Source organism: Lacerta agilis, chromosome 5, assembly GCF_009819535.1.
Source record: "Lacerta agilis isolate rLacAgi1 chromosome 5, rLacAgi1.pri, whole genome shotgun sequence".
NCBI lineage: Eukaryota > Metazoa > Chordata > Lepidosauria > Squamata > Lacertidae > Lacerta > Lacerta agilis.
Window position 1 is genome coordinate 74313889 of NC_046316.1, and position 72089 is coordinate 74385977.

Genomic DNA, 72089 nt, shown 5'->3' on the forward strand with positions numbered 1-72089 from the left:
ATGTGCATTTTTGTCAACGTTCTTGGGTGGGAGAACTGCATTGCAAAATTCAAATTAGTGTGAATTTTGTAGGATGGCTGTGTTTCAGTGCTCATTTTGTTCTGAAAAGTGCAAATCTGATAGATTTGGCTTTAAATGCATACTGAATATAATTTCTCCCCATCGCCAATCATCACTACTGAATTCCATGGTTTATGTGCTATGTTTGTCCTCAGTCTTCCAACATTCAGCATCACTGGATTTAGAACCCTAGAGGAGCTTATTCTGAATCATTTTATTATAATAAAAAAGTTTTGAAGTAAGTGATTAAAAATTCTGGTCGGAAGCAGCTCTTCAAGCAGATCCTGTATATTTCCAAAGGTAGGTAGCTCATTACTGAAAACCAAAACAAATGCAATAAAGTATTGTTAGAAAAAAACATTATCTCCTCCCTTCCCTGGTAGCCCATTAGAGCTGCTTTAAAAGCTTTGACTACAATTCTGCACACAATTAGGCTGCTTAAATCCTGCTAAAATGATATGCAGGATTGTGACCCTTGCAGCATTATAACTTGATTTCTATCTTAAATGTGCTGATGTTTTCCATGGCCACACCAATATCCTTAACTCTGATTTCATGTCCAAGCAAAAAAAGAGAACAGAATGTATTGACTCAGAAAACCCAAATTATTCAGGTCTGAAGTAAACTGTTTATTTTAGTTGCTGGCACCGCTTTCTTCTCTTTTTCTGTATGCTTTGTTTAACATTTGTATCTCCTCTTGATAACCTTCTTTCTCCATGTGTTGCTTTTTACTATTCTGCCTGTGTGCTTCCACAGTGTCGGGGATCGATATGTTAATATCGTTGTTGGGATTGTTTGATGGTATGAAGAGCGAATAGGAAGCCGTTTCCCCTAAATCGCACGAGACAAATCTGTTCTCTTTCCGAGAATAGCGCAAGGATGGAGACCGGACTTGGGTTGATGACTGGCTGATGTTGCTGATGATTGACACTGTGTCCATAGCCTCTTCGTTGTCACAAATTTCAAGCACTTCTAAATGGATCTTGACGCTTGTATCAGCAAATGTGGTTGGAGAATCCTCAGGGTTTGGCTCATGACCCACACTCTTGGAGCGATACACTTCAATTTTCTTTGATGTGGGAGTTATTTTCTGTCCCTCCGTGCTTACCTCATATGTAGATAAAGAGAGGGTTTTTCCTGTAGGCGCATGGAGAGATACGGTTCCTTGAAATGCGCACAAAGGAATTGCTAAGGAGCCACCTGAACGCTGGAAAGAAACAAAATTGTTAATATTCCTTAATGTCGCTTCCACAAGTCAACAAGCCATTGTTAACAAACTAATTGTGCCTCACTTATTATTTTCATTGCTGAAAACACAGCAAACCAATTATCCCTCGCTTATTTGCATTGCTGAAAATGCACTCTTCGCTTTCTTAAATGCCATGAATTTAATCAACAGTATGAAAACATGTCCCCTTTCTTAAATTTCATGGTTCTTTTTTGAGTTATAATACTACAATGCAAGTTCTACAAAAATGGTCTGTGATGTATTTAATAGGTATGTGCATAGGTTTAAACTTCCATTCTGTCACTGATTTGCTCTGTGCTCCCTCCTCTACAACCTATAGCTCATGTTCTGAATCACTCTATAAAATGATGTTCCGTGTTCCCCTTTCACTATAATGGGGAATCTTAAAGCTGCTATAACGTTTTTGCCTTTTGGTCGAAGTGGGTGAAATTTCCAGGAGAGTGCCTTTAGAATGGATTAAGCCTGCCAAATTGTATACAGATAGGTCCATGAGCTTTTTGGGGGGGGAGTAAAAGGGATTCACTTTCCTCCATGATCCCAAAGGAGGGCAAGTGGAGTGTATTCTGACGTCTACATTTTTTAAACTTCACAGTTTCACACTGGCTTTTCCAGTACTTGCTTATTTCCTCTGACAGCCTCAAGCTATATGTCCTATCTAGAATGCTACCTGTAGAATTCTAAATAGTTCTGGGTTGGTTGGTTTTCTTAAATTAAAGCAGAGCCATGTAGGAATTGGGGTTGGGTTTTTTTTAAGTCTTTAAATTGAGCATTTAACTTTTTAAAAAATAATCTGCTACTGTGGCTTAAAATAAATACAGAGTTCTTAAGTGCTGTGCTGGAAACATTTTGGACACCCTGCTTGTTTCAAATCACAGACCTGGAGAAAAATATATAGTGGAGCAATGAGCTATAAGACATAGAAAAGAAAAGGAAGTCCTAATCCAACTTTGATTGGTATTAATATCTCTCTTTGACTTGGGAGGGGGGAAGACCCTTAAATCAACAGATTTGCTGCATTATTTGGCTGAAGCCCCTAATATTTAACTCTTCTACAATTGCCTTAATCCGTTCCTCATAAAACTGCCCTCCCTCCTATGTGACCTTCCATCTTCATAACATCCCAACCCCAGAAAGTGCAAACCATGTAAGATGCAATTAACAAAATTAGTAAAGAAATGAAAGAGAGCGGAGTACAAGAGAAATAGTGAATGGCAGTTAATAAAACCAAATTAAATCAAGTAAGCATATTAAACATGAAAAGACTACCTAAATAGACAGACTTTGAAAGCATCCTTGGTTGCTATGGATGACTCAAAGAGGTGGGCTACTTACGCAGTGAATGTCGGCTGTGGTTGTGAGAATGACATCTGTATTTTGGGTGGGGCAGTACTCTGGGAATGGGGGAATTGTGCGAAGAGCCTGTTTGCATGCTATTGGTCCCTTGGCCTATAATTCAAGCTTGATATCTCCTCCTCTAGTTCCTTGCAAGTATTTATGGCGGGGCAGCCAGAGGCAGAACCTCTGCAACACCCATAGTTCAGTGCTAAATGAAGGGTGTGCCAGAAGACTTAGGACAGCCTTTGGACAACCTAACACTGACGTTGCTGGGTAAGAAACCCAATTGAGGTTCTGATGATTTCCTTGCTCCTGCAAAGAAGCCAAGTGGAATGCAATTTGCTGCTTCTGATGAACAGCGTTGAATGATAATAATTTTCAGTTGTATTCTGTTCTGAAATACAATCAATTATATTGTACTTCGATTGTATATTTCTCTTTTCATATGTATTGATGTTCTTCATGGCTCTGGGGTCCTTTGGACCAAAGAGCAGTACATATATAAATAAACCACACCATATTACATCATGCCTCAGGCTACCGGAGCCAGAATCTCAGTTGTGGTTCAACAGGGCCACATTAGTTGCTATTCGTGTTACAAAACTGGGAAGTAACCAAAATTCCATCAGTAAATAATTGGACTCTCGATATGCTGACTTTGGCGGCATATGAAAAAAATATTTGATTACACGGACTTACAAAAAGAGGCCAATTCACAGCAGTGTGACAAGAATTTCACATTCTACTGAGGTGGATGTGAAAATGAAGGTACTTTTTCTTAAGGCGTATTGCAGGAACCTATACACGAAGCATCAACATTAAAACAATGTGAAATGACAGAACATATGGTTCTTCTTAATGCAGGGATGGTGGACTTTCTAAGCTGGGCTTTCTCGCATTGCATTCTGGGAAACCTGGCAGTCACATGTCAGTGATGGGCACTGGTGAGGGCTGTTGGCGTGAGGAGAGGAACAGTGGTCTTGGGAGTGACAAGAAACAGAGAGAAATGCCCAAGGGTCCACATTTGGCTCCCAGGCCTGAGATTCCTTATTCCTGTCTGAATAGATTCTTCAGCAGGAAAATGAACGTCAAGGACATTCCCTAATATACCTTTATCACGCTAGCCCATATCCCGAGACTGGGCCCTGCTCCCTGCCCCCACTTTCAGTAAGCGTGGGAAAGCTTGGGAAATGGATTTCTGTAAAGGTCAGGAAAGGGTGTCTCATTTCACAATGGAGATTGTCAAGCCAGGCGGTGGAGGAGTTTCAAAATTTACTCAAAAATCTGTATGAGACTCGTGTACACTGCAATGCTCTAGGCAGCTGCCTAGTGTTACCTAGTGGCTGCTTTGTGCAGCTGTCAGAGCTCTGGCTGTAAACATCTGGGGGATGCTTTGCGCTCAAGGCTCAGACTGCATTAATGTGCACAGCCTGAAGTTTCAGTCTGAAATCCACTTAGTACATCTGAAGCACCCAGAAAACTGAGATGAATGAAGGCTGATTGTTCTAACACAGATCAAGTCCAAAAAGTGATTATAGTTAGAGGCGTGTCTAATTAAATTTCTGGAAGACAGGACTGTATCTTACAGGCCATGCAAGAATTCTTGGTATTGTTCCAGGAGAATGAATTTTTGCTTAAAAGAACAGGAACCTGTAATCACTATGGATCCGTTTTTTCTCTTGCACATTTTAAAAAGTAATAGATGCAGGATATCTTTGAAAGTAAGTACTGCCTCATCTCTTTCCATTGCTTTGTTTGCCTCTTCCTCCCCTCTTTCCATGGTTTCCCAAAATGTAAAATTTAATCAGAAAGCCAGGGGTAGGCAACATGGTGCCTTCCAGATGTTATTACAGAAACACAGAATTCCAACCCCCTGCAATGCAGGAATCTCAACTAAAGCATCCATGAGAGATGACCATCCAACCTAAGAACCTAAAGTAAAACTTAGGTCTTCAAAGGTATACAGTTTCTTTAGAACATAATTTTTACACCACATTTGCATTGATTTTAGCTCAAGGTAGTATGAGACCAACTTGATGATGACCACTAACTTAGATGGCGTTCAAAGATGATTTGTTTGTGAGGATGAGGCTACTAGCCATAATGGCTCTTCTCTGCTTCCACAATGAGAGGCACTAATGTTTCTGAAACTACAGGAGTGGAGAGTGCTCTTGTTCTCAGTTCTTGCATGCAGGCTGCCCACAGGCATCTGGTTGGCTACTGTGAGAACATGCTACTGGTTTAGATGATCCAGCAAGTTTCTTCTTTCTTCTTATGCTGTACTGATTTTTGGATCTTTCATGTAGCCTAGCCTAATTTGGTGATAAACTGCAGCTCAGAACTTGAGCACATCTGCAGCACAAGACCCCATGTTCAATCCCAGGCATCTCCAGATAAGACTGGAAGAGATCCCTGTCTGAAACCTGGGAGAGCCACTGCCAGTCAGTTTAGACAGTGCTGAGCTATACAATCATAGAATTGTAGAGTTGGAAGGGGCCTTGAGAATCACCTATTCCAACCCGCTACAACGCAAGAATCAAAGCTATGTGGTCCAATGACAGGACTTGGTAGAAGGCAGCTTCCTAGGTTCCAAATTTCATAATTCAGCACTTTTTCTAGATTCATGACTTTGAATTAGGGCCACTTAGCTGATCACCACAGGATTTCCTTGCATTCTGGCCTTTAAACTGACCATTAACTTGGTTGCCTTTAGCTGGGAAAGTCATGTGAAAATGATGTTCCAGTGAATCTACTGGTGACTCTTGATTTTGGCTTGAGGCTGAGTAGACACGGAATCCAACCTTCCCCTGCATAGACCTTGTGTCCAAAACCCCTTGCTTTTCACTGAGTAGACCTGATGCCCCCAAATCATTATGGCTTTTCCATGAGTAGACCAGGCACCCAAATATCCCTGCTCTCTGAAAATCCCTGCGCCCTTGTAGCCTGGATTGTGTTGATTCAAGTACTGGACTTTGCCTCAAGGGCTGATCCCTGACCTCATCAGCTTTGTAAATGAGTGTAGCGAGGATTTATGTTAGTGGAACAGGATTTATGTCGGGGGAAGCAGAACTGAGCTATCTGCAGCGCGATTGGTCAGTTATTTAAGTATTTTTATTTACTTAATTGATTTAGGGGGGCAGCTGCCCACCCCACCCCACCCCTGCCCCTTGGCTACATTCATGTACTGGAATGTTTTATTTAATTCCAGCTGTATTGATTCTGAAATGTTTAATTACAAAAAAGGGGTTCCTGTTTCTAAATCACTCCTTTTAGTGAATATTAAGTGAGCACTGAGCCAAAGGTTGCCATGAACTAAGTAACTGATATGCCTCATTTCTACCCTCCCAGCGCTTTCTTCTCCTTTCCATACCCAGCTTTCAAGCAGCTGCTTTCTGTACCTAGACAGATGCCTGATTTTTCTAGTGGGAGGAGCCAATAGCATCTCTGCCAAGAGAGTCACTGCCTGTAGGACTGATGCAGACAAGGTGGTAGGGTGGAAACTTACATTAATAACCGCCACTTAATGAACACAGAATCATAGAATTGTAGGCCTAGAAGCGACCCCAAGGGTCCTCTGCTCTAACCGCTATGGCCTTGTTCCTTGAGGCAAAGGCTTACGCAGGAGGAAAGGCATACAGGCAGGTGTAAAAAGTACAACATGCTCAATATGGTGGATGATTTTGAAGGATTTTAGTTCTCGCTGGATAGAGCTTCCTTGCCTTTTCTCTTTTTCAGAATTTGATATTGATGTGAAGGATAGCTTGCTTCTCAACAGAATGCTTTTATGGAACCGACTCTGGCTAGGTTTCCCCAGCCTCTTGGGACAACTGAGAATCTCCACACACTGCTTTAGGAAGCTTTGCCGTATTTTCTCTCGGCTTGCCATCTCTTCTTCTGGCTGCTGCGAGTGACTTATTTCAAGAGGCTCTGTTACGCACATCAAACTCATTTAGGTATACAACAAATTGAAGGAAACGAGATCGACTGTGCGTTCTGCCTCCTTAGATGAGCTTAGGTTGAGACAAATAAGCCACAGTGCAGCTTACCAGATTGCCGGCAAAGACGTCAGAAAATGGCACACTCTCAGTTGATGTATAGACCTGGAGACTGAAGCCACTTGCTCCTCACACTGTATTGGTGTGCTATATTCATTTGCTCAGGCATAGCAACATTTGCTGCAAATATTCTTCCAGTGTGAAGATTGCCTTCTATAATAGGTTCCTACATTTCCTGGGAGGATTGGGAACTGCTGTGCCTTTAAGAACTGCACTGAAAGGAAAATTCCACCAGGCACAGCTTTTCTCTCCTATAATAAACTTTATCTGTCTGCCCTAAAGCTGCCTACATTTAGTTTCCTGAAATTCTTAGAGGTTCGTCTTCCAGGATCATTTTCAATACACTTTTAAAGGGGGACATATTGAACTCTCCACTATGAGAAGCATTTTGAAGGGTGACGTAGCACACCAAAAACAGGATAGGGATTCTGTAAACAAACTATCCATTTCCATAGCCAAAAAAACCCATGCAAAGGTCAGAGAACGTAAATTTAGCTTTTATGACTTGTCTTGGAATGTTTCTGGTTTTCCTTTTAATGTGAATTTGCTTCCAGATGTAAATGTGGACATTGTTCTGCCCTATCACTGGTTTCCATACAATCTGGGGTGGCCTCTTGTATTCCTGTTCCTCCAGAAGGAGATCCAAATTTATTATAGGCTTTTTAGAAAAGACAGCAATTATGCTCTGCATGCGTCTGTGTGTATGTGCTGGCGCTTTTTAGAGATTTGGAATACTATTTATTGCAAAGGAGGAGAGGAAACAGGAAGCATTTTGCATGCATTCTAAAAATAATGTTGTAGCTTACATTCCTTTGAAATTATTTGGAGGACAAACTCAATGCAGTTTATAACTGGTTTTGTCTTCCTGTTTTCCTTGTGGAAATAGGCTTGTTAGATTTTCAATAAACTCATTGTTAATAATCCATAAACATCTCTTCTATACATCCACAACCCCTCAGTTCCACCCAAATTGATATCTTGTTATCTACTTTTAGTTACTTCTCCTACTCTGCATACTCATATCTCAGTAGTCCTAGTCACATGATATAGCCACATTTAGTGCATGAATGGTCCTGTCTCACATCCCACATATTCAGTCTAAGCTCTGGACAGAACCTGTATGAGTACAACTGCATAGACAATCAAGGATCCTCAAGATATTTCTCAAGAGCCACTGCTTTCAAGACAGGGCCACAAAACGTCAAAGGAATCACCTGGGATATATCCTGAGTGAGATAAGAATGTTTGTAAACCTTGAAGGGTTTCACTTCTGAAATTCCATGGGCTCTCTCCAACAAAGTTATACTCAGAGTAGACCTACTGAAATGTATGTACCTAAATTAGCCATGTCCATGCATTTCACTGGATCTACTTTGAATCTGAAGTGGTTGGATACAGCCCCATGTTCTCAATACTTGTGCAGAAACAACAATAACCTCTGGTGCCTACTGCTATCACAGCAGCAGCAGCAGCAGCAGCAGCAGCCTCCTATTGTTGCATACCCCTCCCTCCAGCAGCCATTTCAATTCACATGATTCTGTGTTTCAGACAAGAACAGGTATTCTAGCCACAAAAACTGCTCTGGTAGGCAAATAACGTCCTCTTAAGCCATGGCACATGTGAAAGTTACAGTTATCAGGTGAGGAGGATAGCACACCAATCTGCTATAGAATACCTGAGATGAAAACCAAGAGACTCAACATGCCACGACACATTAGTAAAGACATCAGGAGAACTCCACAAGTTGCATTGTTTTGCAATAAGATTTGGAATAGATGACCACTGTAAGCTTATGACTGCATGAAAACTTGACCTGATAAGAACATAAGAAGAGCCTAAGGGCCCATCTAGCATCCTTTTCTCACAGTGGCCAACCAGGTGCCTATGGAAAGTCAGCAGGCTGAACCTGAGAGTGACATCACTCTATCTACCTGGTATTCCCAGCAACCAGCATTCAGAAGTATATTGAGTGGCAGTAGAGATAGAACGTAGCCATTGTGGCTGGTAGTCATTGATAGTCCAATATCTTCCATTAATTTGTCTAACCCTCTTTTAAAACCATCCAATATGGTGGCCATGAAAACATCATGTGGAAGTGAGTTCCATAGTTCAACTATTATATGGACATGAGAAACCTTTCCTATTTGCTCAGGCTCTTTTAAAATGTATGTATTTTATCCTGTTCTTAGTTTGCTGGCTGTTTATTTTGCCTTGTTATATTTTGTTGTGTTTCTTTGTTTGTTCTGAGAGTTGTACACTGCCCTGGGATCTTTAGTTGAAGGTGGGTTCAGAGATATTCTAAACAGAAATTAGAAAAATTGATGAGTACAGTTTTATGGCTCAGTTTAATCTTTGGGCTGAATGCATTCACATAGATATATTTTTAATTAAAATGGAATTTTGTCCTTGAAAATGTTGAGAGTATAACTTGTGTATCCCCCCCCCCCACAGTTCATGCAAAGTATTTATTTCAAACCTCGAAATACTGAACTCAACTGATTGAGGGCCAATTCACTTAATCTGTTATGTTGACCTTCGAAACATCAACGCCTACCCATGCTGTGCTTTCTGAATTAATGGAGGATTATCTTGACTGTCTGAAACTCATATTGCTTCCCTGTCATTGTTTTCCAGCATTATTCTACTTTTCCAGCTTTTGCTTTTAGAATCCTTCTGTATTCCTACTGAGAACAAGGTCAGACAACAGGCCGTAACATTCATCTCTCAACATCATGTGAAATAAGCAATTTAAGTGGTGACAACGATAAGTGTTTTGTTATGAATTGCACCGCAAAGGGAAATTTATAATGGGTGCTACAAAACTGCCTTGCTTAGACTCCAATTTGTCATAGAAAATGGAGAGCAGGAATTACAGATTTTCTGTAATTGGCTTAGACGTCAACCATTTGCATGAAAACTCAGCAGTCAGTCTCTTGAGTTCAGTTGGGTTTGCTCCCAAGTAAGTATGTATAGCAGTGGTTTCCAACCAGTGTGCCGTGGTACCCTGGGGTGCCTTGCATGATGGTCAGGGTTCCGTGGGCAACACTGGCCTCTGTCCCTCTTTCCTTCACTCCCTCTTCAGATGTCCCTCTTTGGGGCGGGGCAGCTCAGAGACCAGGGGTGGCAGCAGCAGCAGCTGCACGGAGGACTCCCAACGGGAGGGAAGTGGGAGAGGAGAGGAGACTGAGGGAACCCTCCACAAGGGAGAGTGTTCGAAAAAGAGTGAGAGGCTGCCAGCTCTGCAGGCAAGAGGTGACATAACTGGGTTCCTGAGCCCCACAGGGATGGCGCAGAAAGAATGCAGTTGGTCAAGGGAGCCATGGACTCAAAAAGTTCCAAAACTTCTCATGTATAGGATTGCTTTAGGGAAGGAAGTGGTCTATGGCTACAGTCCTATATACTCTTACCTAGGAGTTAGTTCCATGGAACTCAGTAGGATTTATTTATGAGAAGACATGTGTAGAATTTCATTGTAGTAGTGAGCATAGCAGGGGACTGGTTGTTCTTGATTAAAATAGAATGAAATATATGGCCTGCAGTCAATTTTCCCCCCAACCCTCAGGGTCCCCTTCCACCCATCAGCATAGCTATCAACCTTTCCTTTTTTGCGGGAAATTCCCCTATCAGTACTATACTATAGACCAGGCATGTCCAACAGGTAGATCGTGATCTACCGGTAGATCACTGGACGTCTGTGGTAGATCACCGGTAGATCAGTGGCTCCTCCCAAAGAAGCTAAAAAACTTTGGCTCCCCTAAAAAGTAGCTCAACATCTTTGCCCCGCACCCCTAAAATGACCTGAACCACCAAAACAAGGCTTTCCTTCCTAAAAAAAAGCTCAATGTTGCTTTCCTCCTCCCTAAAGAAGCTCAACAACTTTTACGTGAACCCCTAAAAAACAGGGCTTTCCTTCCTAAATAAAAGCTCAACAGCTTTGACCTGAACCCCCCAAAAGTGGGTAGATCACTGCCAATTTTTAACTCTGTGAGTAGATCGCAGTCTCTTGGAAGTTGGCCACCCCTGCTATAGACTGTAGTACTGATAGGGTAATTTCCCGCAAAAAAGGGGAAGGCTGACAGCTATGCCCATCAGCCATTCAGTGAGAGAGAAAGGGGTTTTAGTATCATGGAAAGCATGCAATGGCAGCTATGTCCTCTGCAAAAATGAATAAATAAATTTTTTAAAAAAATAATAAGCAATGTGGAAAAATGTCTCAGCAGAGAAGTAGATATGTGTTTCTTGAAAAAATTCAAAAAGTGTCCATACATTTTGCTTGCAGTTCAGTTGTACAGTGGTACCTTGGGTTACAAACACCTCAGGTTACAAACACTTCGGGTTACAGATTCCACTAACCCGGAAGTAGTACCTCGGGTTAAGAACTTTGCCCCAAGATGAGAACAGAAATCGTGCGACGGCAGTGGGAGGCCCCATTAGCTAAAGTGGTGCCTCAGGTTAAGAACGGTTTCAGGTTAAGAACGGACCTCCGGAACTAATTAAGTTCGTAACCAGAGGTACCACTGTACATGCTTCTGGGATTACTGAGGGTTTGAGCAGTCAGAAAAGATAAAGGTGTTGAAGAGCTTTTAAAAAACTGAGTTTATAAATAATAATAAACAATATACAGTATAGAGAAAATTGAAGACAAGGATATAGCTTTAGCTTGTACACACACAACTTTGAATGGCTCACTAAATCACTTATAGCCTTTTTGTTTGCTCCTAAGAACATACCCGGGTGCCAGAATGAACACATGTTTGCCTACAATTGACAGAGGAAACTCAGAGAAAAACTAGCGAGGAGTATGTGCTGATCTATGCCTGCTCCAATTGATTTAATGAAAATCGAAGCTGGAGAAGAAAATCAGAGTTACTGTGTGTGTGTGTGATTGTGTGTCAGTTTGTCACTGAAGCTCATTACAGGATTGTGACCCCCAAACAACTTTCTACTGGTATAATGTGGCCCTCAGTCTGAAAAAGGTTCTTTGCCTCTGCTTCAAATATTTAAGGTATGTTCTTGTGTAACTTTGATCACACAGAGGCCTAAGCAAGATTAGAGCCATGGTCCTTCAAGGCCAGATACCACAATCAGTAGATCAGCCTTGGAGGTCTAATATCACTCATCTCTCTTAGTTAGTTACATGCTGCCTCTAGATCCCAATGGGATCTCACTGCCTGAGTCGCCTCAGGCTGCCTCATGGTAAGGCCAGGCCTGGCTTCACCTGCCTTTCAATTCCTGCATCATCACCCTTTGTACACTCTTCTCCATAATGTTGATCTGACTCCCCAAACAAATCCATTTCAGTAGCCACAAACAGCCTTGATATGAAAACAGCTAAACCCACTGGGACCAGACTTTGACTCCTTAGAGACACTCCTGTCATAAACATCCTGTGAATATAGGGTACAATTGGATAGGTGCTTTCTGTTTCCGGATGACTGCCTGACTCAACAATGGATATAGCTAAAAATCTCACACAGCCCCTTGAGGACGCTTTGGATAAATGAGGCTATATTTATGTTTTGAGTGCAGCTTGAGAATGGTCCAACGGCTTCTGATGCAATGCCATGGCTGAAGCTAAACTGCTGTAGTCAGTGCCTGGGTGACAGAACTTTTTGGGATCCTATGTGCACTCTGTCAGGGCTCTCTTTTTTGTACTCCACAAAAGCTTATGCCATTATACAGTCTTTACTGTATACAGTCTATACATTATATAGTCTTTAGGATACCAGAAGATTATTATTTTTTGTGCTACCTAATTTCATGAGTTCCTTTTTGGTGAAGGGGGGAATTTTTTAAGAACTGCACCGGGTCCCCCAATCTCCTTGCCCCTCTGTGTTAGAAGAACAGAGTGCTTGCAGCAGATAAGGAACTCGTTTCAAACAATGGTTCCTTCATATATGCTTGTATCTTCGCCTTGCAAAAGCTCTTCCTCTCCCCACCGCGAGCTGTGTTTGCAGCCTGGAGAAGATTCTCTCTCCCTTTTCACCTCGCTCAGATGTCTGGATTTTCATTTCAGAAAAATCAGTTCAGTGATTTACATGTGCTTGCAGTGATGCACCCCCTCAAGGCTTGCTCTCTGTTTTCTTTTGCATTCCAATAAGTGTCTGTCTGTGTGTGTTTTGCAGAAGTGGAACTAATCACTGATTCTCACCGTGAAGTCATTAAGGCTTTGAAAGCTGAGATGGGAGGTCTCATTAATTTTCCAGGATTCAACACCGGATAGCTCTATGTCATTGTAAGAGAACATCCTGGAGTGAAAAGGAATTCCAAGTCTGTAGTTTTGTTGCTGGAATTTGGGCAGCTCACGTAACATGCCCGTGATGCTGTTTATTAAAAGATTTTCATTTCAGTAACCCACTTGGCACAGATACCATTTGGCACAGAGATATCGCACAGCATTTGTCTTGTTTGGGTGCTGCTGTTGATCAGAAGACTACAAGGAAACAACATACAAGATGTGTGCTTATTGAGGGGGTTTGCAAAGATCCGATGCTCATGCTCAGAAACAACTAAGTATCTTCTTATTTTTTTGAGTCTTCTTTACTCTCCAGGCTAGTCTAGAGATTAGAATAATCGGACAACCTAGCTTCACATCACATGTATAGACAATATTCATCCAAGTGTTAGAAGATAATTAAGAAATTATCTTAAGGGCAAAGGAAGCCACCTTCTATTGAAAAAGACTAATGGTCCATCTAGCTCAGTATCTACAGAAGCATAGAATTGTATGGTTGGAAGGGATCCTTGAGGATAAAGCCGCTGCAAAGCAGGAATCACAACTAGATCATATATGACTGATGGCCACCCAACCTCTGCTTAGAAACATCCAAGGAAGGAGAGTCCACCACCTCTCATGGGAGTCTTTTCCACTGTCAGAAAGCTCTTCCTGGTGTTTAGAGAATCTTCTTTCTGGATAAGGCCTTTCCTTTTCCAGAATGTATGTGAACTATCAGTCTATACAGTAACGTGTCTGAAATTAGAACCCTGACACTAGTGATTCTTCTGGACCTCTCAGCAGCTTTACATTCTGTCGACACTGTTGATATTCTGGAGCACTTCACCAGAATGGCCTGGGGGGCGCTACATTTAAGCATATCTAGTTGTTCTGGGGATGCAGGTGGCACTGTGGGTTAGACCACAGAGCCTAGGGCTTGCCGATCAGACGGCCGGTGGTTCGAATCCCCGCGACGGGGTGAGCTCCCATTGCTCGGCCCCTGCTCCTGCCCACCTAGCAGTTCGAAAGCACATCAAAGTGCAAGTAGATAAATAGGTACTGCTCCAGTGGGAAGGCAAACAGCGTTTCTGTGTGCTGCTCTGGTTCACCGGAAGCGGCTTGGTCATGCTGGCCACATGATCCGGAAGCTGTATGCCGGCTCCCTTAGCCAGTAAAGCGAGATGCGAGACACACTCAGTACACTTTGACCATAAAACTAAGAAACGATAGCTGATGAAGAATAATAATAATAATATAATAATATTTATTATTTGTACCCCGCCCATCTGGCTGGATTTCCCCAGCCACTCTGGGCGGCTTCCAACAGAAATCAAATACAGAAATATCAAACATTAAAAACTTCCCTAAAAAGGGCTGCCTTCAGGTTTTTTCTGAATGTCAGGTAGTTGTTTATTTCCCTGACCTGTGATGGGAGGGCGTTCCACAGGGCGGGCGCCACTACCGAGAAGGCCCTCTGCCACTACCGAGAAGGCCCTCTGAAACAGGGCCTTGTCCTGGAGTTAACAATCGTTGTAACTGGAATTTGTTTTATACTTTCAACAACAAAAATAGAGAAAACCATTGTTTATTGCCGGCCTGAGTCCTTGCAACCTTTCTACTTTACTTCCTGTATTCTCGAAGTAAAGCGAGATGAGTATCGCAACCCCAGAGTCGTCCGCAACTGGACCTAATGGTCAGGGCTCCCTTTACCTTTACCTTTAGTTGTTCTGGAAGGCTGCCCCACCCCAGTGTCCTACAAGGTCCCACAATGATCCATCTTGTCTCCCAGCTGGGCTGCTACTCAATTTTTAAAAACATGTTTTTGTGTTGTAATGCTACTTCTCAATTGAGTTCTTCCATGAAAACTTATTGATTTATATGTTTAACAAGTCATTTTTAATCATCTGTGCTTGGTTTTCTTGGGATCCCATTGGGATAGAAATGGCAGATTATTAAATTCTATAATTTACAATGGCCTGTGGTTACAAGCAATAAATATTTGTTGGGGGGAATTAAGCCCTCTAATACCAACAGATAAATTACATTTAGAAATGATCTGAAACACACTTTGTTTGCTTTTCCTTACAGATTAAACTGTGAGTACAATGTGATAGGACTGTGAAGTTTCAAAAGTATATGCATTTACCTATAAGTAAGTCCCACTGAAGTTAGTGGAGCTTACTTCTGAGTAGAAATATATAGGATTGTGCTGAGCCATTTTAATAACAAACTAGTTACAATGCAAGTAGAGATGGAAATTATTAAACCATGAGCATGTTTTTTGCTCTTTTATTCATGTGCGACAACCGGAGTTGTGCTGAAATCTCTCCTCCAGTTTCTTGAAAGTTTGCTTCCTCTGAGAATTGAGGATTCTATTTTTCATCTGCAGGGAACTTTAGAATTTCTGGCGGAGTGGGGTTTTGAACTTGCCTCATCTTGGCAAGGTTGTGAAAGGGAAAGTGTGTTTCTTTTCATTAAACATTTCTCCAGTGCTCTGAAGTAATGCTTCCTGACTGGAAAAAAGTCCTATGGGAGGAATTGGCTCGTGACAGCTTCTCCTGGGCTTTGTCTGAAGTGTGGGCACTAGGAAAGTTTGCAAAGTGTAGATCCCTGGAGATACGAGGTTGCACTCACATTCTTCCAAAATCTACTCCAGAGAATCAGGATAAGTATGTGCCTTGAATGCTTTTGTGTATGTACTTCCTTGCCCTTTAGGGGGTGGAAACATTACTCTTGCTGGACTGTGAGAGTTAAAAGAGAACCTTAGGGTTGCCCCCAATCCAGTGCCAGCACAGACCCATTGGAAATAATGGACACAGCTAACCTAGGTCCATTCATTGCAGTGAGTCTGCTCTGAGTAGAACTAGCATTGGCTAAAACCCATAGTGCTGGAGTTATCTAAGAATGCCCACCATCACCAGTGTCAAAGCAATTATTCTTCAACATCAACTTCGTTGGACTGGTCATGTTGTTTGGCTGCCTGATTATCATCTTCCAAAGCAACTACTCTATTCTGAACTTAAAAATGGAAAGCGTAATGCCAGTGGTCAACAAAAGAACTTTAAAGTCTCTCTCAAGGCAAATCTTAAAAAATGCAGTATAAACACCGACAACTGGGAACCAATGGCCTGTGAGCGCTCCAATTGGAGAACAAAGGTGTCATGGGCTTTGAAGATGCCTGAACTCAGGATGAAAGGGAGAAATGTCCTAAGAGGAAGGCACATTTGGCAAACCCTCACCATGATCAACTCCCACCTGGAAACCCATGTCCCCACTGTGGAAGGACGTGTGCATCCAGAATTGGCCTCCACAGTCCCTTACTAACCCACTGTTAAAACCACGTTTATGGAAGACAATCTTACTTGGCTACGAGTGATCGCCAAAGAAGAACAACCCATAGTGCTGGAGTTATCTAAGAATGCCCCCCATCAGCACTGCACAGCCAGCAGGTGGGAGAGCCACAAAACAGGTGGCTGCCGTCTATCCCCAGCTCTGTGTTTCTGCTGTACCACATTTGGAGCCATTGGACTATCATGCTGGCATGAAAACACAGCCTTCACTCTTAATTGACATCTCACCGGTCGGAACTCTATTTCTAGGTAGAGGGAACAGGGATAGCTGCTGGGCCAACACAGGCAGAAGTAGCCTGACAACAGCAACATTGATGGGAAAACCATTTAAAAAAGTATTTGTGTTTGTGTATGGCAAGGTACAGTTACTATTTCCAGGCATAGGGAGGATTTAGGCTATTTGTGAGTCAGTGGCTGTTTCTGTTGTCTGTTTCCAGTAAAATGATCAGGGTCGAGCATTTTGAAACACTGCCCCTGTCCTTGATTTGTGCATGGGAAAGGTGTTATTAACTTAGCTGTGGAGAACAGAGAAGGATGGGTGGGGGCAAAATCAAGGTGTCATGGGCAAGGGGGGGGATATGGGATTTGGAAATCATGCCTAGTATGGGGAAAGGTGGCTCAAAACAGTTATTGGCTACACTGATCTCCCCCCACCCACTAGCCACTGGATCTGATAGTGCTGCTTTTAAACACCAGATCAGTTTGCAATAAGATCTTGTTCATCTACAATTTGATGATGGATGAGGAAGTTGACTTGCCATGTATGTTTGAGACCTGGGTAGAAATACTCTCTCCTAGCTGTACCCACTTGAGCACTCGGATCAGCACCAGAGTAGACTCACTGGCTATGAATGGAATTTGCTGCAGTCTATGGAACTTCAGTTACTCTCCGGACCACCTGTCTGAGTGAGTAAAAATGTGGAGTGTTTGTATATTGTGTGTTGGGACAGATTTGGAATTCTGCTGGTGTAGAAGATCCACTGTCCAGCGGCTCCTCTACTTGAGCTGACAGAGAGTTGGCATGAGAGTTGGTGTTGAGGACCCCCCAGGATGCTGATTCTCTGGGATGTCTGTGCTGAGGATCTGGGCCAGCTCAGGACTTTGTGACTGTCCTGACAAACATGGGGCTGTCCCAACAAGGCTGTCCCAACAACACACACTGGATTTGGGTTTCTCTCCTAGGCAGGAAGAAGGTGATCTGAAGGCAGAATATGTTACAAGTATTCTCTTGTCGTGGTTAGAATGCTGTTGAGATTGAGACTTACACCAGCCTTTTCCCTTTGCAAGGCCTGTTAAAATGGACTGCCCCCCCCCAGCCCCCTATGGATGCTGATGGATTTTAGAAGATGATTTTATCACTCATATGACTGGTGCTCCTGCTGAAGCCCTGTTTGATTTGAGGAATGCATATGTGGCCTGGACAGCTGACAAAATTGCCCCCAAGCATCTTGTCCCAATTTGGAGAGCCCCAGGGGCCCCATGATACACTCTAGAACTCAAAAGTGACATTTTCATTTGTCATCATTTCATTTCTGCATTGTAAAAAAAAAAGCTGAGCCAACTTTATAAGGAGATACTTATCAGAACAGTGTCAAAACCAATTCTTTGCATAAAGAGAGCTAGTGCAGCATAGTGGTTGGAGGCAATATTCTTCTGAATGCCAGCTGCTGGAAAGTGTGGGTTAAAAAAAATGTGGGAGGCGATGCTGGAGTAGGGAGAGCTACTTGGATTGATTGAGTCCATAACAATTTATAAATCTGGCTGGTTTGAACAGTCCTGTTACCAAGTGAGGCTATAGTGCAACATTTTGTTGCTAGTCCTGCTTATGGAGATACAAATACTGACCTACCTTACAGGCTCATTGTAAGGATAACAACGATACCAAGTCATGTCTGAGGCACTTTGAAGGCTTAGCCAAGTGTTATTATGAAATCAGTCCAAGGCTCTCTTTCACATGCAGACTGAAAAAGGAACCCTCCTTTGGACACAGCAGTGCATTCTCAATTTCTGCGCTGCATTGAAAATAACTATTTAAAACCACCCCTAATATGTGCTATAAATGCATTCTAGCATTTAGAAGCAGAGCAGCATTTGTGCATGTCACTGAAGAACGAGTCTTTGCTTCGCTCCATATCACTAACAAGCGTTTGCTCAAAAGTTGAAAACAGAAAGCTCTTAGGAACTGGCAGTAAGGAAAACATCATATTATTTGGAATTTACTGCAGTAATAAAATGGTGATTAATAATACTGAAGTACTTGGTTCATCCGTATTGCCATAGCCCTAGGGTACAGCAGTCAGTTCTGCTTTTGGCACTTGCAACCCCCCCCCCCCCGTCTCCCCAGTTTGTTCGAAAGATCAAATGTCATACTTGTGGCAGGCAGCCTGGCAACTACTACTGGATGCAGGAAGCAAATGGACCTTGTGAATAGAAGCCCTGAACTTTAGAACTTGCCGAGCATGAGGGCATGACAACAGGGCTCTGGGAGACGGTTTGCAAAATGTCAAGTTGTTCATGCCAACGGAATAGGGAGGGTTGGTAAGCAGGCAGAGAAAAACTTTGTCTAGGAAAGGATAACCCTCACTTCTAGGGTAGAAGAGGCTAGCCACACACACCAGGTTGTGTTGTTGTTGTTGTTTATTGCATTTATTTACCACCTTTTCTTCCAAGAAGCTCAAGGTATGGCATACATGGTCCCCCCCCAATTTAATCCCCACAATGACCCTGTGAGGTAGGTTAGGCTGAGAGGAAGTAAGTGGCCCAAGGTCACCCAGTGAGCTTCATGGGCAAGTGGGGATTTGAGCCCTGGGCTCTCAAGTCCTTGTCCAATTTCCTAACCACTACACTTGCTCTCAGACCTATTTTGGCACCAACTGGTTGTGGAAGCCAAGGTGAGGAGGAGGAGGAGGAGGAGGAGGAGGAGGAGGAGAAGAAGAAGAAGAAGAAGAAGAAGAAGAAGAAGAAGAAGAAGAAGAAGAAGAAGAAGAAGAAGATGATGATGATATTTATACCCTGCCTTTTGGGCAGCTCCCAACAGAATATTAAAAACATGATAAAACATCAAGCATTAAAAACTTCTCTAAACAGGGTTGCCTTCAGATGTCTTCTAAAGAGCAGATAGTTGTTTATTTCCTTGACATCTGATGGGAGGGTGTTCCACAGGGTGGGCACCACTGCCGAGAAGGCCCTCTGCCTGGTTCCCTGTAACCTCACTTCTCGCAGTGAGGGAACTGCCAGAAGGCCCTCGGAGCTGGACCTCGGTGTCTGGACTAGATGATAGGGGTAGAGACGTTCCTTCAGGTATACTGGGCTGAGGCCATTGGGCATTCTTGCTGTTGTTAATTTATATCCCTCCCTTCTTCCCAATGAAACAATAAACACATCATTGAAACTATTCTAATACAGTTGCAGAATGGGAAAGATCTCAAGTTAAAAGGCTTGTTGTTGCAAAGCATCTGGTGAATCCTATTGATATATTCACACAGGGGTATTAAACCCCAAACACCACAACCTGCCATCTAGTTTTGACGTCACACATTGGGCATAAAGATCTAAGAACCCCGCCAGAGCAGGCCAAAAGCCCAGCTCATCCAGCAGCCTTTTCTCACAATGGCCAACCAGATGTCCAAGTGAAGCCTGCAAGCGTCACCCAAGAACATCAGCAATCTTCCCACTGATGTGTCCCAGTCATTTGTTCATATGAAGCTGTCATAGGCCATATTCGCCCCATACATTTAAAGCACTATGGTGCCACTTTAAACAGTCAGGGCTTCCCCCAAAGAATTCCGGGAGCTGTAGTTCCCTAAGGGTGCTGAGAGTCATCAGGAGGCACCATTCCCCTCAAATAAGTAGTTCTGATCTCAATTTCCTAGAGGAATTGTGAGGGGAATGGGGGTCTGTGAGGGGAATTGGGGTACCAAGGTCCAAGGTACCTTAAGAATTGCTGAAACCTTTACATCCCAGTTTAATCACTGATGTAATCTGCAGGAGCATTGTTCTTTGTCCCCTGAGTTGATGAGGCTCACCTGACAACAAGAAAAAACCAAGCCTCTAAGGTCATCAGCCCAGCCCAGAGATTCAGCAGGTACCTTTTCTTTCAACCTTTAAATGCCTGCTGAAAAAATTATACGCTGCCAGGCTCATTCAGGCAATTAAATAAAACATTTTCTCCATCATAGTTAGTTGATGGTCTTTGATTTTAAAGGCGTGTGTGTTTTAATTCCATGCATGTATTTCTGTAAACCACCTTGACATTTTGTTATGCTATTGTAGTATATGAATATTTTGATAAACAAACCAAAAGAAAATAACAAATTGACCTGAAGATAATTGTGGTGAGGAGAGGTGAGTGTGGCTCAATTTCTCAGTACCAGGAATTCATGAGAATACATATGGAGAGGCTCAAAAAAAGCTAAGATGAATAGACATGAGATGAAGCCCTCACTTTGAATATCTGCCCTGGCTTGCCCTTTCATAGCTCGAAACACCATTTCTAAGGAGGATAGATGTGCAGCAAACACCATTTCTAAGGAGGATAGATGTGCAGGGGCAGCAAGCACAGCAAGTATTGGGCTTTCTTTGCAAAGATCGGTGTTGGGTCCAATATGTATTCCCAGAATGTGCTTTGGTCTTTAGGTCTAAATAATTAATTTTTAGTTACCAGAGTATCCATGAATACAAGTGCATTGCAGATAATATTTCTGTCCAGGGTGCTGAACTCCAGTTTCACAGGTGAAACCAGTACTTTCTTTTCAGGGGGTACTCAAGATTGCGCACCTCGTTTTTGTTTGTTAAAAAGTGTGGCACTTACTGTAACAACTTCATGGTGAGTACCAGCACCTATTCTTCCAGGGGAAAAAACACTGGTGAAAACCATTTTTAAAACTTAACACTACTTCTTTCAATATTTAACCACCTTAAATAGCAACGATCTTGCATAATCTGGTTGGTATATGAATGTCCTTCCTTGCTTCCATGCCTGCTTTGAATAAATGAAAGCTGAATGGGTTCTTCACAGACAAAGACACCTTTCTCACTTACTGTTAAAACTGCATAGAAGCTACTTTTCTGTGAGAGAGTGGTGGTGAATGAGCAGGGAGGGCAACCCGGAGGCTTTTTCGCAGCAGGAATGATGACATCATCCACCAGAATTTCAGGGCAATTGACAGATTCTCTTTGGTCTGACAAGTGAATGAGGTGATAATGAGACTTTCAAGTTTGTTTGTGACAGGTTAGCATATCAGAAGTCAGACGAAGCAGAGTCTGGATATTCCTTTCCTTTGATGGAGTTCCTAATTCATCCTAGCTCTTGGATCCACACTTCTTTGTGAAATTGTCTGTATTTCTAATTGCAAGCTACATGCCGTGTTGCAGCTCCATGTGGTTTATAAGCTGAACCAATGAACTCGGAACAAAGCCCCACTGAGCACAATGCAGTTTCTAATAAATTGGGTATGTGCGGGTGTCTAATAGTGGAGGAACCCAGATGACTGCTATGGGGGCTGTAATGATGAGCTCCTGCACTTACCACTACACCCTGATCATGAGGAAATATGATTGTTTCAATTAGAAGATGAGAAAGAGAGATGGTGGTTTGTAGCAATCAGGCACTGAAATTGGTGAACAGTAAATAACGGTTGCCATATGTCCAGGAAAACCTGGACATGTCCTCTTTTTGGAAGCCAACATGCCCATCCGGTTTTGTTGTTGTTTTCCATGGGGGGAGTGGGTATGTGCATGCTTGGGAGGACACTGTGGCCTGGAAGCAGAAGGACTGCAGTGGAGTGATCAGGTAGGAGCTGGGGTCCCGCCTCTGCTCGGGCTGGCAGCAATTTGGGCTGGGCGGCTCAGGCTCAGGTGTGGGCGGTTTGGATGTGGGCTGCTCTGCACGCCATGGCCACTGCCAGTCTGAGCCAGGGAAAGAGGAGCACCACAGTGGCCCCACGTGCCCATGGCCACATGCTTCTTTCCCCAGGACGGGCTGTCCTCTTTTTGGCTCTTCAAGATATGGCAAGCGTACAGTAAATGGAAGTAAGGAGACTCTGGCAGGACTTGTGTACACTCAAGGACTACATTGCCTAAAAGCACAGAGGGCACCTCCCAAGGAAATGGTGATGCATTGCAAAGAAGGAAGCAGAACTCCTTGCTATCTTCTAAGCATTTATCCACTCCACCTGTCAAGGAACCAGATTTGGTACCAGCAAAATCCCTTGCTTTTGATCATATGATTAAACAAGCAAACAAACAAATGGAAAAACAGCATGGAGGAAAGTCATGCCCAAAAGGTGGAAAGGAAGTGGAGATATTGTGCAAGAGATTGTGTGTGTGTGTGAGTGTGTGTGTGTGTGTGTGTGTGTGTGTCTCAGAATGATTTTGCACTTTCTCTACCTCCGATGGCTGATGACACTCATACTAACTGCAATTAGTAGGTACTGCAATTAGTACTGTTTGCAATTAGTAGGTTCTCTCTCTCTCTCTCTCTCTCTCTCTCTCTCTCTCTCTCTCTCTCTGCATCTTAAGTGCCAGAATAGACTCTAGGGTGAAGCATACTTACTATAGCTCTACCCTATCTGCAATGCCGGTAAACCAAAGTCTTCAGGCTTTATTGCCAGTGAAATAAATAGGAATACATTCCATGAAGTTGATGAACACTATCTCAACTGTGGCTCTTTTTCACATAAATCTTAGTGATATAGATGCTCAAGTTGCAAAACATAGAGGTAAGGCACAGACCACTAAGCCTGCAAGGTATTCGTCACATAACACACATACAGTACTATAGTACATATAGTACCACTACATATAAGTAGACACTTTTAGAAGATTTCAAAACAAGGAAAGACTCTACCTGCCGTGGGGTCCTTTCCGACTTACTTCTGCACCACTCCCAGTCAGAGAGTTCTGGTTTTCGGCACTCCTCATGAGAAAGCCTTCTTTCCTTCTCTTCAAAGAAAGCACACTTCTCAATATTCCTGACCTCTTCTTTTTTATACGTTCCCATTTTGTCAGAAAGCAGGCAATCCATGAACTTATCCTTGTTAAGGTCTTGTTTGGTGTCTGTGCCAACAGTTTTTTTGCAGTTGGCGCTCTCTTTAAGCAGGGAGCTGTCCTCCAGGGAGATGGTGCTGAACTCAATTCTGTTGCAGTCCTTTTGAGTCTCTCTTATATTCTCGCAGTCATAGTTGAGCAAGCTGTGGTATGATATAGAGTTGCCATCGTCACTGTGATGGTTGTCATGAGATATCTTATAGATTCCATAACCTTGTTGGAATGACAGATTGAATTCAAAGCCTCTTCTTTTGGCTAAAGAAAGGAAAGAAGTGTTTGCATTAAAAATAGCTGGTAGGAAGTGCAAATGGCAGATACTGGCATTAAAAACAACAACTATATACCCTAAAATGGGATAAATTTGGATTGCATTGCACACTTTAACACAATATTTTTTTGAAAAAACAACTAATGTTCCAAATGCTTAAACACCAATGCTAAATGAAGACAGACATATGCTCTAAGGGTGAAGACATTATTTGCCCTGAATACATATACCTTGGAATGGATTTAATGTGTCTTCCAGCTACTTCCACCACACCTGGAACTTATATCTGGCATTAACCAATAATAGCTGACTCATTTTCTTAGGAAGGGAACAGGGTGATTTCCCAGGTATTAGAAGTAGTTTTGATCTCTGTGAAAGCTGATAACACGCAAAACTGAAAACAAACTTTCTGGCTCATCATGATAGGAGAGTCAACAGGGTGTAGTTTCAACTGATTGACATAGAGTTAGTATGCGTAAGACTACTAAAAGGCAAGTCGTATGTCCTGTTGATTTCAGTGGGAACTAAATTCAGGTACATGGATCTAACACCTTGGATCAAGGGCTAGTGTAGCATGCTACTCGACAGAATGAACTGTGAAAACAGGCAAAATTATACACATTAGGTTGGAACCAGACAGGCATTTCAGTGGGAACTCTGCAACTAATTTACTCTGGATCCCATCCATTGTTTGCCATTTCAATCTTATCTTGCCTGGTTTTTTGGAGGTGTGTGTGGCTTAAGTCAGCAGATGGTTTCGTATTTAGCATCTGTTGCGTTTGAACGGATTTAATCTAATTTTAATTGGATACTTCACATCTGCTTTGTGGCATTGATTCAGAAAGGGCAATTGGCACGTGGAAGCGTCTCTTCAGAATTAAGAAAAGCATGCAGAAAATTGGAGTTGCATTCATAGTCATTTCCCAGGCTGGATCCAACACTGTTTCTGATGTAGGATTGGGAACTGTGGAAGTTGCTTATGATATTGCTAATCAGAGGCATCATCTCTCCCCCCTCACACACACACCCCATTTGTCCTCAAAGGAAAAGAGAAGTGGAAGGAATGAACCCCAGACCTCCACATATCCAAGCAAGTGAGTGCTGCTCTCAAAGTCAACAGCACCATCTACCTGTTTGGAGGCTAGATGTGCAAGGGATTATATGGATAGCCCTATGCTGCATGCAGAAAATCTCTGGATCAAAGCTTTAAACCAGGGATGGGAACCATGTGGCCCTCCAGGTGTTATTGGACTACAGCTTCCACCAGTCGCAGCCAGCGTGACCATTGTTCAGGGATGATGATAGTTGTAGTTCATCAACATCTAAAGAACCACAGGTTCCCCCATCCCCAATGTTTATCATTCCCAATCTTTGTAACAGAGAAATAGAAGCAAATTGAAATGGGATTTTCCAAAGAGCCCACTTAAAGAAATATAGTGTGGGCTTTTTGCTTTTATAAGGTCCTTCTTACTGCTAGTGGCTAGTTAAATGGTGGCTGTCCCTCAGGGGATGTGGGTGGCGCTGTGGTGTAAACCACTGAGCCTTGGGCTTGCTGATCGGAAGGTCAGCGGTTTGAATATCCACAACGGGGTGATCTCCCGTTGTTCAGTCCCAGCTCCTGCCAACCTAGCAGTTTGAAAGCATGTCAAAGTGCAAGTAGATAAATAGGTACTGCCCCGGTGGGAAGGTAAACGGCATTTCCATGCGCTGCTCTGGTTTTGCTAGAAGCAGCTTAGTCATGCTGGCCACGTGACCCGGAAAAAACTGTCTTCGGACAAACGTCGGCTCCCTTGGCCAGTAAAGCGAAATGAGCGCTTCAACCCCAGAGTCGTTTGCGACTGGACTTAACTGTTAGGGGTCCTTTACCTTTTTAACCCTCAGTTCACTGACCTGATCTGGGCTCCCTTACAATTATTTTGCTCACCCAATAAACTACCCATTGGGAGGCTGCAGCAGCAGCAGCAGCAGAAAGAACAAAGAAACTGAGCAGGCACATCAATGGAATGTAGAGAGATTAGTGCACTTGTGAGGATACAAATCTGATACATCAGATCAGTCAGTTTTATGAACAGAGAGGGACTGATACCCGCCCCCATCCACAGATCTGCATGGATCAGCCAAGAAGGGGTGTGTATGTGTGTTTCTGTGTCTGCATGCATGCAATGTCACACCCAGTTTTGGCTACACCCACTCCTGGCATGTGATCCCCCTGGGAATTGGACAAGGGTTTGGTGCTTGGGCCAAAGAAGTGTGTTTACCCATGCCTTAGCAGTATGCATGGCACCTCCTCTTTACCATGCATCATGCAAAAAACCTATTTGCTTTGCCTAGACACTTGCAGAACATTAGCTGTTTAGTTCTTACAACTCACTTGTGTTGTTAAGAATCAGTGCCTTGAGGATTTTAATCTATTTCTTTTATCTGCTTTTGTTATGAAATTGTTTTCTTATTGAGGTTGTTCAGTCTGGATCAGTTTTATTTGTACTGTATGTACCATGCTCAGAGATTGGTTATGTTGGGGCGGTTTGGTGGTGATTTATAATTATTCTAAATAAATATATTAAGGTCATTCTGGCACTGGGCACATGAGCTATATTTTAAGTTGCTTAATTCTGCACAGTAAATATTTTGCATGGGGTGCTGGTGAAATAGAATAGCCCTTGGCAAAAAATAAAACAAAAGGAAAATTCAGTTTCGAAATGATTAGGTAATCGCTGCCTTGCCATCTGTCACATATTTCACTTTGTAAATATTGTATCGGAGCCGGAGCCGGAGCCAGTTTGTTACAAAGCACTATCAGTAACAAATTGCTTCTTGACACACAGCAAACACTGTAGTTGGGAAACAGGTTCTGAAAGATCCAGAGGAAGAATCAATTCAGAGCAAAAGTCATCTCCGTCAGAAGCATAGATCCATTTCCAAGAAGATTTTTGTAACAACCATGACCAAACTACTGAAACATGTTCCGTTCTGCGTGAGCTGCCTATAAAGACTGCAGGTGGGAGTTCATGTTGAGAGATTCAGGACCAACAAGAGGAAGTAATTCTTCACACAGAACATATCTAGACTATAGAATCTGCACCCGAAAGATGGGAGTGATGGCCATCAGCTTAGATAGCTTCAGAGGGGAATTAGAGGAATTTGTGGAGGATAAGGTTATCAATGGCTATTGAAGCACCATGCTTCTGTAAACCAGTTGCTGGGGAACAACAACAGGAGAGTTCCCGTGGGCTTCTCTAAAGCATTTGCTTGTCCCCTGTGGGAATTCTGATTTAGATAGGCCTTTGGTTTCATCCAGCAGAGCTCTTCAAATGGTCAGGCACTGTGCACATTTAGATATAAGATATCCTCCTTAAATGTAGATAGCCATGATTCTGAGGTTAGATGCATAGAATCAAGGCACATGGAGCTGGGACACTAAAGCAGCAATCTAGTCACCTAGTCAGGAAAAGAAGCTCTCTTCCGGATGAAGAAAGATCACACACTGAGGAGTCCTGCCCTGGACAACTTTGAGAGGGATATAAATTTAATAAAATAAACAAACTGCTGCTCTCTCATCTACACCTTAAATTTTATCGGGAGAAAGCCAGTGTAGACAGTGTTACTCAGATCAGTGAGACCAATGTTTAAATCCCAGCACAGTCATTAACCTCACTGGGAGACCTTCACTATAGCTCTGTCTTGTCGATTTCCTCATGCGCTTAACCATTGCATGAAGGGGAAAGTGGGGGTCATGCTTGCTAGCCCTGCCCCTTCATCACATCCTCACTGGCCTTGCCCTTCCACCAGCCACACACTGGGGCTGAAGTTCCGAAGTATTTGACAACCCCTCCCCCTTGTATTGCTGATGGGCTGTGTTTGACTTGGTTACAAGTTGATCAGAACTGGACAGCTCAAGGATTTCAAACGAAGCAGCACAGGAAAGCATCTTAGGCTAAGTCAGACCACTGGGTCTATCTAACTTGGTATTCTTCACACTATCTGGAGGCAGCTTTCCAGGGCTTCAGAGACTGTGCATTCTTAGCTTTCATTGGAGATTGAACTTGGGACCTGCTGCATGCAAAACAAATGCTCTACCACAGATCCAGAGGGATCAAGGAAGTTGCCATGGGTGAAACCCACACATTCCTAGCTTTGTGGTGTTCCATTCACATAATACAAGAAAGGGACATGAAAGCACCATGTGGACCAGATTTTGATTAAACAAACTGTAACTCTGCGCAATTTTCCCTGGGAAGGGGAAGTTGTTCAGGGCCAGGCAGTCAGAAGCTTAGCCTCCAGTCCCTTCCCATCATCCTTCTGTACTTACTTTTGCCTTCCTCTGAGGATACAGTGTAGACATTCCTTCTGCAGTTGATGATGCAGCCGCAAGGCAGGTGACTCCAGTGTTCTGACAAGACAAATACTGGGGTGACAGTAACGGCTAGCAGCGTTAGCAGAAAGCTGAATATCTCAAAAGAAAGGCTTTGAAACCCAACAGTGTGTTGAACAACCATTTGAATCTGAAAGAGAGAGGCATTTCAAATAAATTCAAAACACTCTGGTTGTCTGTTACTGTGAGTAAAAGGAATAAAAACAAACAAACCATACAAGGGTAAATGGAAAACTGTGCATGCCATCTTTCAGTTGCTCACAGAGTGTTGTAGATAGTGCTGCTCCAGCAAAGTTCCACTGTTGCAATGGGACTTCCATCTCATCTCTTATATATACACAAATCTGCTCCCAACAGTCCCCCAACACTCTGGAGCTGATTTTGGGAGTGCACAGGAGACTGGCAGAGACTGGCAAGAAAGATAAAGTTTCATTGCATGCACATAAGTTCTTTCTGCCAGAAGAGCTGCAGGGCTGGATATGGCCCATCATCTGCAAAAAAGTCCTATTGAACCTAATAGAACTTACAAAATGCATATGATTGCACTATATTAAGCTTTATAAATCATGTCCATTTAAGCATGGGCTTAACACTCCTACTGAAATCCATCAGGCATTTAAATGTTTTTGCTGGATTGTGTCCAACCTGTTGCGGGCTGAGTTTTGTGAGGAGGGAGCAGCTGCTTTAATGTGAGAGTCTAGCCCTGTTCAGGTAATGCATGAGTGTGTGGATTCATTAAAATAAACAAATTAAAAATGAACCCCATTTGTTTTATTCACATTTATGAATAGAGAGTCAAACAAATGAATTCCGAGTGCACAACCTATTCATTTCTCGTTTGTTTTGTTCATTTTCACATTTGCTTTTATTGACATAGAGAAATAATCAACTTTCTGCACAGGTTACAGGAAGGAGGGAAGAAAAATAAGAAAGAGAATAAAATGAAGAGCTGTTTCTTTGTGTCTTTGAAATTTGGTGAGTCTGGTTCCTTGAAGGAATAGAGTAAGTCCTGCCTGAAAGTGTCATACCAATGGAATGTGTAATACAGATGTTACAAGCAGCTGACTCTTGGTGGCTCTAATTAGGCTCCTGGGATGGAGGTTCTTCATCTGCAATATAGCCTATGCTTAGGTCCAATATTCTTAAATTGTGGTGCCCAGAACTGGACACAGTATTCCAGGTGTGGTCTGACCAAGGCAGAATGGAGTGGTATTATGATTTCCTTTGATCTGGACACTATACTTCTGTTGATACAACCTAGAATAGCATTAGCTTATATTGCTTCTGCATCACCCTGTTGACTCATGTTAAGCTTGTGGTCTCATAAGACCCTTTTCACACGTTCTACTAGTAAGCCAGGTGTCCCTCACCCTCTTACATGTGTGTAGCTGGTTGTTCCTGCCTAAGTGCAGAACTTTACATTTCTCCTATTGAAATTCATTTTGTTAGATTTGGCCCAGTTGTCCAATGTGTTAAGGTCATCCTGAACCCCGATTCTGCCTTCTGCAACATTAGCTACCCCTCCCAGCTTGGTGTCAGCTACAAATTTGATGAGCATCCCCTCAATTTCTTCATCCATGTCATTTATAAAGATGTTGAACAACAATGGGACAAGGACAGAACCCTGTGGCAGTGAGGCTCCCCACTTTTTTCCTGGATGACGAGGAACCATTGATGAACACTCTTTGGTTTCGGTTACTCCACCAGCTACAAATCTACTTAACAGTAACCACATCCAGCCTACATTTTACCAGCTTCTCCACAAGAACAAGAAGTGTAAAATAAAATGGAGAGGCTCTCATGAACGAGACACTAGCAAGCCTGTTGGACACGTTCCCCAGCCAACATGCAATCAACATCAGTTTGTAAATGGCTCTATGCATGTGTGTGTGGATATACTGTATGTGTATAGGGTTTCTTCTTGTAAACCATGGTTCTTCAGGGTTCATGTCCCTGAAGACGCAGGACAGATAAAAAAAAGTACTCCCATATGCAGCAGCAGTGCATAGTTAAACTATAGAACTTGCTCCCACGGGAGGCAATGATGGCCACCCACCTAGATGGCTTTGAAAGAAGATTAGACATATTCATGAATGAAAGGGCTATTGATGGCTACAAGCCATGATGGCTATTCCCTGCGTCCCTAGTTGGAAGTAGCAATGCTTATCCATACCAGTTTCTGGAAACCACAGGAGGGGATAGTGTTGTTGTGCTTGGGCCCTGTTTCTGGATTTCCTACAGGCATCCGGTTGGCCACTGTGAGAACAGGATGTTGGACTAGATGGGTCACTGGCCTGTTCCAGCAGGCTCTTCTCCTGTTCATAACTGGCTTGCCTTGGCAGCTAGTTTGTTTCATGAACCTGTGGCACTATTTGTCACAACTGTGATTTTACCATACAGATGCAAAGGCATTAGGCAGGAACTTCGGTCCAGAGGAACTTGAGTTGAGCTCCATGATCTCCCACACTGGGAAACCCACAACTTAAGGGGCTATGGGGCATAGAGCAGCCCATCTTTGTTTCTGGATATCACCATTACTGCACCCATTGGGAAGAGCTACAGTCAGAGGAATGGCATTGGTGGTTGGCAGAGTTGGCTTCCTGCCCATCATAGAATCATAGAGTTGGAAGAGACCACAAGGGCCATCCAGTCCAACCCCCTGCCAAGCAGGAAACACCATCAAAGCATTCCTGACAGATGGCTGTCAAGCCTCTTCATGATGCAGTAGTTTGGTGTGGTCAAGGCTTTGGGGCAGCATTTTGTGTTTGGTGGAACAAGATCACCAGAATCCCATGCCTTTCCTCAGTCATACTTCATACAGCGTGTGGCTGATCTTCTGCCATGGTTCTGAGTCATGAGTATGATTTCCTCTCATCTCTCCCCTGCTCCTGGTACACACCCATTTGTCATAGGCACACTTAAACCATCTTGAGTCATACATGTGCACACCGAAGGTAATGTGTGAAGTTGCCTTTTATTTTATTTATTTCTTTTAAAGAATCCACGAGGGATAATTGAATTCAGAACAGAATTTATCCACACATTTGCTTGTGTCTTCTGGGGTTTGAATTAAGGATTATGTGGGCTGTTCCATTATGTATATTTACAACCTCCAATTTCTCACTGCATTGTATTCATGCTCTAGAATCACATGACATCTGTATGCTCATTATCTTTTTGTTGTTGTTGTTAAAACCTTGGTTCTTAGGAATGCACCTGCTGCAGTACAGTTTCTGATAGCCCACTGTTTATTGAAAGCCTATGCGTAACCTTAACCTTTATTTTCAATGACTCCCGGTACACTCTAAATATGCAACAGTGTAATATTTGTGGCATTTTAAAACAGGGATGGACACCATAGTGCCCTCCAGGTAATTTGGATTCCCAACTCCCATCAGCCCAAGCCAACATTGCCAGTAGCCCAGCTTCATCTATAGGGCACCACATTGGTTAACCCTGTTTTAAAAGAATGCAGGTCTCAATAGGCATTGGCTCTGAAGCATATTTACACAATGAGGTTGCCATCTACAAAAAGATACATGGTTGTAAGCCAGTTAGGCTTACCTGGGTGTATGCCCCATTGAACCCATCAGGGCTTGCTTCTGGTCTCTTGCACTGCTGGTCTCTAAAGTGTTGGTGCAGCTGCAAACCAGTATTCCTGTTCCTCTGGAATCTGTCGAAGACGAGCTCTGCGACTTTGAATCCTGACAGATGCTGAGAAGCAAATGTTCCAGTGCAACTCCCATCTGTGTCAGTTGCTTCAAGTGAAACAATAAATATTGATGCCTTTGCTCTGGCAGAGAAGTAGCTTTGACCCTGAGGCTATTAATAAAAGTCCACTTGAGGTAATGCTGGGGGACAGAAACACACCTCTCAGATGATGGCGCTGATAATGATGATAGATGACTTATACAGTGCCATCAATGAGTGTCGTTTCGCAAGGAAAAGAGAAGGTCCCTGCTGCCACAAACCTTAAAGTCTAAATCTCACTGGTGAGGAGGCCACAGAGGGAGGGGGGAACCATGTTCAATGGTGCTGACTCCCAGGAAAGTATGCTTAGAAATTCAACCATAATCACAGTTTGGGGGGGTGATTTAAAGGTCAACTCAAAGGCTTCAGGGTCAAGGGGAATTTGGGGAAAGGAACTGGAGAAGAAGAGAAAACTTAAAGCAGAGGATTCTTAGTCCACATGTGCTATGTGTGGCCCTGAGTGAGTTTCACAGGTGTCACACAGCACTTATCCGCACCCTAAAGCAAAGCAGTTTTCAGCAGCCCTCATTATTTACAAAACCATAAGCAAACACACAAACCTTTGCTTCTGAGACACCTTTCCATTTTACAGCCTCTGGCAACCCACTGCCAAAGGGTGTGCCTCGGAGCCAGGAAAGGAGGATTCTGCAGATGCTCCGATTAATTTCACGCAGTCAACCCACAGCCTGTATGGCTGCTTGGAAAAAGTAGCCCTTGGCCTGCCCTTCCAAGTAGTTTTCTTGTTTGACTCACTCTGCAATGCTTATTTGTAAAATGCTTACCCTAGCATAAAACCAGAGTCAATTAAGTAATTAGCTGGAGCCTTGGTTTGGCATGATCCTTTGTCGATGCCCATGAAAACATATGTTCAATACAAATCTGTTCACCCAAATCTGGATAATCAGAACGTGCAATTGAAAGCCCAGCCCTTTCCATAAGAAGACACTGGTATGCATGGAGGGGGCTCTTACACACTCAGCAAACTCAAATAATTAAGAGTTGCTGATACAGGATTTGCCAGCGTACTAACAGCACAGGGTTTGATTGAAATGACAATAATATATGCAATGAATCTCTGGTGGGCAATCCGTTTAACTCTTAGCAGCTGATCTGATGGTCTTACGGGATAAAATGATTAAAAAGCAAACAAGCCAGTAACTTTTAACTGGACTATCTGGTGTTGAAGATGTCCAGTGCAAGTTACATGGGAAAGTTGCCTCATTTGCTCTGTGTTCAATGGCACGTGTTTTAAATGTCATCCAATACTCCCCACCCACCCCACCAGCCCCCGGAACATTGCAAATACGAGAAAGAAACTTGGTTTGATTTTACCATCATTGGGAGCCAAAGTGTGACTTTGGTCAGTGCCAGAATCAGGGAAAAGCGCTTCTGAGCAAATTCCACAGTGAGGGTTCGGCTGTTGTAGGGCCCCTCTTGCATGCCATAGCGATCCAGTCCATAATGGTCCACTGGGCTTTGCCTAACTTTGAGGTCAGCATTTGGACAAGCGCCTTGGAAATGCTTCGAGGTTTTGCTCACGGTGTCTTCCGGAGAGAGGGAAGGGGTGTGACGACCGCCAGTCGGAGGTGACCCAGGGGAGAAATAGCATCGGGCAATTTGGTGATAATCATCGTACAGATGCTGCTGCTCGTCTGAACACAGCAGCTGATAAATTAAAGGGATGGAGAGCACGAGGAGGAGGCAGAAGCACAGCGAGTAGACGATAAAGAGAAATAAAACGTAAGAGCTTGTGCAGTCTGTCAGGCACCCCCAAGGGGTGGAGGCATAGCTACCCCAGCCGCAAAGAGGTAAAATACAGATCAGTAGGCTGACAATCCAGATAGTGAGAACGGCCCAGACCATGCTGACCGGCCTCTTGGTGGCCCCTTGGCTGGCTCCCATCTTGCTAAGGCTGTAGAAGTTATAAGAAACTATGAGCGACCCCATCAGGTTGCTGGAAAAGCCCTGGAATAAGTACAGCAGAGCCGAAGCTGTGCACAAGGTCTGGGGGAGCATCTCATCCAACCAATGCTTGAGCATGAAGATTGCCGCTGGCGCCACACTGATCAGATCGTCCACCGTCAAAGAAGTCACCAGCATGGATACAGTACTTTTGCTCTGCATCCTCAGCAGAGACACCAGCGAATAGATGCTGCCCAAGAGGGCAGTGAACGTGATGATAAAAGTCAAGCAGAAAAGGAAGAGATTCAAAGGCTTCTGCCCTTTGGGTATATCCATAATCCCGTGGTGGCTCGTCCCGTTTGACGAGACATTGCTCAGAGTGACCGACATGGTTCTCGGGATGGGTGGGGTGTTATTTTGTCTTCCCACCAATTCTGGGAGTTCTCATCTGAGGACACAAAAACTGCTGGCTTCACGTTGGATTTATGATCTTCTCTGCCAAGTTTGTTGGACTGCATAGATAGATCCCTTGTCCAGCACAGTTTTTTTTTCCTGGAGACCTGCTTAGGATGCAGTCAAGCAAGCCCAGTCAAGCTGTCACTTGAGAGAGAGGAAAAGAGCACATGGTTTTAAAAAAGGAGCATTAAGTGCCAGGGAGAAAAAGATGCAAGAAAATAAGGCAACGTGATTTCTCTGTTTTTGAATGGGTCCCGGATTCTCTATAATCCTTTTGATCAAGTTTAGCTCTGCAAGTCAGACGCGTCCAGCAGGTATCAGAAAACGTGCCGTAGTGGAAAGAAAGGAGAATCTCGGTCTCACGCTGCTGGCTGAGAAGGAACTATAGCAGGGGGGGGGGGGGAGAAAACCAGAAGCTCGTTGGCTCGCTCTGCACTATTCAGAGCTGCAGGAGGGAGGAGTCAGATAGAAGCCGGGTAGCAGAAGAAAGGAAAGTGTCTTTCTCAACGGAGCTGGCTCACCGAGCAGGAGCCAAGGAAGAGGGGCGCGCCCTCGCCAAGCCACGCCCTCGACGCTGACACTTGCATCCAGTGCAAAAAAGGAGAAACCTGCTGCGAGCCAGAAATGTCACCTCTCCCAAGCCCGGAGAGGCTCCAGGCAGGCGCAACCTTCAGCGATGCCATTCCTGTCGCTTGCACCGTACTTTTGGCTAACCACGGAGAAGGGCGCGCGGGGATGCCTTTTAGCCCAAAGAATGTACCCTCGATCACACAAAAATGCTGCGTTTGAGATACATTTAGTGCACGTTAGATGCACTCCCCCCCCTCTCCCGCACCCAGCTCCCCGGCAACATAGGTAAAGTAGCCATTCAGAATCCACACAGGGCTATGCTTTTCACGAGGCCACCCAAACGTCACGAAACAGTGAGCAAGCTTCTGAGGTCTCCAGAACTCTTCATCAGGGAAGGTATTAAGCAAAGGGTGGCGGTCATAGCTGTCAAGTCTCCCTTTTTTTCCGGGAAACTCCCTTATTCCAAGCCGTTTCCTGCTGCTATCCCTTATTGTTGATATCTCTTAAATTTCCCTTATTTCCGGGAAGGAGAGTTGGGAGTCCAGGGACTCCTTGGGTCCCTGCCTTTCTCAGCCCTGCCTGCCTACCTCACAGGACTGTTGTGGGGATTAAATGAGGACTAGGATCAGGGAGCTCCTTGGAGAAAAAGGTAGAATATAAATACCTAATAACAAACAGACAGACAGACAGACATATAAAGAAGAAGATAAAATAGACAAATGTTTCTCGGCAACAGGTGCTCAGATTAAGCATTGCTGCCCCTAACTGGAGCCAGAGCAGAGCCAACCTGGCCAGAAGCCATCAGTGGTCCTCTCCTCCTGCATGAATTTGCCTAATCCTTTTCTAAAGCCATCCAAGTTGGTGGCCATCGCTGCTCCCTGTGGCAGGGAGTTCCAGAAGTTAACCGTGTGCTGCGTGAATAAGTGCTTTCTTTTCTCTGCCCTGATTTCTCTTTCCTGGGAGCTCTTTCCTGGTGTAAACTAATTTGTAGCCTGGGGGGATTACCGCGGTGTGGACTGTCCCTGAGAACTGTAGACTGTCCCCGGGACAGGTGAGGGTGCTGATCCCTTATTTTCAAATCCGAAACTTGACAGGTATGGTGGCGGTGCGGGGGTTGGGGGCGGGAAGCGGGCTTGGTGTTAAAGCCATAAAAACTGTATTGTTAGAGTAGTTAGGGGGCTGCTGGACTAATACCAGAGAGGCAAGGAAGTACTGGCGTACAGTTAGACCACGGAACTCACTCCCACAGGAGGGAGTGATGGCCACCAGCCCGGATGCCTTTAAAAAGAACATTAGGCAAATTCGCGGAGAAGGCTATCGATGGTTACAAGCCATGGGCGGAGGCATTAATGCTTCTGAATACCAGTTGCTAGAAGCCATGGCGGGGGTGGGGTGGGGAGTGCTCTTGTGCCAAATGCCGCAACCTTTCCTCATATGGCAGTGGCTCCACCCCCTTGATCTTTTTGGTATCCCTTTTCTGAACCTTTTCCAACTCGTTCAATACCGTTTTTGAGGTCAGGTGACCAGAACTGTACAGTATTCCTAATGCGTTTGCAGCATAGATTTATGCAATGGTATCATGTTCGCAGTTTTATTTCCAATTCTTTTCCTAATTATCACTAGCATGGTATTAGCTTCCCCCCCCCACAACAGTGCACAGGGTTAACACCTTCACTGAGGTACCAACTACTATGACCCCAAAGTCTCATTCCTGGTGAGTCACCACCAGTTCAGACACCATGAGCATATATTTGTGAAATTATGATTATGATTATTTTTGCCCCAACATCCATTACTGTACACTTCTTTACATTGAATTGCACTTGCCACCTTCTCGTTCTTAATAACCCTGAACAATTTAGCACCATCAGGAAAAATTGGCCACCTTGTTACTCACCACTCAGTAGGTTAATAAAACAAATTTAATCTGGATATGGATGATTTGTGCAGCTCCAAAATGCAAAGCCGGGTGGAACTTCCAAAACTCCTGAGCTCCAAGTACAAGCTAGAACTGAAAACTGATGGACCACCTGACTAGTCTGCTGAAAAATTTGCAGAGGGGGGACGGGGGGGGGCTGTGATTTTTCTAGCTGGTTGGGAGAGGGGGCTGCGCCCACCTAACTGACAATTTGCATGCATCATACACAAAAAAACATTATCAGAATTTTCACCGGGCATTTGTTCCTGTGGAGAGTTCCGACTTAGATGCAGCCTCTTCTTCTCCCAGGTTCCCATTTCTCTGGCAAATGGTTCATTCCGTGATATTAGAAGCACCCATCTGTCAAGGATGCTTTATCTGAGATTCCTGCATAGCAGGGGGTTGGACTAGATGACCCTTGCGGTCCCTTCCAACTCTACAATTCTATGATTCTATGAGTCTATGCTTTGCACCCATAGACAGAGTGGGATGGCTGAGGGCAATTGCTCACCATGCGCGTTGGGTTTGTACAGTCCTGCTTCTCTTTGCTATCTCTTTGCCTGAAGGAGCATCTCCACCCCCATTGTTCTGTCCGGACACTGAGGTCCAGCTCCGAGGGCCTTCTGGCAGTTTCCTCACTGCGAGAAGTGAAGTGCACATAAAAATACATGTATTTATGAAGATACATAGAAAATGCATTTCATAAGGGAGATTTGCTGACAAAAATGTGTTTGCTAGGCAAAATTGCAATTAAAAATGTGTATATTAAGAGAAATTCATGCTAAAATGCTAATGAGGACTATTTTTAACACACACACACACACACACACAAGCTGAAGTGGAAATGTGGAGAACTGGACAGAAGATGGGGAAAATGAGAAACTGAAAGAAACTGAAAGAAACTGGAATCAACAGATTTGCCCGTCCCTAGTCCCGAGTACCTGATTTTTTATCTTATCAGAAATGGAGTTTGGGGATCAAGAAGCTCACACACCACCTTCAAATGCACCTTCAGTTGCACTTTCCAAGTGGAAAAGTTCCCACAAGATAACTTACCTCTCTCAGCGTTCGAAAAGTCACATCACATTCTCTCAGGGCTGTTGCAGAAGACAATTTATTGTGCATTCATTATGATTTGTGTTCATGACACTATTGGGCCGCTCAGACACAGTCCTGCTTTTGAGGCTATTTGCACCTGCAAACATTTTGGGGGGAGCAGTCCTAACTGCTTTGTTTCCAAGGCACATCCTGTAATGTCTCACTGAAATCTCGTAACTTTTCACAGTGCAAATGCCCTTGGGGTCCTGAATTAGAACTGATGGTCTCCCATCGACCACACCTTCATCAACATCCAGAAGCCACCTGCTTCTGCGGCCATTTCACCTTGCCTCCCGGTGGGGCCACTTCTTCCTGAAAGCTGGAACGTAAGGCAGCAGATGAGTGAGTTGGCATCTTCAGTTCAGCTCCAGTACATGACAGCATCAGACTCTGCTTCCTTGCTACAGTCACCTGACAAAATGGAGACATCTCCGCACAGAGCATGTCTTTTGAGAAGAATAAATGTGTATATTTAGAGAATGCTTGGGTGATCAAAGGGATAAGCTGACAGCACAGGCTAAAGGCAGAACAGCAGGCAGGTACATAATGCTATCTTTCTGCAGATAGCTCTCTCCGCCTCTCCACACCACCAGCAATTCAATTATAGGCTTTGGGAGTATCCTTTGTACGGCAGGCTCTGCTTCTGCTCCGTTGTGAGCAGTTTTCAGGCCTCCGTAGTCATGCCTGACAAAGTGGATCAATACTTCAAAATGGATTATTATTATTATTTTTGGCTTATTATTGCCCGCGTCACAGTTGGCCAGCGTTTCGCAGAACTGAAAGGGATTCACACACCCACGTGTCCAGCCCCTGCCTCAAGGTAACAGCCTGCGAATTAACTCTGTATTATCCAGGCTTATAAGTAGAGAGCGAGAAAAAGCAAAATGGTCCAAACCAAATTCCCTGAAGAGTTCTCTCTCATCCCACTGTCTGCGTCGGGAACTGCTGGATCTGTGTGCTACTGCCCCCATACGGTGAACCTCTGAATTGCAAGTGTCAGCAAATGAAAGAACTTCAGGCCCTGGATTGACTCCACCCAGTATGGCTGGCCACCTCATCCTCCTGGACAGGAAGGGGTATAAGAAAGTTTCCTGTTTCCACTGAGCCTTGATTGAGCAACAAGGTGTTCCAGAGCTCTGGCATGTCCCAGTATTCTTGATTAGTTTTCAGCTGTTCTTCACCAGAGGGTATTTATTACATATGCAATGGAAACATAGGCTGCAGACATTTGGCTTCGCTCACAAGCCTTATAGGGGAGGGGGGAATAATCAAATTATTTGAAAGTATGTTTGCATTTTATAAATAATAAATGATACAAGTTAGGATAATATTTAGTACATTTATATCTTGGAACTTGGGACACTGAGCATAGACGCTCCATGTGGTTCCTACCCAGGCACGGACTGCAGTCTAACTTGCTTAGCTTCAGCAAGTGCAATGTCATGTGCTGGCCTCAGACCTGGGATGTTTAGGTGCATATGAGATCTCCCTGATCCTGTTATCCCAACCATGGGTCAAAAGGGGACATGGGTCGTGGGCTCCAGCAAGATCCTGTAGAGCCACGGGGACACAGCCCACATAGGTGGGCAGAGGAGGAGCAGGAAGAGGGTGCACTTTTTTAAAAAAAATAAAAATGCTTTATTTTAATGTTTCAAATTATAATACATACACATATTTCCGACAAAACATACACAACCTACAGACATTTTTCAACATCTTAAAAACCAAACACTCCATCATACTTTCCTTATCTTCATCACACTCTACCCACCACCTTCCAACACCCCACACCCCACCCTGTGCATGACTTCCAGTCAACTCAACTATAATTTCTTTCTGTTTCTCCTCTTTCTTTCTTCTAACACACTATTATTCCAATTTCTCATTTATTTACAGTTCCCCTTTGTTGTCTAACTTATTTAATATCCAATAGTTGTAACGGAACTTGTTCATTATAATAGGAGATTTGACTTTTCAACATAATTTTTCAAGTATCCTCTGAACGCTTTCCAATCTTTGTCTGCCCTTTCTTTTGTGGTCCTTCCAATTTCTTCCATTATTTTAGACATATTGTGTCTCCCTGATCCTGTTATCCCAACCATGGGTCAAAAGGGGACATGGGTCGTGGGCTCCAGCAAGATCCTGTAGAGCCACGGGGACACAGCCCACATAGGTGGGCAGAGGAGGAGCAGGAAGAGGGTGCACTTTCAAAGTTCTGGTGCTCATCTATAAAGACCTCCATGGCTTAGAACCTTAGTCCCTAAAGCAGAGGTAGCCAATGCCGTGGCTTCAACAGAGTGGTGACACATAGCCCTATTTCACTTTTGCATCTCAAGCTGGTGTGACAGAGGATGTGGCTGAAATGGTGTCTGGCGGCAGTAATGGATTGGATGGAAGCCAGTAAACTGAAGTTCAATCCATTGGCACTCGTGGAATACTCTTAGGAAAGTTTGCATGGTGCCAACATTGCCATCCTTTTGATGCTGGGCGAAGACTTTTTTTTTATTCTCCTAAGCATTAACAGTGTTCTCTTTTTTGGGTGGCCCTTTTGACAGCATCCTAGCACTCATCCATGTGATGGGTGGGGAAGGATATTTTGGTTTTCAAATTGTTGTGGGTGGACTCTTTTAGTTGGTAGTCAGCTGTGGTGAGTTGGTCTGGTTTAGGTCCTATGAGATGTTCTAAAGCTCTTCCTAGGTGTTAAACATTTCATTGTTATGGTCAGTGTCTCCCTCCCTAATATGCCAGTTTGCCATTTTTGTTGCATTTTGAATCTCACTATATATATTTTTTACATATTGTACATCACCTAGACAAGTTAGTTAAAGAAGGGGCTAACTGATAATAAATAAAATGAGTCAAAGACTCCCTCCGTCTGATCTTAAAATTTTAGTAGGGTCACCAGCACTTCTCGTTCCCCATTTCCAACCTGTAAATGCAAATATTAAGCTTTCATGATCAACAAAGTCATTGTAGGAATTAACCAGAGTAATGCACAACAATAGTACTACACAACTCAGCCTCCATCCCATAAGTGTAGCTGCTGGCTTTTAACACAGGGGATTTTGAGCGAAGTGATTCCCCCCTTTGTAATTGCTCTGCTGTACTACTGAGTTTCACAAACACAGGAACTTTGTAAAAACAGCGCAAACCTCTTTGAATGCTTTTAGCTTATTTAGGAGTGGGAGGGGAATCCAGCATGGTACATGCTACAACCTACATTTTAAAAATTTATACCACTTGCCTGGAATAAATAAGCCCAGGAGCACCCACCTTGGAGCAGGATGAAAGCAACAATCTACCATATTCAAGGCAGCCAACATTCCCGGCCTTCACCCAGTGATGTTAATACGTGCTCTTCGGAGCCATTCAAGCTGTTGTCATCACCACAGGATCTGTGCCAAGCAACGAACAGTACATGGACATTTAATTTATAGCTTGATTTCCATCTGCACTGCAGAAAACTGTCTCTTTGAGGGAGCCAGCTGCCTTCTCCTGCCATTTCACAGAAGGGTATCTGTCACGTAGAGAGCCTGCTTCCATTTAAGAGTGCATGTGAAGGATCAGAATGTTCAGCAGCCATTAATTACTTGCAATCAGCAAATGCAATTTGCATTTATCACTTCCATTCCTGTGTGTGTTTGCTGGGAACAATGAGGCTTACTTACAAGTAAGCGTGCACACCAATTTACAGCCTTCATTTTCGTCTGTTGCCTTGCGTTGGTCTTCTGTATCCTCCCTTCTCTCCTGCTCTGCAGCGATAGCGGAGACTGTGGTGTGGAAAGTGAATATATTTTAAGTCTCCCCACTTGCCAGATCACACACTAAATGAATTAAATGGTTGAATCTGAAGCTTGTCAGATGAGCTGCTGCATAAATATAGCAGCTTGTGCAGGAAGAATTTCAGAAGAGCTTTGCTGGATCAGACCAGTGGTCCATCTAGTTTAGCCTTTTGCTTTCTACAGTGGCCAGCTAGATGCCTCGAAGCAAGGCACAGAAACAATAGCTGCCCCTGTTGCTTCTTCACATTGCTTAGCATTTAGCATCAGCTTGGGCCAAACATCATTCTAGCATTAACACCAGTGCTGAAACATGTCTTGATTCACTTCCTCTGCTGCCTGTTTCCTGCCCATGCTCAGAATGGTTTTGCCATGCAGGGGCAAATATGCCATTTTAATGAGGGTACAGAATTACTATGATGATGTCTTGCACCATCTTTGTGGCTGTTCAGCTCCAGGTACTCTCGGACGAAACCAATTATCTACCTGCTCCAGCCTTGAGTGAAGGAGCTGCTCCGGGGTTGATCGTCTCTCAGCAGCAGGGAGGATTAGCTGTGGGACTGAATTTCCCATGGGGAGCTCCATCGCACAGCCAATCCCCAGGAAAAGCGGGGCTGGAGTCAATGCCCATCAGCTGACGGATGGTGAGTTCCAAGCTTGCTGGATCAGCTGCACAACTGAGCTCCCTTGGGGGGAACTCAAGCAGGCAGCTGATCCCTGCAGAGAGCAGCCTTGCCAAGTCCTATGCTTGGTGTTTTGCTGAGCAGAGGGTTGGGAAAGCCTCTTGTGTTGCAGTCCCCTAGTGCCTGACCCGCCAGACAGGTGTCGGGCACTGGGGGAAACACTGTGCAAGAGACTTTGGATTATTGAAGGGTGGGTTGTCTACCCACCTACCAATGCCACATTAGATATTTGGCAGGTGGGTTATCCCACCCAGCTGTTAAAGTACATAATGACACAAGGCAAATTATTATTATTATTATTATTATTATTATTATTATTATTATTATTATTATTATTATTATTATTATTTTATTTATACCCCACCCATCTGGTGTAGACAATACTGAGCTAGATGAGCCATCAGCCAATCTTGGTAAAGGCAGTTTCCTATATGAAGTTAACTGCAGCCTGGTGCAAAAATCGCAGCAGTACAATAAGTGAGCAAGTCCATTGTTGCAAGTTAAAATAGCAAAGAAGAAAGAGCTCTTATTCCTTTGATGCATTCACCTCACTTTCATTTCCTCTCAGCCTCTGAAGTTTAACCTTTGGTCCCGTAAACATGCTAAAGATTTAAAATGAATGGAGATGCTGCATCCTCACGGAAAGCAAGAATGCCCTTGCAACTTTAGGAATGGGGGGGGGGACAGGGACGGGGGACCCATCCTAGGCAATCTTGCAAAAGCTGAGCACAGGCATACCTCTGCAATATAATGTTCAGATGCTGCTGAGCCTATCAAATCTAATTATTCTTTTCTCCGAAGATTTAAAATCAAGGGCAGCTTCAATATACAAAGAGAGCCTCTGTTAAATTTAATTACTTTCCTCTGTGGCTCACGTGGCAATGCTGCCTATGGAAAAAAAAAATACTTGCAGCAAGGGAGAGAGTGGTTATTGCTAGTGAAGAAGAGCTTCTCAAAGGCAGAGAAATCTTCACTTCCACTTTCATTTTAGTCAAGCTGAAAATCAGATGCGCCCAACTCTTCTGACTGTTTCAGAACAGCAAACTACGTTTGCGGAGGACTTTTCAGTTAAACTTCACCAAGCATTGGGCTTGGGGCTGCCATCCATCATTGCACCTCCATAACACCCCCCACAAACTTCACTCCTTAAGTGAAGGCACAGAAGAATGGGGAGGTGGAGAAGCGGGTTGTAGTGCTGTAACTGACAGCTCCAGAGTCCAAACAAAGGAGGACTTTACTCTCACTTCCAATCAAGTGCTTTTGGGGGTGGGGTGTAGAACGAGTGTGTATCAGCAAATGGTTCCATGTACTGAGTGTTCTTCATTTCTTAACTGCCTGTCTGTTGAGAGCTGCTGCTGCTGCAGCATCTAAGACTTTTGAAGATTGTACTTGTTGGTTTCTGTGGTTTCCCTTTAGAACCTTGCCACCTGCTCTTGTCTTTTCTTATTCCTCACCAACCCTTTCCTAAATCTCAGCTCCCTTGTATCCTGATCTTGTTTCTCTTACCATTGTGTTTGTCTTGAGTCTAATCTGCATTGTTAGTAAGTAGGTTAAGTCAGTTGTTTCCTGCACTCCCACTTCGGCCCTAGAAGTTTTAATTTAATTTCAGGGTGTCTGTTGTTGGTTTTGATAGACCTGTTTGGGACTGTGAATATAGTATCTGAAGTGTAGGTGGGTTTCCACAACGCAAGACACAGTGATAGCAGCAAGAACCTTTATTGAACTAACAGAACTGGACAAAAGGGGCAAAGCAACTGCTTATATACATTTCTGAAGGCCTGGGCCACTCCCACTCTCAACATGATTGGCTGTTTCAACTTCCAAGCGGCGAACAATAGCTCAGAGTTTTAAGGACCAATGGCAGTAGCCCAAATCCTGAAATGTTCTGTGATTGGATATCATGTATCGAATCAGAACACATGGGCTCAGAATCCTTAGTCCAGAGACTCACGCTCAGGTAAACACAGACCACTGAATACATAATAGTATCTGCCATGCACATTGACTGTGCATGACCGTCAAAAACAAAACCCAGCAACACCCAAAACTCAAATCCAACCTTAATATTGGAGAGGTGGGGATTAATTGAATTGCCAGACCTCTCAACTGCAAGAGCAGTTAATTTAATTTCATAAGATTTTCGTATAACAATTGCCTTCTTTCCTTCCCCATTAACTTCAGAATCTTTGGAAACTAAAATGAGGGACGAGGCAAGGCCAGGGATTTCCATTAGTTCACATCAAGTGTTGTTTTCATTTTATTTTATATAACAGCTCCCTCTCAGCAGGTACTTACTATACAAGGAAAATCCCAGTTTTGAGAACATTGTGTGGGAAGATGCATGGGGGTGTGCGATCGGTCCACTGGGAACTGAATATTTACAATAAAAAAAACTTTCATTGATTTAAGTGCATGACGTGGAGCCTTCCTAAAATGACAACAACAAAAGAAACCCCTTTTATGCATTTACTAAGTTCCCCCCCCAGTGAAAGTAGTTTTTTTTGTAGGAGAAACTCTGCTAATTAATTTTGATTGACAAGAACAAGGCAATAATAACTGCTGACATAAAGAGTGGCTAGGCCTGAAAGGCTGAGAAAGGCATCAAAGAATAACTGAAGGATATCAACCCATTAAAAATGGGCATAATACATTTTCATGCAACAGTTTAAAGTACATGTAGCCATATCTCCTATGCATGAATAGCACACTGAGGCGGTATACATACCATACATTTAAAGCACATCACCTCAACAAATAACTAGAGTCCTGGGTACTGTTGTTTACCCCTTAATACAATTCCCAGCACCCTATAATTCCCAGCATTTGGGGCAGGGGGGCAAGGGGTGGGGAGTCATCTGCTTTAACTGTGTGGTGTGCACACAACCTGATTCCTTGAATGTGGATTCTTATGTGGCAGAAATGGCCTCACCCCTATGAGAAGTCGGGGGAAGGAAAAGCAGATTATGGGGAATAGAATTGACAGGCCTGGAAATGGGTTTATCTGGCTGGCTGGAACCCTGAACAGAAGCACTCTGTCCCAGCTCTCTCTGTGTGTGTGTATGTGTGTGATGGCTGGATTGGTTGAATGCAGAGAAATGGTGGGAGGAGCCAGCTGGGAAACCATCAAGAGAAGAAGGCCCAGTGGTGGTGGAATGACGTTGAGCATTCAGAGGCAGAAGAGGAAGAAGATGTGTGTGTGTGTGTGTGTGTGTGTGTGTGTCAGAAGCTGAAGAGGTAACAGGGCTTAGTGAGCTGGGAGTGTATGTGGCAGAAAAGTCCAGAATCGGAGGCAGAAGCTGAAGCAGGAGAGTCGGAGGAGGGAGGTCAGGAGGCAGAGATGAGCCAGGTTGCTGAAGACTCACAAGTGTCTCCCCCTCCTCCTGGGACAATCTCTCACCCCCACCCCCACCCCCAGACTCCCAGATCCAGAAGAGGCATGAAATGGGAGGAGCAAAAACAGACACACATACATAGTCTCTGTTACAGGTGGGTAGCCATGTTGGTCTGCCATAGTCGAAACAAAATAGAAAATTCTTTTCAGTAGCACCTTAGAGACCAACTGTGTTTGTTCTTGGTATGAGCTTTCGTGTGCATGCACACTTCTTCAGATACCACTTCTTCAGATACATACTTCTTCAGATACATAGTCTCTGATTGCTTAGAAAAAGCCCTGGAGAGGAGGAGACATATACAGCTGTGGACAGGGGCAAAGGAAGGGGGCCACCCCGGGTGTCACCACTGGGAGGGGGAGTTGACAAAATGCCAGGAGGCACTCACCGTGGGGCCTGCAGTGTGCCCGAGCCACACGCCTCTCCTGGAAGAGACGTGGTGGCTTGGGCGCACACAGGCTCCGTGCTGCCCAAAAGAGCCACCCGTTGCCTCCCCCCCCCCCTGAGCTGTAGGGCGGCTGAGTGGGAGGAGGCAGGCAGACTCCAGAGGCCCCATGGTGCAACCTGCCCTCGCCCTGCCCCTATGGGCGGCTTGCCATGCCCCTGGGCGCACCGCCCCAGACACCTGAGCTGCTTCCTCCGCTGCTGGCTGTGGGGAGGCGGGGGCCTTTAGTCTCAGCAACTGATATCATGAAGTAAAACCTGCAGGGCATGATCGACTGTGCTCATTAGACCTGACACTCAGTCAAGTCTGTGAAGATAATTTTTCTGCTAATAAAGAGTTAACTCCAAGTTTAATCCGTGTGATTTACTGGCCAGCTCGTTCTGTGACTCTGTCTATCTATCTATCTATCTATCTATCTATCTATCTATCTATCTATCTATCTCTATCCATCCTTCCATCCTTCCACACACCAATTTTCTGAGTGGCACTTACCAAAGTTTGGATTCCTAGAGAGATCTGGATAGCAACATTTCTTAAATGGGAGACTGGGAGATATCTTCTAATCACAACACTTCCAAAAGGTCCCTGTCACCAGAAGCAATTGGATAATTATTTTGTCCCCATGGCAACATATCATCTGTACTTGCCTGTTTTACCTAACAAAGGATGTGCTTAGGTTAGACCTTCCTGGCAGGTTTCATTCCCTTTAGTTCTCTGCTGTCCAGTCCCCCAGCCGGTTCACAACAATACACGTGTGCATTTTGAAGAGGCCACTCTGCTGGCTTACTGGCAGTGTATTTTCCCACCTGGCATAATTATTAGCGCCAGGTACCCAAGTCTCCACTCACTGGGAAGCAGACTGCAGGAGAAGGAGGTAGGCAGGGAAAAGCAGCGATGAAAACATCTGCTCCCACTCAGGCATGTTCCATGTTTCCTTGCACTGCATTTACAAAGAAACAGCTGACAGCATCTGAAATGGGAGCTGACTTGGGGTGGCGGAATGGCCAAGGAACGGTGAGCCTCTTGGTAAGACCACTAAGTCTAGAACCTAAAATTACCAAACTACACCACTGCTACGATGAAACACATTTTTACCCTTCAATGGATCATATACTCCCAGTGTACCTGTTTGGCTGGTAGGATATATTTATTGCTTTGTTACTGGCTGCCTCTAAAATAGTTTTTCTCAGAAGGAACAGTATAGAGCCAAAACATGATCTCATTTTTATTTTTTATTTTTTGGAAGACCAAGGTCATATATCAAGCATGAAATAATTGTCTTATGGAGAGCAAATAAGGAAGGTGGATGTAAATATTGAGTACTCCATCTGTTAAGCTGTCAGACAAATAAATCAGGCACCCTAAGCAGGAAAGCGATCCAGTTACTGGCGTACAGGCTGTTTCTTTCTCACAGTGCAGCCAAAATTAACACATTTCTAATATATCGGTCAAAACAATGACATAAAAGTTTGATAGCTCAATCACTGGGGAAATTAAGACTGCTTGCTTGGCTTGTTTTATGCAATACTTTTTAAAAAAATAACAACAACCACAGTGGGCTGTTTACAGTGCAATCCTATGCAGGTCCATGGAGAAATAAGCCCTACTGTGTTCAGTTGAACTTATCTCCACGTAAAGGGGCAAAGGAGCAAATCCATATTCATTTAGGGGGCAGCAACATCACTGTAAGAACCACTATGTGAAGTTCATCTATGCAAGCAAATAGGGAGCTCTATAGCAACACGACATTCCCTTCTGACTTTTACTGTAAATCCAGAAAACAAAACAATGGAAAAATGTATACAAGCTCTCAGGTTCTTGGTAGTAAAGGTAGGTAAAGGTAGAGTACCCCTGGATGGTTACGTCCAGTCAAATTTGACTATGGGGTGCGGTGCTCATCTCTGCTTTCAGGCCGAGGGAGCCGGTGTTTGTCCACAGACAGCTTTCTGGGTCATGTGGCCAGCATGAATAACACCATGACAGAAGCCAGAGTGCACAGAAATGCTGTTTACATTCCCACCACAGCGGTACCTCTTTATCTACTCGCGCTGGTATGCTTTTGAAGTGCTAGGTTGGCAGGAGCTGGGACAGAGCAGCGGGAACTCACCCCGTTGCGAAGTTTCGAACTGCCAACCTTATGATTAGCAAGCCCAAGAGGCTCAGTGGTTTAGACGACAGCGCCACCACGTCCCTTGGTAGTATTGGCAACCAGAAGGACTGCTTGTTCCATTTTTTCCCCAGAATAACAGAAGCAGTATTTCAGCACGTACCTGAAATATGACAGAGGTCAATGGTTAATTGGAATTCTAATTTTCACTTCGAAAAAAATATGAAAGGGAGCATGACGAGTTTTTATAACTATGCTTGGCATGAAGGAAATAGATAAAAGGAAGTTTTTCTCTCTATCTCATAATACTAGAACCAGGTGTCTCTTAATGAAGCTGAACTGTGGGAGATTCTGTTAGATCAATCCATCAACCACTGATGGATGATTTAGAAGGATTGGGTCCAGTATCATTTTTGCTGTGTGTGTGTGCCAGTATCCATACTCAGCAGTGTTACATCTCAATGCAGCTCCTTCCTTGGAAGCGTCTTTGGGGTTGAAAGTACACACAGTAGGCAATAAACACTCATGGACACCATAAAGATTCAGTCAAGTGTAGAGGTTTACTTGACAGGCATAAAAGCATACAGTGGTACCTCAGGTTACATACGCTTCAGGTTACATACGCTTCAGGTTACATACTCCGCTAACCCAGAAATAACGCTTCAGGTTAAGAACTTTGCTTCAGGATAAGAACAGAAATTGTACTCTGGTGGTGCAGCGGCAGTGGGAGGCCCCATTAGCTAGAGTGGTGCTTCAGGTTAAGAACGGACCTCCAGAATGAATTAAGTTCTTAACCTGAGGTACCACTGTATTGGTAGCAAATATATACAGACATTCACCACTGCCTTGGTCAAGGTATGCTTAAGAGTCCAACAAGAGTCCAAGACTCTCTCTCTGCTTCTCTCACTGCAAGGTCCAAGCAAGAGACTCACAACAAGTTACACAGAACCATTGTTAGCAGTACTTCCTGTCACATTGCGCATGTCCAAAGAAGAGTTCCCACAGAAAACGTCCTTGTGTAGACAAAACCATCTCGGCCTTCTGCTGCTGCTTGAAACTTCTTCTCTGCTCTTCTGTTTCTTGAACAAATGATTCTCTCTCTCACAGAGAGAATATCCAACAGATTCAAGGCAGACAAAAAGAACTGTGTTGTTATGAGCTTTGTGGGGATGTTGTGGAGGGGAAGGTTGGGTGTGGATCCAGATCTGGAACCAGAGATCAGGGAATAGCAGCTAGACAATCTGGGTGAAGATCCGAGTAGGATGAGGGAGGCACAATCAGGGTCTCAATAAATTTCTGAGCTTTAGGGGAGGTGCAATATCTCTGGTGGGGGACATGTCATGCTCATTCTGGGGTAGTTTGGTCACCTTTGGTCCCCACCCTGCACTCAGTTTTCACTGGTTGCTCCAAGAAGCTGTCAGAATGCAACAGCAGCCACACCCTGGGAATGGCTTTGACTGGCTGTCTAAATCAGGTGAGGGGAGCTTTTTCCTTCTACTCCTCTTTTGTTATTGTTGCTGTTGTTGTCGTTCCTTTGTAAGCCTGAGAGCAGAGCCAGTCCTGTTTTGTTTTTAACTTAAGTGAACCACTTTGAGAGGCAATATCTGTCTGAAAAGTGGAATTGAAATTGGATAGACTGATAGAAAGACAGACCTAAATAAAAAATAAAAAATATTCCTTCCAGTAGCACCTTAGAGACCAACTAAGTTTGTTCTTGGTATGAGCTTTTGTGGGCATGCACACTTCTTTAGAACTTCACACTTCTAAGGTGTAAGGAATTTTTTTATTTTGTTTCAACTACAGCAGATCAACATGGCTACCTACCTGTAACTAGACCTAAATACAATGGTACCTTGGGTTAAGTACTTAATTCGTTCCAGCGGTCCGTTCTTAACCTGAAGCATACTTAACTTGAAGCACCACTTTAGCTAATGGGACCTCCTGCTGCCGCTGCACCACCAGAGCACGATTTCTGTTCTTAAGCGGAATTCTTAACCTGAAGCGTACTTAACCTGAAGCATACTTAACCCGAGGTACCACTGTACAGTATGAAATATCTCTGTTCTGTCTATCTATCTATCTATCTATCTATCTATCTATCTATCTATCTATCTATCTTATTTCTATCTTTCTTATTTCTAACTATCTCATAATAATATTAGAGTCTGGGATCATCTGATGCAGTTTTTTGCAGGAGAATCAAGATAGACACAATACTTCATCATGAAGCACACAATTCACCAAGAGAGTTGCCAGGTCAAGAGTATCCCAGACCCTGAGATTTTAGGGCCCAAACTTGAGACCAGTGTGATGCCATGGGGGAGAGTCCTGGGGACGGAAGTTAATTGGGAGAACACGGCAGACCCCACCAGAGCACCTATGCTATAATTTGCAGGCAACTCCTGTTGGACTGAAGCTTGCAAGCTGCATACAGTCTTCTCAACAATTTGCTCTTGTTTTTATAAGGCACTCTCGCCAACCTGGAGATTCAAACCTTTCACCTGCCACCTGGAGGGGGTCAGACAAAGCTGGATACCTGGAGGTCTGGTAACCCTATTAAACTATGCAATTTGCTGCCACAACATGTGATGATGCATATTATCTTAGATGGTTTAAAAGGTGGGAGGGTGTTTACAAATTCATGGAGGGTAGGGCAACTAGCCATGGTAGATGCCTTCTGGTTCCCAGGCAGGATACATCTGACTACCAGTTGCTGGGCAGCAATGAGAGGGGACTATTGCCAGGATGCTGACCTAGATCTCCTTCGATTTAATCAAGCAAGGCTTTATTTACATTCTTAAGTGGCATGAAAAAGATGCAACAGCAAACTAAGGACAGGCGACAGCAGAGTAACATTTAGAGCTGGAATACTCCCAGAGCTATCCGCAAGGATGTGAAAGCTTCTAGAAGAGGAAATGAACAAAACCATGATGAGGAGTATGATGCACTTGGGAATGAATGACCCAGCATGGTAGAAGAAATTTCTCATTAAATTGAAATCATATAGTGTCATGTAGCAGGCACTGTTAATTAACCTAACAACTTCTCCCTGATCATGGTGGGTTCGCCCCCTGCCCCACCCCAAGGCCTCTGTAAACTGCTCATTTCATACTGTCTCAATGTACTATTTCTATTTAATTAAAACTAGTCAGCAAAGCATTGTTTCTAAATCAGCTGATTTGAAGGGTCTGGAAAACTTTGTTTTTCTGCTTTGATAATTGGCCTAGCTGAAATATAATCAGAATTCTATATACTTATAGCACAAGAGGGAATTATCAGCAGACTTAAGGGAACAAAACATTGTTTGGGGGAAAAGGGGGTTTGAGCATATAGTGCCAATTCTGGCCCAACTGCACGTGCTGCCAATTAGTTTCCAGGGCCATTTGAATGTGCTGGTTTTGACCTATAAAGTCTTAAATAGCTCAGGACCACAATACCTGATGGGCTGCCTCTCCTCATATGAACTGCCCTGGACCCTGCAATAATCATCTGAGGCCCTTCTTCATGTGCCTCTTCCACGAAAAGTCCAGAGGGAGGCAACAGGAGAACGGGCCTTTTCTGTGGTTGCTTCCCATTTGTGGAATGCTCTCCCCAAGGGGTTTGCCTGGTGCAGGTGTGCTGAGTTGGGCCTCACATGGGGGGAAGGGGCTGATGAAGGGCGGTATAGAAATTAAATAACTAAATGGAGAAATAAATAGTCTACAGTAATTGGGAATCTCTCCTCCAAATAGCCAAATGGGGATGGAGCTCAGTGGGGATGGAATGCTGAATAAAATGGAAGCCCAGTGAGTGATAGGGGAAATGGAATGGTGCATTCAGGAAAAGGGCATGGCTGGCTAGAATCCTGAATATGGAGAATTCCAAACTGCAACATTTTATGGCAGGTCTCACTTGTATACAGTGGTGCCTCGCAAGACTAAATTAATTCGTTCTGCGAGTGCTGTCGTATAGCGAATTTTTCGTCTTGCGAAGCACCAACGGGGGAATAGCGGTTTGACGTGGAAAAAAAAATCGCGGAAATTTATCGTCTTGCAAGGCAAGCCCATAGAAAAATTCGTCTTGCGAGACAGTCTTTCGCTAGCGAATGCCTTTCGTCTAGCGAGTTTTTCGTCTAGCGAGGCATTCGTCTAGCGGGGTACCACTGTACTTTTAAGCTGCTGCTATTTATTTATTTTTAAAGCAAGACATGAATTTTAAATGCAAAGACATGTTTAACGTTACATCTAATGACTTTAAATTTTAAGCCACTCTGTAATTTTGCGTGCCCTTTGATGTCGCTGTATTAAAACTTTCACTTCGGAGTCGTGATGAAGTTAGCGGGAAGCCGTGGTTTTCTCCGAGCCAACCACTGGAGCAAGCCGAACCCTGTGTGCATTTAAACAACTTGCATGCAAGCAAACTGTTTTCTATTCCCTGCTTTCATCTAGGAATCATTTCTGCCTTAAGTGGAGCTCGGTAGTAGGCTAAGATCATCTCAGTGTGCTGCTCCGAGGAAAGCAAATAGGAGAGGAATTAGACTTTGAGCCCCTGCAGCCCTCCTCCTGTTGCCGGATCCAATATCGCTGCAGGGAGTGGGGTCTTTGAGGTTCTCTAAAACTACCTGGCAAAGCTCGACATGGGGATTGGGCAGACTTCAAGTTCTTTGTAATCCCCCCTCCTCCCCATTGCTAAAAGAAAAGACTTTGAACCTTCCTCATGCATGCAGCAGGGCTCTTTGGAGTGCAAACCTCCGTCAACACACGTTAAGCCTTGTTCCTTTGTGTCCTTATGCATGCAAGGACATGAAAGACAAGATTGTTCAGGCACCACGTTCCCCACAGTGTTCTCTCGCCTACATAAATTAGAGCGGATTCTTCCACCCATAACTGGCATCTTTTCAGACCAGAAGAACTCAAACTAATGCAGATTTCTGTGACAACATCAAAACCGAAGAAGGAGAAAGTGGAGAAGCTCAGGGCACCCAATTAGAGAGGTATAACTTTTCATCACTTTCCTTGGCTATGAAGAATGCTGCTGTTAAGCAGTAATGCTCTCTCATTAAAAAACAGGAACATTAATACTCATTTGTCATTTTCATCTGAATCACCTACAAAACCTGTTGGGAAATTTCTAGCTAACAGTTTTATGAAGCTGACTGCTACCGAAGTCCTTTTTTAAAAAAATAAATTTTATTAAGGTTTATGGATAATTTTTTTAAAAAAATGTAATCTCTTTCCCCCTTTTTAAAACTAAACCAGTACTTTTATCTACATGCAATAAAAAACACAAAGGGGTGGGGGAGGAAAGAAGAAATAGAGAAAGAAAAAGAAAAAGGAAGGAAGGAAGGAAGGAAGGAAGGTTAGAAAAGAGCTTAAAAGAGAAAGATAGAAGAATAAGATCCAGAAAGTAAAGAACTTCTGATTCTTCATCTGTCCACTATATAAAAACACTATTCACATCATCCAATCCAATATAACACCTAACAAAGCGACTTTCTATAAACACACATTATCTTCAATCCTCAAATCCAGATATCATTTTGTTTTTCATGCAAAAAGTCTATGAGAGGTTTCCAATCTTTAACAAACGTTAACAATGACTTTTATTGAACATGTCGATTTCACCTTCTCAGCTAAGTCCATTAGTATTAAGAGCCCTTCTTCCATTGTTGGAAATAATAGGTCCTTCCATCTTTGTGCCTCTAAAAGTCTGCTGCTGAAGTCTAACAGTAGGAGCACCACCTCCCATTTGCGTCTGCCTAGGTGCAGAGATTCTCTGGAGAGGCCCCCCCCCACCTGTGCCGGCAGTGATTCTTAGTAATGCTCAGGGATGTGCAGCACATTTGGGTGAGCACTGAATCCCAAACTGATGCTGTGTACTTCAGAGGTGAAGGAAGATCCATATGAGACTCCCCGAGCGGATGCAGGAATGCCACCAGCACCCCAAGAAGTGCCTTGTGGCACCTCAGTGATTCACATGTCAAAGAAAGCACAGCAGACAACTTGCCTGCTAAAAGCGATACTCATTTCACTAAGCTTTCCATATAGGGGCACCATGGTCGGGGTGACAATGAGCAAACAACCACACTGGAGAGAAAGGGAAGGGAGAGGTCCATTATGACTGTAATCAGAGGGAATGGTTTTACCTGGGCTCTCCAATCTTTGTGCTTTGGGGGGTGGCATGCTGATGTAAATATAACCACTGTCACTTTGGTCTCATGTGCTTTTAGCTCTTCTGCTAGTTTCCTATTCTATTTACAGAGTTGTTTATTTATTAATTTTCTATCCATCCCTTTCCCCCAAAGGAGACCAGGGCTACAGAACAGAAGCATTAGTAAAAGACGGAGCAGTTGGAGTGAGACTTTTTCTTTTGCTTCAGTCCAACCAGATCCTTCCTGTTACTCACCCTTTCCTTTCAATTCCTACAGGTCCTTTAAAAACAAAAACGTATTCCTTTTGATTTTATCTTGCTGGGTTTTTCTTTTTCTTTTTTTACACTTAAGGTTTGTTTTGCTTGCCTATCACAGCCAGCAGCTTCCCCACTCCCCTGTCGAAAAGTTCTGTTCTGGTTCATTCATTTACTGCCTCAAGTGATTTTTGTTCAGCCACCACCTGCCTTCCTTTTATTAAATGATGTGCACAACCTTTTCACCCACACACCTGTCCCAAGTATTTATTTATTTATTTCATTGCCAAGCCAGCCTGCCTTATTACGGTAAGTTGCCATTGCGCTGCTGTTCCACTGCTGCCCTCTTCCCAACACTCAGTGTATGGGATTGTGTGTCTGCAGTGGTTTAGGCTACCAAACATGGGCAGCATCCATCTACTGAGCACAGTAATAGTTGTCTGAAAACACAGGCTGCCCATCCTAGTAACTTCCTAACGGCTTTTGATGTAAGAATTGTGTGCCATTTGCATTGCCATTCTCAAGCCATTTATCCAATTAGTTCGATGGAATTACTCTCTGCATTGGCTGGAGGATGGCAGCCCCACTCACCTTATTTTAGCTCAGTAATTATGACTTCCTCCTTCAGATTAGATTATCTGAAACAATGCCAATATGCGAACCACAATGATCTAATCAGTCTGTTTCACTGACCGGCTTAACAAGCTTTTAACTGGCATTTGACAAGGCACTTCCTTCCTCTAGCCTACCAGCAAAGCAAGTTTGTAAAGGTAAAGGTAAATGGACCCCTGACCATTAGGTCCAGTCATGGATGACTCTGGGGTTGTGGTGCTCATCTCGTTTTACTGGCCAAGGAAGCCGGTGTACAGCTTCTGGGTCATGTGGCCAGCATGACTAAGCCACTTCTGGTGAACCAGAGCAGCGCACGGAAACGCCATTTACCTTCCCGCCAGAGCGGTACCTATTTATCTACTTGCACTTTGACGTGCTTTCGAACTGCTAGGTGGGCAGGAGCTGGAACCGAACAACGGGAGCTCACCCTGTCGCGGGGATTCGAACTGTCGACCTTCTGATCGGCAAGCCCTAGGCTCTGTTGTTTAGACCACAGCGCCACCTGCATCTGTAGCATTCAGGGCCGTCTTAAGAGTATCTCGCGCTGAGGCGCGAAGATCCCTCCAGCACCCCTCGCGCTCCGCTGGGCACAGTGGGCGGGGGGAGGGCGGGCACGATGGGGCGGGGCGGGTGCGGTACGGCGGGCACAGCTTGGCTGGCACGACATGGCAGACGTGGCACGGTGGGCACAGTGGGGTGGGCGCGGCTCAACGGGCACAGCGGGCATGGCATGGCGCGGCGGGCGCAGCTGAGGCGCCCTCCAGGCCTTGGCGCCTTGCGCCAGGAGCCTCTATGGCTGAGACGGGCCTGGTAGCATTTATGTATTGTAAAGATTTCGCAGCTAAGGCACTAGTCTCTGCACTTGTGGCAAAACAGACTGATCTTTTCAAGACGATTCTCTGGCAGTTTATTTACATGCCATTTCTAGATCACCCATTAATCCAAATCTTCTGGATGGTTCACAAAAAATAAAATTCACAAATATAATACAATCAATAAAAATGGAGAACCAGCATGAAAACAAACAAACATGAAACAGCATGAAAACAAATCAGCCTGAAATTAATGGAAACAGCAACAGCAACAAACCAGCAAAGAGAAGGCAATTTGTACCCAAACCTAAACACACTAAAACATATAATAGAATATTAAACAAGCAGGTCTTCTCCTGGAGCCACAAAGATCATAATGTAGGTGCTAGGCAACCCTCTCTGGGGATGACTGCACTATCATCCAAAAGGCTTTCTTTAATCAATACAGGACCAGTTTTAATTGGACATGGCAAATTTTGTTGGGAATCTGAGATAAGATACCCATGTATCGGAAGTTGTCCCCTATTCCAGTCAGCACACAGAAGCAGCTTAAGGTCCAAAATAGTTTGCAGCTGTAGAAGATTAGGCTTTAGTAATACAGTTCTGGACATTGATATATACATACAGCTTGTAGGCTTTGCAGATACAGATACAGATACAGATACAGATACAGATACAGATACAGATACAGATACAGATACAGATACAGATATATACAAGCACAAAGCATCTTTGTTGCTCCAGCTTCAAGTCGTAACACAGGCTCCAACTCATGGACAACACTCACTGACTGACACTCACTGACTCTGGACTGCTGAGCTGGCATGCATTCATCACTTATATAGATGGCACTAGGCCATTGCCATAGCAATTGTCTTGGTTGACCAAGCACCTGTTGGCTGATCTCAGACATGGGGTGATTTGTGCCCATGAAGGAAATTAACCCTTTCCTCTAACAAATTTTACTTGGTGAAGCTGCAAAATCGCGATGCATTTGCCAACTTTATCAGTGTGAGTTGAGCAACACCATGCAAAGTGAGGACAAATGAATAATATTTTTCACAAAGAAAGCTGGGGTGGGGATTTCTGAGCAGTTCTTTTCAGCTCACCTCTTCAGCCTGAACAGGAGTTACTATTTCTTAATGTCAAAGCCCCCCCCCCCTATTTGGTACAGTGGTACCTCTGGTTACGTACTTAATTCGTTCCGGAGGTTCGTTCTTAACCTGAAACTGTTCTTAACCTGAAGCACCACTTTAGCTAATGGGACCTCCCGCTGTCGCTGCACCGCCAGAGCACGATTTCTGTTCTTATCCTGAAGCAAAGTTCTTAACCTGAAGCGTTATTTCTGGGTTAGCGGAGTATGTAACCTGAAGCATATGTAACCTGAAGCATATGTAACCCGAGGTACCCCTGAATACATGAATGGTAAGTTTGGACCGCATGGTTGAAGATCCCCCTCTACATTGGCAGTGCAATGTGGGGAAAGAATTGTCTTAAATTAGGGATGGGGAACCTGTTGTCCTCCAGATGTGGCAGGATCCGTGCCCATCCTTCCTGACCATTAGCCACAGTGGCAGGGGCTGATGGGAGTTGCAGCCTTACCTTACAACATCAGGTGGGCTACAGGTTCCCCCATTCTGGGCTTAAACAGCGACATGAGAAAAAAGTTGTTGGATGAATGAAACAGGAATTAAAGTAAGATTACATAGCATTCTGACAGACCCACCATTAAGGATGTGTTAATATATTTTCATGGTAGTGACAGGTTGTTAAGAGCAACCAGCTTAGGCCTATGATCAGACAGGAGATGGTTCATCTGATGGGAGCAGTAATGACATTCATGCAGGACTTTCATGGCTTACTTCTTTCTAATTCCAAAGAAAAACTGCTTTAATTCCCCTGGAATGATTTCCCCATCAATCACATTGACGTTAATTGACACTGGAGATTCAACGCCCACCCCCCCACCCCACCGATCCATATGAATTCAGCTCCTCTTCCATGTGTGGCTCCTCATTTCTCTCCCACTGGGTGTTGTGCATCACTGCTTTCATCTGTGTCAGGCCCTGAGTGAATTCTCAGTTTCTTCTGATACTGCTATACATCCCTTCGTTCTTTATTTGTGTCATCTGTTTGATGTTATGCTGTTTGCAGATAACTGAGATGTTGGTTGGTTGTTGTGGTTTTTTTTTTTTGACAAATCTGAAAACATCAAGAGCTTTAGGCCTCTTGCCTTGTTTCTGGGAGAGAAAAGTATATTTCTGTTGGCTTTATGCTATTAGCACTTTTTATCATTGTTTAGAAGCCAGTCATATAATGATTAAAAAGATTTTTCAATCAGCAAGTAGAACCATTTAAAAAACCCCACTTCAACCCACTGAAGACTGTGCCAAATATATTTTATCATGTGAAGGTTAATGGCTGTCATGCAGTTTTTTTGTTTGTTTTTAAAAAATCACCATCACCATCATTATTTAAGTTACTTCTGTTTCATGAAGTGTAAATCAATTAGCCAAGGGGGATGAATAAAGTTATGGATCTTTCTTTTCAGGAGTATTTAGACCACAGTGCACAGCCTTCATAACCAGTTCCATAGATTTGTTATTTCATAGAATAACAAAGGATTCATCTGCATTATCTCATGGCGAGGTAAAACAGCAAACATTGTCAGGAACTATTAATTCAAAGGGAGTCTACTGAGAAAATCAAAGGATAAGTAAGGCACAGTTAGCTAACTGCATGCAAGTGTTGTCAGGATTGCACACAGCAAGTTTGCGCATCGCTTCACAAAGCTACAGTCCCCAGAGTGATATAACAATCAATCTCTCTTCCCACTCTGGGAACTGTAGTTCTGAGGGGAAAAGAGGTCTCCTAACAACCCTTAACAAACTACAGTTCCTTTGGGGGAGGAGCCATGACTGCATAAAGTGGTACGATAAAGCTTTAAATGTATAGCCTTGACGGGTCCCTAGTCCCATGGTGGTGTTTTATCTAGATAGGAACATCCAGGGCATTTTCCCCCCAGCTGGAATTCGCCAGAAGTCAGTTTCTGCACCTCTCAGGTGGGCACAATTGTGATTCGAGGACCCTACTCCCGCATGTCAGAAATAAAACACAATGACGCATGATTTTAAGTTAATGGAGGAAAAAAGGCCACAACTTTATTGGTTACAGCGTGTGAGTGGTATTGGCTTAGGCATTGGGTTGAACAGACTATAATTGACTCCCCCCCGCAGAGCGTGGAGTCATTCAAGGGTTAACCGCCCATGAGGTGGAGCTTGTTGATGCAAGATACAACTGGAAGCTCCACCCCCTGAAGTCACCGGAGGTCGTGCCATGGCCCCTAGCCACCAACAGGGCATTGGACAGGATCCACGACCGCCGGATTCCTTTACGGAATACCCAAACTTTAGGAGGGTTAGGCGATGGCCCGAACCTATGCCCTCCGATACCACACTAAACCCAATGCCTAACCGCCAATCTAACATAGTTGTGACAATTTGCTACGAGGTAGGCGAAAAAACCAATGAGGCTGTGCCAATTTGCCACTTGGCCAAAATTCCTACCAGGACCCTTGTACAAACAAGGCGACCAACCGCAGTCCATTGCAATGTCCTATCCAAGGAACAACCTAAGGGAGGGTGGGCGGGTGATCCGGCGGTGAAGCGACGCAGAATGGCGGAGAGGTGCCGCCGCGGCTGCCCAGGTGCAGCAAATCCCCGCCCCCAAGTCAGCCCTATTGGCTGACTGCTAGGGGCGCGGTGCGGCGGCGGGGCTAGGTAGGGCTGGGGCGAAACGCCCCGCCTCAATGCTGGAGCCGGCTCCCGCTCACAACCCCTCCCCTCGCTAAGGAGGAGAGGCTTTGTGATTCGAGGACCCTACTCCCGCATGTCAGAAATAAAACACAATGACGCATGATTTTAAGTTAATGGAGGAAAAAAGGCCACAACTTTATTGGTTACAGCGTGTGAGTGGTATTGGCTTAGGCATTGGGTTGAACAGACTATAATTGACTCCCCCCGCAGAGCGTGGAGTCATTCAAGGGTTAACCGCCCATGAGGTGGAGCTTGTTGATGCAAGATACAACTGGAAGCTCCACCCCCTGAAGTCACCGGAGGTCGTGCCATGGCCCCTAGCCACCAACAGGGCATTGGACAGGATCCACGACCGCCGGATTCCTTTACGGAATACCCAAACTTTAGGAGGGTTAGGCGATGGCCCGAACCTATGCCCTCCGATACCACACTAAACCCAATGCCTAACCGCCACCCGAGCCAAAGGGGCTCGCCGCCAAATACCCTCACAGCTGCAACCAATCCTGAAGACCTTTGGTAATATCAGACAACCAGATGTCATTTCCCATATCAGAGAGGTGGACGCCATCCTTCCGGAAAAGAGCAACATTGCCATACTTGATGTTGGCATGCTCAATCACACGGTCATTTTGAAAACGCAACTTGCGGGCAATAACACGATTCAACAGCTTTCTGGACTTATCCACTGCTACAGGAGAACGGCTTCCCCACCAGACTCTTCTCTTCAGAAGTGAGGACCAGCACACAGTAGTATCGGGGAAAGAAAGCGCTAATTCATCCAAGTCCTTTTTAATGTATAAGGTTAAGTCCAAACTCTTCCTAGTTGCCAAGTCGTTTTCACCTAGTTGAATTATCATGATGTCTGGGGGGCCAACGGAATCTGATGCATTCTTGACCAAAGGCATTAACTCTTCCCAACGCATGCCGCGCCTAGATAACCAGGAGACCTGCACGTTGTTAGGCAGGCCCAAATTAGTACCAATGCCAGAAGCTAATGCGCGAATTCTGGCCCAATGGACAATGCTGTGCCCGCAAATCCACACCTGCTTCTTGTGTAACCCTGGCAAATAAAGAAAAGGAAAAGGTGAGGGTAAATGACAGGAAATTAGCAGTTTTTCCTTATATAACCCTTGTACGCGTTCGACTTCCAACGTCCCATCTCCTTGATTCTGTCAGCCGGGAGGCCCATATGTGCGGCCATTGTAGCTGCCCCAATTCTGAAAGAATGTGCAGCATAACCCTCGGCTGAGAAACCACTAGCATCTATCGCCATCCGCAGAACTCGGGTGAATTGATGTCTCAAAAGCCTAGATCCATCAGCGTGAATTAGCAATGGACCTGTGCCGGGCGGCCTGAGCTGAAGATAACGTCTCGTGTCCTTCACAGGGCATGGGCCAGGCTGTCTAGAGGCTGTTAGTCTCACCAGTGCACCTTTACCCTGCTGATCTGTCTTAGACTGACGGATCTGTACACACAAGTCTGACTGAGTCAGTTGGATGTCTTCTAAGTGAATGCCACGGGCCGAACCGTCTTGGAGGACCTCTGCCACTACCTCTCCTACTCTCAACGCCCCGAAAAAAGCAATGGCATATGCAGCCGAAAACAGCCTGGCTTCAAATTTAGACCAACAGATGGACCTGAGGTTCCTCCGCACCAAGCAAAGAAGCTCAAATGTTATTGGCTTCCTCGGTGTGCTATTTGAAGGTTGCAACCGACCCCAACCCTCTATTGCTCTGCCGACAATGAAATCTGAGCAAGGGTCTACTGAGAATATGGATCTGCTGAAAAAGGTTATGGCAGCTGTGTGGATTCTCAACGTCTTAGCTGCCCTGCCCAAACCGTGCAAGTGCGACAGATATTGCAAAACTTCGTCAGTTGATGGGGGGATACTGAAGGCAATATTTCTGGCCTCAGACCTAAATACCAAAAAATCAGACCACACTTTCTTATATGACCGCAGCGTTGATGGGGCTACAGAAGCTAATACTCCCTTGATCACATCGCGCTTCCAAGGTTCCAAAGGTGTTCCGGGAAGGGTTCTGGAAGCTGCTGAGCCCACGGCGCTAGAGACCGGAAGCGCTCCATCTGAAACCGAGATAGAGCATCAGCTATGTCATTGTTGACGCCTCGGATGAATTTAGCCGAAAAGGAAATGTTATGCTCCAGGCAAACCAGCACGAACGAACGCAGTAGACCAGACACCCTCTCTGAACGCGATGAACGCTTGGCAAGAACCTTCACAACTGATTGATTGTCTGTCCAGAAGCAAACTCTGCGATCCTTAAACTCTTCCAGCCAGAGATGAACCGCTACCACTATGGGAAAAAATTCCAAGAAAGTGAGGTCACGAGTAATGGGCCCATTCAGCCAACCCTCAGGCCATCTTTGCGTGCACCACCGACCTTTTAGGAACAAGCCGAAACCTAAAGACCCCGCAGCGTCAGAATGAACCTGAAAATCAGAATGTAAAGTTATAGAATCCTGCCAAAGGGACACACCATTATAATTCTGTAGAAAACCCAGCCACATCTCCAAGTCAGCCTTGACCTCTTTAGGAAGACGTACTCTATGGTGTGCACGCTTCAGGCCTGCTGATAGCCTCGCCAAACGGGCGCAAAATGGTCGCCCTGGTGCCACTACCCTGCATGCAAAGTTGAAATGACCCAGCAAGGACTGTATCTGCCTCAATGTGAGCTTCTTGAGTGGTAGCGTTTGAATTATGATGTCTCTAAGGGCGTCTACTTTTTCCTGCGGCAAACGTGACGACTGAGCGATGGTGTCCAGCTCGATGCCCAAAAATGTGAGGCGTGTGACCGGACCTTCTGTTTTTTCCGCTGCGCAGAATGGCGGAGAGGTGCCGCCGCGGCTGCCCAGGTGCAGCAAATCCCCGCCCCCAAGTCAGCCCTATTGGCTGACTGCTAGGGGCGCGGCGCGGCGGCGGGGCTAGGTAGGGCTGGGGCGAAACGCCCCGCCTCAATGCTGGAGCCGGCTCCCGCTCACAACCCCTCCCCTCGCTAAGGAGGAGAGGCTTTGCCATTATAAGAGAACAAGGTGAGTTCACCTCATTTTTTCTAGAAAAATAGCACTGTACAGGACTATATCGTTAAGCTACCTTAGGTACAGTGAAAGCAATATCAAAGAGAACAGCGGGGGAACCTTTGCTCATAAATGGCTGAGGCCATTTATCATAAAATGGACCTAGTCTGAAACTACACTTGAATTATAGGCTGCCAGCTGTGAACAGTAAACACTGTAAAATATCATAACTTGCTCTCTGTTCCATTTACCAGGGTTTTTTTATTGTTTGGATGGGATGGCTGAAATAATTGGGAAGGGAATCAAAGGCTTCTACTTCAATTGACTCATCAACAGATGTGGTGGCGCTACAAAGTGCTTAGAGTGGGGAGCACGAGATAAATAATGAACAATCAGATTGGAACTGCACTCTGGCAGCGCACAGTCATTTTAAATTGAAGAAGAAACAAACCCTAATTTACATAAGGATTGACTGAGGACCCAACCTCTTCCTTGTTGATAGCGTAATTCACTTTTCATTCAAGTCATAAACGGAGGCTTAGCCCTTAAGATATAGTAGATAGTGTCAATTGTGTGTTCCACCTCAGCAAGGTTCGGAAGTGTTCCAGTCCAGGACTTACACACCAGCTCAAAGCAAGACCAGGACCCGAGGCAGCTGAGGACATAGATTTTTGCTGGACTTTTTTTCATGCCTAGTGTTCATTGGGGTTGGTTATAAATAAAGCACTTGGTGAAGTGTAGGTGGGTTCAGGCATGACCCAAGACCAAGATTCACTTCAGATTTATTGGAACATCAGGAGCAAGAAGAACAAGAATGGCGAACAGGGGCACTTGGCCCAGTAAAAAAAGGTAAAGGACCCCTGGATGGTTAAGTCCAGTCAAATGTGACTATGGGGTTGTGGCGCTCATCTCGCTTTCAGGCTGAGGGAGCTGGTTTACAAATACAGGATAGGTGACACCTGGCTTGAGAGCAGTACATGTGAGAAGGATGTGGAGTCTTGGTAGACCATAAACTTGACATGAGTCAACAGTATGATGTAGCAGCTAAAAAAGCCAATGCAATTCTGGGCTGCATCAATAGGCGTATAGCATCTAGATCAAGGGAAGTACCACTGTATTCCGCTCTGGTCAGACCTCACCTGGAGTACTGTGTCCAGTTCTGGGCACCACAGTTCAAGAAGGATACTGACAAGCTGGAACGTGTCCAGAGGAGGGCAACCAAAATGGTCAAAGGCCTGGAAACGATGCCTTATGAGGAACGGCTTAGGGAGCTGGGTATGTTTAGCCTGGAGAAGAGAAGGTTAATGGGTGATATGATAGCCATGTTCAAATATATAAAAGGATGTCATATAGAGGAGGGAGAAAGGTTGTTTTCTGCTGCTCCAGAGAAGCGGACACGGGGCAATGGATTCAAACTACAAGAAAGAAGATTCCACCTAAACATTAGGAAGAACTTCCTGACAGTAAGAGCTGTTCGACAGTGGAATTTGCTGCCAAGGAATGTGATGGAGTCTCCTTCTTTGGAGGTCTTTAAGCAGAGGCTTGACAGCCATCTGTCAGGAATGCTTTGATGGTGTTTCCTGCTTGGCAGGGGGTTGGACTGGATGGCCCTTGTGGTCTCTTCCAACTCTATGATTCTATGATTCTGGGTCATGTGGCCAGCATGACTAAATTGCTTTTGGTGCAATGGAACACCATGACGGAAGTCAGAGCACATGGAAATGCTGTTTACCTTCCCGCCACAGCGGTACGTATTTATCTACTTGCACTGGTGTTTTCAAACTGCTAGGTTGGCAGGAGCTGGGACAGAGCAATGGGAGCTTACTCTATTGTGAGGATTTGAACCGCTGACCTTCTGATGGGCAAGCCCAAGAGGCTCAGTGGTTTAGACCACAGCGCCAACCATGTCCCACCTGGCCCAGTATATATACCATAAGCAGACCCAGGCAACAAACACACACACCGTCTGTGATAGGTTGCCTTAATGCTACAATTAGCAAATCACAACACTGGCCCTATATCAGCAGAGTTTGGCTGCCTGCCAGCTACTAACAATGTCATTGGAGGGTTCTCTCTGTCTTTTGTTACGCAGATGAAGCTCCATGCATACAGCCTTGCTTCAGCCTACAATGCCTGTATACGCAACACATGGGTCACTATCCTTTGTGCCAAGAGTACCTCTTACAACTTTGACAAAAGACTTGTGAACTCACGCTGAGCATTGCATGGCCTTCTGGAGGCTAGCTGAGGTCTACTTCACAAACAAAAGCCTCTGCCTGCCCGCTGATGAGATAATAAGTGTGTGAGTGTTTTTACTTCATCTTCCCGCTTTGTATAAGACTGATAATGGGAAATTAGACCTGCAGTGGCCACTCTCCCTGCCGCCCCCTCATACAATGCTCATGTTTTCCACACAAAACTTGAGGGCCCCGTTGGGATAAATGGATCTAGTAACTAGAAATGTTGTTCTGTGCTATGGAGATAGGTTGCAATTCTAGAAAATGTGCTCTCTTCAGCACTTCGCTGGAGCATGTGACATCTTTACCACCCTATCAGATGCAGGAGGCGAGACTGCAAGTGAAAGCAAAGGTACCAGGAAAGTACCAGTGTTGTGCGGTCAGTGGTCTAAGGGGACTAGGCCTAAATGTTCCTGCCCAAAGACTGTGAAGCTTCTGCCTGGGTTAGGGAGGGAGGTGAGATGGTCCAAGAGCCCTCTCGCTACCTTCCCAAAGCCCGCCCGGCTTTGGGAAAGAAGCAGGAGAGTTCTAGCATCCTGTCAGCACCATGGTGCGTCCTTCCCAAAGCCCAGGAAGCACCTGCCCAACTTAGGGAGGGAGTCACGTGTGCAACATCAATATCACACTCGCAATGTTGTCCCCCCCACACACATAATTGCCCTTGCAAGTTAGCGCCTCTGGGTGTAACTGTTCCCCTACGAAAAATCTCACCACAAGTCACTGCAAAGTACTTTTCTCCAGAGGAAAAAAAACACATCGATTTTGTATTGTTTTATTTATACCCCGCCTTTTCCCCTGTTGGGAATCAAGGTGTATAAGTTCTGCCAAGTTCTGCCAAGCCAGCCAGAAGCAAGGAGAATGCATGGATGAGTTTCATGCACATTTGAGAAAATCTAGCTTCTTCTGGGAAGTCATCAATATTGATGCGGGGTGTGAGGTGTGAGCTCAGATATTGGAAGGATACCTTTGCCCGCGCCTCAGGAAGGTAATTTTGAGGGTTAATGTTTGCCACTCCCTAAACGTTTGGACACTGTTTGCACTTGTGAGGTGGCAGTGATATTCTGAACAAAAGGATGCCTCCACTGCTGTCAGCACAGATGCCTCAGAAATGATGATTACACCTATGATGGGGAGAATACCATACTCATCACTCACATAATAGCAGGATTTCTCATGCTATCATCGTGGAGCATAATATTCTCATGAGCACATTTGTCCAGCAATATCTCTCGTAAATGTGGCAAGGTGAACCATTTCGCCGCAGTCTGCAGATTGCACGATCATCTGAAAAGTGCATCAGGCCATCTTGCTACAGGAATCCAAAGGCACAGAAGGCTGTTTTAATGCAACCAATTCTCTCCCTGAGGATAATGCTGGATCATTGTCAGAGGGAGCTGATGTCAGTGACCCAAATGCTTTTACCATATCCCCAGCACACCAGGCACAAACTGGGCACGGTGCTTCACCATGGTGTAAAATTCTCATACAAGGACAAGAAGTAGAAATTCTCATTGTTACGAGGCCTCATTAAATGTTATGCCACAACAAACTTACAGCCAATCCATTAACAAACCTACTTTAAGGGGGGGAAACAAAGCTCTATCCATATGGATCACAACAGTCATTATCAATACCTGGTCAGTTCCCAACCACAGGTGTAATTCTGGGATACCCAGACAATAGCTATTTTTTACATGGCATGTGATAGCATCAACACCCTTCTCAGCTAAGAAGCAGCTGTCTGCAGAATTCTGATCTGTCTGCTGCTGTAGTCAAGTCTTTGGACTATCAGGTCAAGCACATTGATGGCAGTGTGAAGCCTGCAGCTTTACCACATAGACCCATTCCTTTTCATGGGCAGAAATTAGTAGAAGAGGAGCAGTCAGTGTATACATTCCAGCTACCTAAAATCCAGAGGTTTCTCCACATGCACACAGGTACAACTCTCCAGACTCCATCCAGACTAGCAAGAGGCATTACCATAGTTCTAGCCAGGGAAGTGCACTCGTGGTGAGTGTGGAGCGGGGCCAGTGAGAGTTGTGGCCTGGGGAGGGCACTGAGGGCCAGACAGAGAGGTCTGGAGGTCTGCATTCAGTCCACAGACATGAGGCTCCTCACCAGAGCTGTCAACCTTCCTTTTTTTTTGCATTGGGAAATGGCCATAGCTGTCAACTTTCCCTTTTTTTGCAATGGGAAACGGCGCTGGAATAAGGGAATTTCCCTCAAAAAAAGGGAAAGTTGACAGCTATGTTCCTCAGTCCTGTTCTGAAGTGAAGTACAGTGGTACCTTGGTTCTCAAACTTAATCCATTCCGGAAGCCAGTTCCAAAACCAAGGCGGGCTTTCCCATAGAAAGTAATGCAAAACGAATTAATCCGTTCTAGACTTTTAAAAACAACCCCTAAAACAGCAATTTTACTTGAATTTTACTATCTAACGAGACCATTGATCCATAAAACGAAAGCAATAATCAATGTACTGTACTATGAAATAAATAAGACATTATTGTAGATGGTAGGTAGGTTTATTTCGGCCATGTGGCCCATATCACATCATAAAACACATTCATCATAATACACACAGAGTAAAACAGTTTAACAAACTTAAACAATACAGTACGAAAACAATTTTAAAACAACCCATTTGCACCCTTCCATCTAAATCACACTGAGATCTGAGTAGTCCAACTGAACTAGTTTTTTTAAAATTAAAATAAAAATCTGTTAAAAATTAATTTATCAGCTATTTTATCGCCCCAATAATAGGTCTTAATTATTTTCTGCATTGTCATAAATTGGAAGAGAACCATTCCTCTTCTTTGTAAATAGCACATTAGTCAAAAACCTAGCAACCATATGGGTTCTATTTGGTTCCTCATCATTTAATAAGTAGATTAATTTAGCATCCTGAGTTCCATCTTGGGTTTTCTTCAAAAGTGGAACCAAAAATTTGGACCGAGCTGCCGAATGAATTGGACAGCAAAAAAATATATGCTGTAAGGATTCTGTGGAACCAGTATTACAGTCGCAAAGGAGGGAGATTTGACCATTGGAAAGTCTATTGCTCAAAACATTTGATGGGAAAACATTAAATCTGGCTTTTAAGAAGGCATACCTATACCTCACAACAGAGAGATTGGTTAAGTAGTGTGGTAGTTTCTTTGGTGGTAATAGGCCTAAGTTAGATGGTGAGCAAGTTCCGTGACTTGTCAGAGAGGTAAGCTGAAAATCAGTCTCCCCTAACTTTTGAGAAAAAGCTCTTTTGGCTGAGACTAAGTCCAGTTCCAGGAGATCGGATGGGGATAACCCAATGTCCACGAGTTTATTATGGATAGCTTTCAACCAAGGACTAGAGAAGCCATCTCTCCAAAGACATTGGATCAGGTGGAGATTAGGAAGTCTATGCCACAATGATAGCCAGTAGCTTAAAATACGTTTCCATAAAATGGTTCCTAGTGATGGTACATTTAATTCTAGTCGTATAGCTGAATTGCTTACGCATCTGGGTAATTATTGTAGATGATAAAAATAAAATTTGAATTTTTTTCTTAACTGCACTGATGATAGTCATTGTTTGGATGGGGGGCTTTTATTCATATCTGCAGTCACACAATCAATCAATCAGTAGCTGAACTGGGTTTCACACAGTCACAAAAACAAATTAATCAAAAAAGCCTCAAAAGCAAAAACACAAAATAAATAGCAAAAACAAAATCACCAAACTTAATCAGCTCCGGAAGTCTATTTGACTTCCAAAACGTTAAAAAAACAAAGGCGCAGCTTCTGATTGGTGCAGGTGCCCCGGAAACAATAGTTGACAGCCGCATTGGATGTTCGGCTTCCAAAAAACATTTGAAACCCGGAACACTTACTTCCGGGTTTTTGGAGTTTAAGAACCAAGGTACCACTCTATAGAGATTCTGCAGTGAAGAAGTATGAATCTGCTATGATGCATTATAGCATCCATCTGTCTCTCTTTACTTCTCTCTGTCTCATAATATCGGTATGGATGTAGCGATCTGACCATACTTTCATTTATATGCAAAAGGTGTTCAAGTAAGCAGCCATTGCCAGAATAACAAGAATGAATGGTTCTTAATTTTTTTATGAGCCCCTTTCTTACCTTCTTTCCCATCTGGCCAATCTGTGCAGGGAGGAAGATGTTCCTATTCTTGCGATGCCCTACTGGTTCAGTCATCAACCTCTATATATAATGTCTGAAACGGGGCGATATGCATATACCTGCCACTTTTAGACCTTAGTGCACAATTCTGTGCTCTCTGCCTGGAGTAGAGTGAATGCATGGAGAAGACAGAAAAGGTGCTATGGAAGACTTGTACAGGAACATAGGATGCTGCCTTATATAAACTTCAAGCATGGGGAGAAGATTATAGGCATGGGAAAATACTAAAGATTTTGTGACAAGCTGTCATAATTATCAACACTATGTAGGAGCCAGTGAGCATGTTGCAAACAAACTTTTCCAAAGCGGATTTTTGCTGTTGCAATGAAAATTGGAACTCTAAGTATCCTTAAACTGTCAAGCTGAATTATAATGATTTTGAAACATAATTGATTTTGTCTGTATGTGTGTGCTCTCAACTATTCTCAGACAAAAAGACCTATTGATTTGAATGGGGGAACCTGCCGGTTCTCAGCTGAAGGATACAAATTCATTTTTGCCACCTGACTTGAGAACCGATTTGTGTGTATGAATGACTGGACCCATCCAGTTTGTTGGCCATGCACAGTGAACTTGCATCTGCAAAGCATAGCATAAATTTACATTAGATGGCCTTTCTGTTTAATCTGCATTGCACTGCATATTCAATTCCAGTACCCTAATTTGCTAGGAAGCTCCATGTGTTGCATTCTCTGTGTTGCCATGTTGCATATGGGTATCCCAGTCAGACACACTGGAGACGGTGGGTGGATCTGTGTCCCAAGAGCCAATAGGAGGCAGTGTTTGGCTTTCTAGGGATGGGGACCAGGAGCAGAGCACACTCCACATGGTCTGGTCCGGTCCTATGGCAAAAAAAGAAGGGACAGCCCACTGAAGTTTCACAATGATTTTGAGGGATCACCCTCATGACATGGAGCCCAAAGCTGTCACGGAAGAGGTTTGAAGACACCCGTGGCATGCATGTGTGCACACCAAGCATCAGCAGCTGATGAGAGACTCAAAAGAGCAGCACGTTAAAATCAAAACAAAGTGAGAACAGATAGCAAAAGTCACAGAACTAAGGCAAACTTGAAAGTAACAACAACAGTTTTTAAACACCCGGGAAACTAAAAAGGTGTTTGCACAGTGCCAAAAGCAATGTGTGTGTAGATTGTAAAAGTGTAAAGTGCTTTGAGAGAGAACTGGAAGACCAGACCTCCCATTGCAATGGTGTGGAATGGTGTGATGCATTACACCGGGGTGATCTCCCTGGCCACCCATGGGGAAATTGTTCCCTGGGTCTCATAAGGAAAAGGTCTGGGCACATTGAGAAGTAGAACTCAATCTAAACAAACAAACAAACAAACAAACAAACAAACCATAATCATTTGTCATTGCTGGTTTCATAAACCACTTCATACAAACACACCTTTCCCCACATCTACAATAATAAAGTGCAAGTGTCTCTGCGTCCAGTCCCTGTGTCCGTGGGATTGCGCTACTGTGCATATGCCTCACGGACAGCTGTTGGGACTTGGAGCACAGAGACTTTGGGCGAAACTGTTGAAGCGGTGGGTGTGCGCGGGCACGCGGTGGGTGCGCACTTGCGTGGACTTACTTCTAAGTAGCAGCGGCCGTTACAAGTGGCAGCGGGCAAGCGATGTCAAGCGAGAGCTGCTTGGTCAGCTCTGCGCGTGTTCCCGATGTTGCTAGGACAACAGGGACGCTATGCGCAGAGCTGGCTACATCATGCGGCTCTCGCGTTGTTAGAAAAAAAACCCGAGATAAGCCCGACTACATGGTTGTCCACTTTTTTTCTGTTTGTACAAATGTTTGACCACATATGTTCTAGCACCCGTTAATTTAACAGGCTGAGTACTAGTTGTCCATAAGATATAAGAAAGGTTATATGCTTCTTCAGAGAACCATCTGCAAATCTAAAATTGTGTTTGCATCTTTTAAAGGGAGGTGTAGGTGTGCATGTGTGTCCAAAAGTGAGCTATTGCTAGATAATTCCCCAAATTTAAACACCCCCATTTTTTTAAAAAAAGAGCAACAATTAAAGGAGATCGTGTAGCACTTCTTCACAATTTGTAACATATTATCTGAGAACTATTTAGGAGTTATATTTCAAGTACCTGATTTGTGTCTGGAAAAATGTAGGAATGTAAGTTTGTATTCAGTGCTGCTGTTCCACTTGTGCAACAGACCTTTCCTTGTGCAACAGATTTTCCCTTCCACCCCCGTCCCCGGGCACCCTTAAGTCAACTCCAGAGGGTTGGAGGACCCTACAGAATAGATTTGGGCATTGTAAGGGGTGTTGGTTATATTACTCCTATTAGATTTCTAGTTCATGGGTTTCTCCATATCTCACAATTGCTTTAGATTTCACAAAGAGCAGGTGAGTACTGTACTGTATATCCTTTCCCCTAACAATTACTGTAGGGCCTTAAAAAATGTGTACTGGTTTTTGGGTGGTAGTGGTGGTACAGAGCAGCGTTCAAACAGTAGGTATGCACATTCATTTCAGAAAAAACTGAACCACTGGGACCCATTCAGTTCAATTGTCATTCATTCCAACAAAATCCAGAGGGACAAATGGATACTAATAGTGTTCTTGTTTGTAACTCTCAGTCTAGGGGGTAGGTGGGTGGATTTATTTTTCCAGTGCTGATCATTCTTGGTTTTGCTGGGCTATCTTGACAGCTGCCTTGTTATTTATTCACAATGCCTCTAATATTTCTTTCTTTAGGGGTAAAAATGACAACCACCACAGAATGCGAAGAAAACCATTTTTCTTGTTGCAGACGCTATCCCCCTCCCCCCCTCCGACACACAGCATTGTGACCACTCGGATGGGTAAGGATATGTTATAGTTTACTATACAGACAGAAATATAATTCTGCTGGAGAAAGTGCTGTATACACCCCCCCCCCAAATATAAATTGAAAGTATTTTAATTGTGCTCATTTTCTCCATTGGTACT

At 44.2% G+C, this 72089-nt stretch overlaps 1 protein-coding gene across 1 annotated transcript; it reads right to left on the bottom strand.

The window, feature by feature from the left end:
- Nucleotides 1-354: 354 nt before the first annotated feature.
- Nucleotides 355-34073, bottom strand: GPR149 (G protein-coupled receptor 149). The gene is made up of 4 exons (XM_033150476.1): nt 33033-34073; nt 27888-28080; nt 23111-23565; nt 355-1267 (listed from the first exon to the last, which is right to left on the bottom strand). The coding sequence occupies exons 1-4, from the start codon at nt 33990-33992 to the stop codon at nt 695-697; spliced, it is 2181 nt and encodes a 726-aa protein (XP_033006367.1). The 5' UTR covers nt 33993-34073; the 3' UTR covers nt 355-694.
- Nucleotides 34074-72089: the final 38016 nt, after the last annotated feature.

Coding starts and splice junctions, on each gene's coding strand:
- GPR149 (XM_033150476.1), bottom strand. CDS start 33,992: ATGTCGGTCACTCTGAGCAATGTCTCGTCAAACGGGACGAGCCACCAC. Junction 28,081..33,032: donor CACTTTGGCTCCCAATGATG/GTAAAATCAAAC, acceptor TCTCTCTTTCAG/ATTCAAATGGTTGTTCAACA. Junction 1,268..23,110: donor CGGAAAGGACCCCACGGCAG/GTAGAGTCTTTC, acceptor GTTTCTTTCCAG/CGTTCAGGTGGCTCCTTAGC.